This window comes from Lontra canadensis, unplaced genomic scaffold, assembly GCF_010015895.1.
Source record: "Lontra canadensis isolate GAN:19392208 unplaced genomic scaffold, GSC_riverotter_1.0 scaffold88, whole genome shotgun sequence".
In the NCBI taxonomy this organism is placed as follows: Eukaryota; Metazoa; Chordata; class Mammalia; order Carnivora; family Mustelidae; genus Lontra; species Lontra canadensis.
In genome coordinates, this window is record NW_022631082.1 from 7,874,781 (window position 1) to 7,943,002 (window position 68,222).

At 42.7% G+C, this 68,222-nt stretch overlaps 2 protein-coding genes across 3 annotated transcripts in view; one reads left to right on the forward strand and one right to left on the reverse strand.

Annotated features, from left to right (window-relative positions):
* The window catches only part of CLEC17A (C-type lectin domain containing 17A), a 9,202-nt gene extending 2,157 nt beyond the window's left edge, over positions 1 to 7,045 (forward strand). The window contains exons 6-12 of the mRNA XM_032883482.1: positions 12 to 53; positions 842 to 970; positions 1,056 to 1,118; positions 2,796 to 2,891; positions 3,101 to 3,252; positions 4,047 to 4,156; positions 6,670 to 7,045. Coding sequence (XP_032739373.1) covers positions 12 to 53; positions 842 to 970; positions 1,056 to 1,118; positions 2,796 to 2,891; positions 3,101 to 3,252; positions 4,047 to 4,156; positions 6,670 to 6,802 — 725 coding nt within the window. The 3' untranslated portion in view covers positions 6,803 to 7,045. The remainder of the gene's footprint in view (positions 1 to 11; positions 54 to 841; positions 971 to 1,055; positions 1,119 to 2,795; positions 2,892 to 3,100; positions 3,253 to 4,046; positions 4,157 to 6,669) is intronic.
* A 7,850-nt stretch (positions 7,046 to 14,895) lies between these two features.
* On the reverse strand, positions 14,896 to 60,009 carry ADGRE3 (adhesion G protein-coupled receptor E3). Of its 2 annotated transcripts, XM_032835913.1 has the most exons (16): positions 59,862 to 60,009; positions 53,015 to 53,065; positions 51,570 to 51,689; positions 48,448 to 48,603; positions 42,771 to 42,841; positions 37,551 to 37,734; positions 34,366 to 34,485; positions 28,618 to 28,802; positions 25,810 to 25,977; positions 22,625 to 22,822; positions 22,111 to 22,346; positions 21,343 to 21,409; positions 21,033 to 21,124; positions 19,144 to 19,312; positions 17,761 to 17,856; positions 14,896 to 15,201 (listed from the first exon to the last, which is right to left on the reverse strand). In XM_032835913.1, exons 1-16 carry the CDS (start codon positions 59,884 to 59,886, stop codon positions 15,193 to 15,195), a joined length of 1,947 nt encoding a protein of 648 aa, XP_032691804.1. In that variant the 5' UTR covers positions 59,887 to 60,009; the 3' UTR covers positions 14,896 to 15,192. The 2 variants fall into 2 exon arrangements, with proteins under 2 accessions (XP_032691804.1, XP_032691805.1); XM_032835914.1 differs by lacking the exons at positions 37,551 to 37,734; positions 48,448 to 48,603; positions 51,570 to 51,689; positions 53,015 to 53,065; positions 59,862 to 60,009 and having other exon boundaries at positions 14,971 to 15,201.
* Between the last annotated feature and the right edge of the window lie 8,213 nt (positions 60,010 to 68,222).

Below are 68,222 nucleotides of genomic sequence, written 5' to 3' on the forward strand. Positions count from 1 at the left end.
CTTTCTCCCAGGTGTCAATCTGGAGCATCCTCCGTTCCAGCCATCCCTAGCTAGTAAGTCCTCATGCCCTCCCTGTGGATCCCTATCTTCCCTTTCATGGTTGCATGTATGCTTGAGTCAGACCTCTAGCCACAGAGGGAGACCCTGGGGGCAGAGAAATGTGTCCTTTCAGAAGCTCCTTCCCTCTGAGTCTAGACCAGACCCTGAGGGATGCAGGGTGCCTGGCTGATAATTTTTAGGTCCCACCTCCTACTTGCATAAGGTATGGGAAACATTCTCTGCCTCTGATGCAAAGGTCCTAGAATGGGGAGCAGCTTGGGCAGGGGCTGCCGAAGAGTATAAGAAATGCATCATAAATGTTTGAAGCAGTACTGGGTCCAAGTCATGCATGACCTCTCCAAGCCCTCAGGTTACTTATTTGCAAACTGGCAATAATAATTACATCTGTGTCATAAGGGAGAGGATCCAATAAGATAACAAGGATGTGACAGGTTGCTTGGCACACAATAAGTTCTCTTTAGTGTTCTAGGTTAGGTTGTAGTTGTGTGAGGTTATGGTGATGGTGCTGGATTTGGAAGTGGAGATAGGAATGGAGATGTGGCTTCATTTGGAGATGGGGAGGGGCTACATTTGGGGAAGGGGTGGCCCCAGAGCACAGTAAGTGCTCTTCTGGGCTTCTTCATGGTTCTTTTCCCCTGACCCTCTCTTGCTGACCCCATCTGGTGATACAGTCATGACCAGGGATCTCTGTCTCTCTGCTTTTGGAGAGAGGCTCAAGTGTCTCTTCCTCACTCTCTGAAGCACTAATACTGGTCTCTCTGTCCCCATCCTCGTCCCCCAGTAAAGCTCAGTCAGAAGTCCAGGTGTCCTGGATGCTATCAGGAGGAGAGACTGGTGGTGTACCTGTGCCTGCTGGTGGTGGTGTCCCTGGTCCTGGGCTGCACTGGTCTGGCTGTGACTCTGATTAAGTGTGAGTAGGAAGAGGATGGGGCATGGGGAGAAACTGAGCATTGGTCATGGGAGGACTTGAGCTCAAGATGTATTCTTACTCGTAGACCAGGAGTTGGTGGAAGAGCTGAAGATATTAACCTTTCAGCAGATGGCATGGCAAACAAATGGTAAGTGGTTCCAATTGTCCCTTCATCCCACGCATATTGAACACTCAATGTGAGCCCTCAAACCCAACTCCAAGACCACTTCCAATCCCATCTTTGCCAAGACTTGTGTTAGGTTTTGGGGCATAGGTAGGGTAGTGAACACCTCAGGCACAGTTCCCGTTCTTGTGGAGTGTGTGTGTGTGTGTGTGTGTGTGTGTGTGTGTGTGCATGTGAGTCTAGATCTCCACCATCCAATATAGTGGCCATTAGTCTTGAGTCACTGGCTATTGAGCTCTTGCAGTGCAGTCATTCTGAACTGAGATGTGCTGTAATTGTGAAATACACACCAATGTCAAAGACTTGCTACAAAAAAATGTAAGATATCTTAACAATATTAATAACAAGAATCTTTAATATTGATTACTCATTAAAATTATACTTTGGATATATTGGGATAAGTAAAGAAATAACATTCAAATTAATTTTGCCTGATTCTTTTGACTCTTTAAAAACATGGCCATTAGAACATTTAAAATTATGTGTGTAGTTTATATTTTATTTCTGTTGGACAGCAGAGTCAGGTATTGAGAACCATTTACCAAATTATCACTCAAATGAGTATAAAATTTCAAATCTCAATGAATTGTCCAAAGGAAAATCATTCTATTAAAAAAATATAATTAGGGATCTTGACCTTATCTTTGGGAGGTTCAATAAGGGCTTCTTTAGGGAAAGAGTGCTATGGTTGAGTGAGAGAAGAGAAAAAATTAATCAAGTGAGATGTTGAGGGTTTCAGGTATATGCAAAGGCCCAGTGGTAGGAGGCAACATCATAAGTACAAGGGAGGAGGATGGTGCAGTTGAACAGGTGAGAGGCGGTGGTGGCTTGAATGAGAGTTGTGGCCATGAGGATGGAGAGAAGTGGGTGGAGCAGAAAGTTTTAGGAGGTAAAAGCGACTAGACCTGGAGATGGATGGGAATGGCAGTGAGTAAGAGGGAAGGGTGTCAAGCTGGAAGAGGGCATGTTTGTGTGAGAGTAGGGAGAATACACACATTAGTTGTAGCAAAGTCTTCTGGGTTGACATGGCCTTCACCATGTTTGTTGAAGTCTGAAAATTGTTCCATTCTATGTGCATGCTTTCTCTGCACATCTCAGATCAAGCCACTGTTCTGCCCAAAACCTAGTGATGGCTTCTCACTGCCCAGAGTCCAACACGAAACTCTTGGCTTAGCATTCAAGGACCTGGACATCGGACCTCACCCTGTTTTGAGCTTTAGCTCCATGAGGTTCACCTTGATCTCTACCACAGCGGCCTTCCCCAACACACTTGCCTCTGTACCTTGGCTTCCAAGGTGGCCCCTGCCTGTGGAGCCTCCCTCTTCTATTCGCAGATACTGAGTCACCATCTTCCTTCAAAACCCATCTCCTCCAGGAAGTCCACCATCTCCACTCCTCCCCAACTCCCAGAGATCAATGCCTCCTAGGCATTGATCTAGGACCACTCTAGGACCCTGAGCCACTCTAGGACCCTCTCTAGGCACTGCACATGTCATTTTGAGTTCTAGCACCACTTACTAGAAAGAGGGTGCAGTGGGGAGCACCGATCTTGCTTCTGTCTTGTGTGTTTGCAGTCATTGGTGGGTGGGTGGGTAGATGGGGATTTGGGTTTCTAACCTTCCAGCCTATCTCTGCTAACAGTGACTGGCATGGCAGGGATAGCTGGCCTGAAGAAAGACATTGACCACATAAGAACTAACACCAACCAGTCCCTCCGAGAACTTCGGGGGTTATTAGGTGAGTGGGACTTGGGGAACTGCCCTGAGATGGGGGGCATGACAGAGCTGGCACATTGCACAAATCCATGGGGGTGATTCACACTACAGTCTATCTGAATGGTGCTACCTGGAGTTGAGCAGTACACAGCCTGCACAACTCTATATGGCACACCATGTACATGACCCTGGCTCTGGGGCCATTCTGACAGCATTCTGTTCTGTCTCCAGATTGTACCAGGGTCACCTGCCCGGAGGGTTGGGTCCCTTTTGAGGGAAAGTGTTACTACTTCTCCCCAACCACCAAGTCATGGGATGAAGCCCGGAAGTTCTGCCAGGAGAATTATTCTCACTTGGTCATCATCAGTAGCTTTGCTGAACAGGTGATCTATCCATTCCAAGCCCTTGAGAATCAGTGGGATTCACATATCCTTCCCTGGTCTGGATGGAGAGAAATTGGAATTGCTTTTGAGCCACTAAGACTTTTTTTAATAACAAGGTTGTGAGGACATGCCCTACTTGAGTTTAAATCCTGTTTGTGTTTCTTATGCTAAGTCTCAGTTTTTTCTCTAACCTGGAGATATAATAATGGCTATCTCTTAGTTACAACCCTGTAGGTTAGTGTGTGAGTCAGGAAAGGTTATGTTATGCTAAAGTAACAGACAGTCCCCATAGCTCAATGATGAAAATGGAAGAGGCAACTCTGAAAGCTTCCACTTACTTGTACTCACAAAGCAAATCATATGGGTCCTCCTATGCTTTTAGGTGGTAGGGAAATAGTTCCACCTGTGGAGGAGAATTGGCATTTTGTAAGCAATTGCAATGATTTGAGGCTACCATGGTTAGATAGCAAAATGCTTTGTACATAGTACATATTATTTGTACTTTACAGATGAGGAAACTGAGGCACAGTACATTTAAGAAACTTGCCTGTGGTCACTTACCACTAGCGAGTGTCAGAGCTGGGATTTGAGCCCAGATGTTTGCATGGTTTATCTTTCCCCATCATTTTATTTTATCTGTGTCATTATTTTCAAGTGGATTTCTTGTAGACAGAATATAGTTGGATCTTGTTTTTTAAATTCAGTCTGACAATTTCCAGCTCTTCATTGGTGTTTTTAGACTACTTATATTTGATGTAATTAAATTGATGGCTGAATGGAGTTTGTACTTGCAGAACTTTGTGGCTAAGGCTCATGGCTCTCCACGGGTATACTGGTTGGGGCTGAATGACAGGAACCGTGAAGGGGACTGGAAGTGGCTGGATGGGTCACCTGTCACTCTGAGGCAAGTATTGAGGGCTCTTGGGGTCTCTGCTCCCTGTGGGTCTTTGTGCAGTTAGAGCCAGAAGATTCTCTAGAATCCCAGGCGAGGGCGGATAGAGGAGGCCGAAGGGTGCTTTTTTTGCGAATAGGGCTTCTGGTCCTTGTACCTTTTAAATTTTCCTCCATTGCAACATCTCCTCCTTTTGGCACAACTGCTCAAATACATCAGGTCCCCAGGTCAGTGGGTAAGGGGGAAAAAACAAAGGAAGGGTGGTGACAGGGCAGGAGGTAGAGGAAGTGTCTGATATGCCAAGAGGATGAGCAGGATCTCTGTGTCTGTCTCTGACTCTCTGGACTTAACATACATTAACCCATTTGTTTAATCTTTTTAATAATCCTGTAAGGAAAGTACTGTTATCAAGTCCATTTTATTTTATCTTATTTCTTGTTATTTTCCATTTTCTTATCATTATCCATTTTCAGGATGAGGACACTGAGGCACAGAGAGGTTAACCAACCTACCTCAGGTCAGAAAGCTAGTAGGTGGCAGTGCCAACCAACGTAGCTTTAAAGTCTATATTCTTAGCCATTATACTTTTTCAAGGAGTGTATATATTTGTATTTTAAGTAAATGTTAATAAACTGACCCTCATAGTGGTTATACCAATTTATTCTTTAACTGGCTTCACTATGCTTTTCTTCTTCAAGAGTTCGTCAAGCTTTTATAATTTTTGATAGCTTAATTATAGGTGAAAATGGAATCACAATATAGTATTAATTTGCATTTCTCTTATAATGCCTGAGATGGGGTATCCTCTCATACGTTTAATAGCCACAGGTATTAACTTTTCTGTGACATGTTTATTCATATCATTGGCATATTTTTATATTGGGAATTTAAAAAAGATTTTATTTATTTATTTGTCAGAGAGAGAGAGAGAGAGAGAGACTGCACACAAGCAAGGGGAGCGGCAGGCAGAGGGAGAAGTGGACTCCCCACTGAGCAGGGAGCCTGACACAGGACTCAATCCCAGGACTCTGGGATCATGACTGGAGCCAAAGGCAGATGTTTAACTGACTGAGTCACCCAGGCTTCCTTATATTGGAATTTTTTTCCTTATTGATTTCTAAGGACTCTTTATATATTAGAGATATTAGTGTCCTGATGGGGATCTCATTTTTTATTAAAGATTCCTGGAAGAATGGGGCACCTAGGTGGCACAATTGGTTAAACATCTGACTCTTGGCTTCAGCTCAGGTCATGATCTCAGGGTTGTGAGACTGAACCCCCTGTCTGATTCCACACTCAGTTTGAAATCTGCTTGAGATCGTCTCTCCCTCTTCCTCTGCCTCTCCTGCTCATGTTCTCTCTCTCTCTCCTTCTGAAATAAATAAATAAGTCTTCAAACAAACAAACAAACAAACAAACAAAATTCCTGGAGGAAGGCACAGCTCTGTGAATAGAGAAGGCAAAGTGTGATGCTGTGGGTGCTCAGCTCAGACTCCTGGTATGGGCTAGTGCAGCCCTCCCCCAGCAAGGGGCACTGACTGCTAAAGGCTCAGGGTTATGCTCTCTAGAGAGTTGTCCTCAGGGGAATGGGAGCCTGCTCAGCTAGAAGGTTACTCCACTCCCAGTGGGGTCAGCCCATAGCCAATGAGTGGCTGAGAGAAGCCTGGATCCCTTGTCACATATTGGGATAACTCGGTGGTGCTATTCATATTCCCGAGCTCCCTGTCGGATCAGGCTGGGGCGAGATCAGACTGAACCCACATCCCAGCTCAACGCCTCCTCCTGCCTCGTCCTGCTTCTCCCAGTCCTCTCCTGAGAGCATTCCTTAATAAATCCCATGCACCTAAATCACCAAATCAGGCTCTGCTTTAAGGGAATGTGGTCCAAGACACTACAATACCTGGAAGATTGGGAGGATCGCAGGGGCGAAGGAAGGGTTCTTTGTAAGAGGCAGAAACTGATCAGATGCAGGAAAGGGATTCAGGAGCAGATTAACCCCTGCGAGCGGGAGGTGGGGCTGAGTTAAGGCGGACAAGCTGGGGTGAAGGGGATCATGTGGTAGCTCCAGGTAATTCTGAAAAGCTGAAGAGATGATTAGGATGGAAGAGCCCTGAACCATGAAGGCCTTTCCTCCTCTCCCCTGCCCCCACCATATTCTTTCTTTAATTAATAGACTTTGTTTTTTACAGAAGATTTGAGCAGAAGGTACAGAGAAATGTTTCCTATGTTCCTTCTCTCCTGCACACAGTCTCCTCTATTATTAACCCCTTGCATTTTGTGTGGCACATTTGTTACAAGTGATGAACCAATATGGATACATTATTATGAACTAAATCCATTGTTTACATTAGGGTTAACTCTAAGTGCTGTGCATTTTACTGTTTTTTTTTTTCCCTTCATTCTTCTGGTTTTGACAAATATGTGACATCATGTATCCACTGTCACAGTATCACATATAATGCTCTGAAAACCCCCCTGAGCTCCACCTATTCATCCCTCCCCATGCCCACTTTTCCTCCCTCCAGCTTTTGGGACCCAGAGGAACCCAACAACCTCTTTGATGAGGACTGTGCCAGCATGAACAAAGGTGGCACCTGGAATGACCTCTCTTGTGACAAGACTACATATTGGATCTGTGAGCGGAAATGTTCCTGTTGAACCTCACAGCTGAGGGTGGGTGTGACTCTTTATCCAGTGCTCCTTGGCTCTTGGGGGTGAGAACCTTCTGCCCTTCCACGGAGGACTGCCTTTCCATGAGCCAACATGGATATAGCTAAGATGGAAACAGGAGCTTGGATATTGCAAGGCCCCTTGGGTGCAAGTGAGAGCATGTCTACGGTGAGGATTTGAGGGCTTGTTCCTTTTTGTTTCTAATATTTATTTATTTGGGAGAGACAGTGAGCAAGAGAGAGTGCACACAAGCAGCAGCAGAGGCAGAGGGAGAAATAGACTCCCCTGCTGAGCAGGGAGCCCCACACGGGGCTTGATCCCAGGACCCCGGGATCACGACTTGAACTGAAGGCAGACACTTAACTGAGTGAACCACCCTGATGCCCAGTGGGCTTCTTCAGTAGGATGGTGTCTTAGTTTGTCAGGCTGCTGCACCAAAAAACTAAACTTGGGTGGCTTATAAACAACAGAGATTTATTTATTGAAATTCTGGAAGCTGGGATGTCCAAAATCAGGGTATAGTGTGTAACGAGGGTCCATTTTCTGACTCATAGATGGCCATCCTCTTGCCGTGTTCTCTCATGCTGGAAGAGGTGAGAGCTCTCTAGGGTCCCTGTTATAAGGGCACAAGAATTCTACCCCCATGCCCGAATCACCTCCCAAAGGCCCATCACACTGTGGGTTCAGATTTGGCAAATGAATTGGGTGAGGGCCCATAATGCAGTCTGTAGCAGGTAGTTTACTGGAGAGGGACGAGGTCTTAGAGATTATCTTCAAGTTCTGGGGTCTGAGGAAACTCACCAAGTCCCTGATCATGGCTCTTAGGAAGCAGTGCTGGCCTGGGGGCTCTGGGTCTGACAATGACTGAGTTGGAGCTGAAAACTCCCTGACTCCTCTGGACCATGGTGTGCCTGGACAGGGCTCCCAGTAGGAGAGCCTGTCTGATGTGGAGCAGCTTCTGGGAAGCAGGTGGGGAAAAATTATTCTTGACAGGCAACTTTCTCAAGGTCTCAGGTGCGGTTTGCCCAACCTACGTGGCAGAATCAGGCCTCTGCCAAGATGTGTCCTATGAAACTTCTAGAAAGGCAGACCAGCTGAAAGGCAGGACTGCACCCAGTGTGTGGTCAGATTCCCAGGACTGCAGCAGAGCTATCTACCTGCCTGTGCCTTTAGGCTGTTTGTCGTTTGTAAAGATCTTTGAGGAAGTAATTCACTTTACTTCTGAGCAGACCTTGCTGGGCTATCAGTTCTTGCAATGTTAGAACTCAAAATGTCAGCTCACAGTGTGGTCCTTGGCCACTGTGTTGGTTTTCTGGGACTTTCGTAATAAAGTACCACAGACTGGCTTAAATGAGAGAAATTTATTATCTCACTGTTCTGGAGGCTGATGTCTGAGATCAAGGTGTTGAAGAGCTTGGTTTCTGGTGAGGCATCTCTCCTTGACTTTTGGATGACCCTCTTCTCCCCATGTCTTCACATGGACTTCCCCTTGTCTGTATCTGTGTCCTAATGTCTTCCTTTTATGGAAGGTCATATCAGATTAGGGCCCATTGTAATGACTTCATTTTCATTAATTACCTCTTCAAAGACCCTACCTCAAAATACAGTCATATTCTTGACATACTGGGGTTAGGACTTCAACACATGAATTTTGGGGGAGATGCAGTTCAGCCTCTAATACCCACTAGTTGACTGGTGCTCCTCCAGTGATTATGATAATAAGAAGCACCCCCTAGGGGGCTGGTACTATCCTGCAGCTGAACAGAAGTCGACATGGAAATCCCTTTGGACAATCCCAGAATTGTATCCAAAGGTAGATTGACATTCTCCAAACTGATCAATTTATTGATCAACAACTATCCTTGATGACTAGAAGAATTCTTGCATTGACTGAGAGCAGGTGATCATGGCAAGGAGGTTCTGAGCAGAGGGGTGGTGGGGGGAGGTTAGCATTCACCTCATTTCCTGTTCCATCTCTACTTGTCTCCTCCCACCTCCACACCTGCCCCAACTCACCAGTACTGAAACTAGCCCCCTCAGGTAGACTACAGACTGCAGAGTGGGTGGGCATCCTGTTCTAAACCCTCTACCCAAGGGGGCCATTGGTCCAAGTGACTGTTTATCTGAGTCAGGGGAAGTTTCTGCATCTCAGAAGAGGAAATTTCATCTTCCCCCAGTGTGTTGAGAAATGGGGAAATGGGGCTGTGGTCACATCTTTGAGTCATGCTGGGGGCGTTCCACAGTGGAGCTGGCTCAAACCTATCTCCCTTCCACATCTCTCATGATTGTCTAATTTTGGGTAGAGAGATATGTGTGAAGGAGGTCCCCTTTACCACTTTGGGTCCAGGAGAGCAAAGGTTGGGCATTCTTGGTAGATAAAAATAACAAAACCCACAGTTTATCAAGCATGTATGGTGTGCTAGATAGACACAACAGCTCCCACTGAATCTTCACAATGACTCTGTGAGGTTGGAACAATTACCAACCCCACTTTAAAAAAAAATTACCAACCCCATTTTATAGCTGGGGAAACTGAGGCTTGCCCATTATCATTTAGTGAATACCTTGCAGAGCTGTTATATGGACTCAGTCTGTGCCTACAATACTTGATCTCTTTCTGCACCATCTGCCACCTTTCAAGGGACTGTCTGTAAACCTGAATTATTCCTGAGACTCCAATCTTGTAGCTCTTATCTTGGCTGGCACTTATGGGAAGGGAAAGTGTGGTGTGGTGGAACAGACATCCTGGGCTGAGGCAGGAGACTAGGAATGGAGTTCTGGGTCTACTGATAATAATCTGTGTGGCTCTCCTGGGACTATTATGATAATGCAGGTGAGAGAGGAAAGGGACCAGCTAGGAAGAAATTTAATCTATTTGAAGATAAAGCTAATGGTGTTTGTGGATGGATCAGATAACGGGGTGTGAAAGAGAGGAATAAAGAATTACCCCAGGGGCGCCTGGGTGGCTCAGTGGGTTAAAGCCTCTGCCTTTCAGCTCAGGTCATGATCCCAGGGTTCTGGGATGGAGCCCTGCATCAGGCTCTCTGCTTAGCAGGGAGCCTGCTTCCCTTCCCCTCTCTCTGCCTACCTGTGATCTCTGTCTGTCAAATAAATAAAAATGTTAAAAAAAAAAGAGAATTACCCCAAAGTTTTCAACTTAATCAACAGGAAAGATGGAGTTATTATTACCTAGAACTGAAGAAGAAAAAATGCTTATGAACACATTTATTTATTTAATAATTTTAAAAAGATTTTATTTATTTATATGTCAAAGAGAGCGAGAGAGAGAACAAGAGAGCGAACACAAGCAGGGAGAACAGCAGGCAGAGACAGAAGCAGGCTCCCCGCTGAGCAAGGAGCCTGCTGCAGGACTCAATCCCAGAACCCTGGGATGGTGAGCCAAAGGCAGATGCTTAATGACTGAACCACTCAGGTGTCCCTACTTATTTAAATTTTTTTAAAAAGATTTATTTATTTAGAGAGACAGAGAGAAAGTATACAAGCAAGCAGGGGGACGGGGCGGAGGGAGTGAGAGAGACCTCAAGCTGACTCCCTGTTGAACTTGGAGCCCAACACAGGGCTCAATCCCAGGACCTTGCGTTCCTGACCTGAGCTGAAACGAAGGTTCAGATACTTAACCTACTGAGTCATCCAGGCACCCCCATACATTTATTTATTTATTTTTAAAATTTTTAATTTTTTAAAAGATTTTATTTTTATTTATTTGACAGAGAGAGAGAGCAAAAGTAGGCAGAGAGGCAGGCAGAGAGAGAGGGGGAAGTAGGCTCCCCGCTGAGCAGAGAGCCCGATGTGGGTCTTGATCCCAGGACCCTGAGATCATGACCTGAGCCAAAGGCAGAGGCCTTAACCCACTGAGCTACCCAGGTGCCCCGATTTTTTTTATTTTTAAGTCATCTCTACACCCAGTGTGGGGCTCGAAGCCACAGCTCTGGGATCCGGAGTCACGTGCTCTGCCGACTAAGCCGGCCGGGTGCCCCTCAAGGCGTTTAGATTTAGGTGGTTTGTGAACTCTTGCTGAAGTTCAAGAATGGAATCTTGTGTACAGCAGATGTGGTGGTCATGGCATACTTAGATCCTTGATCCTCACATTTTCAGCAACTTCTAATGGCCAGCATTTGCCACCAGAGTCCTCCTGGTCTGGCACATGGCAAGTGAGAAGTACCAGCAGGGAAATGCTTTCTGGAAGAGCTCTCAACCACAGCCTGGACTCTGTGTACACATCCCCCAGCTCCCTCACCCCTCAGATGAGATGAGTTTGCAGTGTATCCCCGGTGCTTACCCAGAGGCCCCCCACCGGGATTGAACTTTCATTGCCTACTATGGTAGCCTGCTCAGTAACAAATCTTTGAACACATCTTGTACTGGTTGCCTTTCTTTCCCGACTCACTTCTTCACCCTCCTGCTGGTGTTTCCTGGGGTTATCTCCAAAATAAACTACTTACTCTTGAATCCTTGTCTCAGTGTTTGCTCTTGGGGGAACCCAAATTGAGACACTCTGGAACAGGAGAGGACAGGCTTGTGATGTGGTTCTGGTTTGCCTGGGATGGAGGGGTTCCTGGGACATGGGACTCTTAGTGTTAAAGATGGCAAGTGCTGGGCAGACTGGGATGAGTTGACCACCCTTGTAGGATAATGCAATCTCAGGAAAACCAAGAGAAGAGAAAGCTTCCAGAAGAAAAGGGGATCATGCATATGCAGATCAAATCATCATATTGTACAACTTTTATCTGTTAATCAAAATGGGGAGTGAGGAGATTGGGAAGCAAGGAGGTGCCAATAAATCTGGAAAAAAAAACCTAGAAAAAATAAAACCTGGAAAAAATACTTGATTATAAAATAAAGAGGACAAGTGGAGTCAACTGTGACCCAAATGTCAAGTTAGAAGAGATTGAGAAACCTCCACCCTTAACACTGAGGACGCATTTGGGACGGTGAGCCATTCTTGGGTGTGTTGGAGCCAGAAATGAGACCATAGTAGCTGAGCAGTGAAGGGGTGGGAGGAAGTGGGGACAGCAGAGCATAAAAAACTTTTCCAGAATTTTGACTGTGAAGAGAAAGGGAGAGGGAGAGAGAGAGAAAGAGAAAGGGAGAGGGAGAGAGAGAGAAAGAGAAAGGGAGAAAGAGAGGTAATTGCATCAGGGAGGATTTTTTGGGTAGAAGGAACTAGAATGCCTGCCTCCTTCTCTTCCCAACCCCCAATTATTCTCATGTCAGATCTCCTGGGACTCTCAGACAAACTTTTTTTTCATTCCTAATTTTCATCTTTTGGCATTTTGCTATTTGCTTCGAGAGAAGCAAATGTGGTCTTCTAAGCCACTAATGAGGCTCCTGACAGTGACCACACTCTTCTTTAATTCATCCAGAAAAATTTCCCTTTTTAATTATACCATTTTTATTTAGTTCCATAAAACGTTTTGGTGCTGTACTCAAATCTCCTTACGTTCTTATCTTATTGTGTTCAATTCTTATTGGAATTATTCTTGTTTTAAGTTGTCTACCTACTCCAGCAGCTCTGTTTGATGGGTGTCAGTTACATTGGTCCATCCTTTTTCCACTTGCTAAGACCCTTCAATGTTGTCATTTCTTCTTGGGGCTCAGACCTGGGGGTTGAGAACTCTAAGCAGGGGCGGCTTCCCAAGTGATGGAAGGAGATGGATTCTCCATCTCCTTGGCACCTCCTTGCTCCCTTCTAGGGAGAAGGATTCCTCTTGGAGACAAGAGGGATCACTCACACATGGGGAGACACACACACACACACACACACACGGGATTGCTGCTGGTCTATCCCAGGGGGTCCATGGACCCCTATGTGCCAGACTCTTCCTGGAATGATTGGTGTCTGATCTTCAGCCTAGAGAACTCTTCAGCTTATTTTGGGACTCTCCACCTGGTGCATGGCGGAGACATTTCAACCCCAGATTTTCCTTTGTGGACCCCCCAGAGATACGACCCTCATTCTTACCCATCTGTCATTGGTCCCAGAAGACTTTTGCTTCAAAGAAGTAGATATGTTAGTGTAGGGGGTAGAGAGGAACTGAGAAATGTACAAGTGGCCATTTGAGAAACATCTATTGTTTCTCTTTCTTTAGTACAGGAGCCAACAAACTATAGCTTGGTTGGGGGGTGGCATCAAATCCCGAGTGCAGCCTGTTTTTGTATGGCCAGTGAGCTAGAAATGGTTGTTATATTTCTAAGGGGCACTCACACACATATATACCCTGAAAAGTCAAAGATATCTGTTATTTGGCCTTTTGCAGAAAAAGTTCCCTGATCTCTTTTTAGCATATTTAAATACTACTGGGAGGACCAGGAGAGAGGACGTCAGAAAAGGGGAAGACTCAAGACAGAGAGAGGAGGCACCAGTGGAGAAAGGTCCCCAAACAGGCAGGAGGGGATGAGCAAAGTATAGATGGAAGGATTAACCTTAAACAAGAGGAGAGACTCCTTTGCTGTCACAGAAGAATGGAAGAGAGGAGTATGGGCATTGACGAGGAAAGGAAGCAAGGGTGGGTATGGATGTGGATATTTGTAAAGAATATTAGGAAGCTGAGGTAGTTTCCATCAGCTGGTGTTTATTATCTCTGTGAAGTAAGAGACAAGGTCTTCTGCCTCGCATAAAGGGAAAGGTGATGCGGATTGAGGGAGGAAGTGAAAAACTGTAACCTTCCATGAGGGGAAGTTGACTAGGGATAAGAACAGCAAGTTCCAGGTAGCATGGAAAGTCTTGTTTAGATCAGAAAGCATGTATTTATAGTAACTCCAAGATGAGTGAGTCTGGGATCTCACTGCCCTGATGGAGAAGTGATTAAGAGATGTGGTTTGTTCATAAAGAAGGATGCTTTGGACTGCAAGTACCATTACCTGACCCAAAGTGGCTTAAAAATAAGGGCTTATTTGTCTCAGATAGGAGGAGGAAGTCCAAGGTTTGATTCAGCAGCTCAACAATGTCATAAAAGCCCAGATTATTAAAAAAAAAAAGAGCCCAGATTATTTTCATCTTTTCACTCTTCCATCCTCAGTATTTACATGGTACCTTCTCTCCAGGTTATTGTTATTGTGTAACAGCCCCAAACAGGAAGTCATGAGCAGGCTCTACTTGATTTGTTTTTGTCTTTATCAAGGAGAAAAAGTATTTTCCAGTAGGTATTTCTTATATCTCATTATCTAGAGTTGGTCCAAATGCACCCATCCTACAACAATTTCTAGGAAACAGGAATAGAGTCTCTGTGGTTAGTTTGGGCTAGGGTTTCTCGACCTCAGCACTACTGATGTTTAGGGATTGATAATCCTTTGTTGTGTGTGTAGGGGCTGTCTTGTGCCTTGTAGGATGTTTAGCATCATCCCTGGCCTTTACTATATAGATGCTAGTAGCCTTCCCCACCTTTCTCTAGTCGTGACAACAAAAAATGTCTCCAGACATTGTCAGATGTCCCTAGTGGGGGGAGCACTTCTAGCTGAGAATAATCGGGCTTAACCAATCTCATCTGGCCCCTGTGTCCAAGCATATTGCTGTCCCAAGTCTGCAAACAATGATGGTTCTGTTAATAAGGAGCATATGTTTGGTGGAGACTGCTGAGCAGACAATCTGCAGTCCTGCCATTGTTGGATTGTTTCTGGATTGAGGTGTTTCTAGGTAGTTATGGAATCAGAATGAGGGAGCAAGGTGTTGAAAGTGTGGGAGAAAATCATTTGACATGGTTGATCATGAGATTTAGCCTGTATAAGAAAGGAGATAAATCTGATGGTTTGGGTGAACCTGATGGTCTGAACGACTGGATGAGTTTATTTTTTATTTATTATTATTTTTTAAGATTTTTTATTTGTTTATTTCACAGACAGATAACAAGTAGGCAGAGAGGCAGGCAGAGAGAGAGAGAGAGAGAGAGAGAGGAGGGCAGGCTCCCCGCCGAGCAGAGAGCCCGATGCGGGACTCGATCCCAGGACCCTGGGATCACGACCTGAGCCGAAGGCAGAGGCTTTAATCACTGAGCCACCCAGGTGCCCAGGACTGGATGAGTTTAAAGAGCAAGGTCAGGATGAGTGAGTTTAAGAATGCGTGGAAAGGCGTTGGAAGGGGCCTCCTTGTGTACAAAACATCAAGGGAGTATTTGCCCATTATTTGGGCATCCAGAGATAAGAACTGGCTGAACACATGATAGTGAAGAGAAATCCAATGAAACACACATTAATTGAGAGCCCAATATTTCAGGAAGTAAAGGCTAAACCTTTCCCCTCCAAGGATGACTTCCATAATGATTTTCCTTGTCTTCTTCAGCTTTATTCCTCACCATGCCAATCAGATCCTGGGGTGTGACTTTCCACGTGGAATTGAATGTTCTAGTCTGAATATTTTCTCTTCACTTGCTCTGGAAAAACATCCACCCACAGAAGGTGTTTAGATTAAAGGTAGATGTAAGGATGAAACAAAACAAACCACAACCACCAACAAAAGAGAGAGAAAGGGCAGAACTGGAAGAATGTTACCGAAGGGGTAGGTTCTTTGCCGACTCAATACCATTCAGCAAATAGCCAAACAACAAAAACAGTATTTGATGGCAAGCAGGTGATTTATTCAATGGCCAGAGAACAGCAGGGTGGGGGAGCTTGTGTTCTAAAGGCACCTTTCCCCCAGTTAGGTCATTGTTAGGATTTTATAGGGTTTGGGTAATTAAGGGACTGGTAAGCAAGCTGATCTTGCGTGGGGAGCTTCAAGGGAGGGGGAAGAGGTTTCTAGGAATCAGAGTGCCACCTCTGTTCTTCTCTTAAATGAGCACAGTGGGGTCTGTCTTGTTGCTGGTGGGTGTGTTTTTTGTTTTTACAATTAGATGGTAATGATCTTGGGGTCATTTGGAGGGTTAACATGGCATCTGAACTGGATCAGAGTGGTCAAAAACTGGTCAAAATCAAAAAAATTATGGCTTGTTCAGAGCTTGTTAGTAAGTCCCTAGTGACAAAAGCTCCATCCAGCATTCAAGGATGACACGATCTAGCATTTTGGAATCCTAGGTCAGGTGTGGACTTCTGCAGCTTATATGGGAGGACTTCTCAAAAATCCCAGATGAAGAAATCTTTTTTTTAAATTTCAGGCATGGCATCCTGCTCTAGAATTTAAGTTGGTTTTTGTCTATGAAGAAAGTCCTGTGAAGGCAGAGACTGTGTTGGTCTTGTTCCTTTTGTAGGTCCGTTGCCTACTACAGTATCTTGATGCATTGTAGGACTCAACAAATATAGTTTTTACCACCCACACATTACAGCTTGGTTTAAAAGCCCCAAGTCCCACAAGAAAATCAGTACCTCCTACAGCAACTCATGAAAGTAGAGGTTCTTGGCCTGGTTGAGGAATGAGTCATTGTATGCAGACAGTCCAAAGCTATCATTCCCCCCCTACTATTTATGGTTCATTCACAGAACTCCCTGCCCAGTCAAACATGACTTTCCACAAACAATATTGCCTGGTTACACAACTGACCTTTCAAGGTTAGCTAGAAATTTATACCAAGGGCAAATTTGCCCATAGAGAGTGAAAGGATTTTTTTTAAGCTTTTTAATCATATCCTGTGCCTAGAAAAATAAAAGCTTAAGAAATCTTTTAATTAAAGTGAGCGTTATATCAAACTGCATCATTGAACTGCATCAAAAACTAATGATGTACTACACAGTGGCTAACTGAACATAATAAAAAAATCAGATACAAATATAAAAAAAATTAAAGTGAATGTATTTCTTACAGTTAATTAATATATATATTCCCCTTTCAAAGATATAAGCATCTTATTCAACTTCCACAATGTTAAGTAATGATAATAAAAAATCTCCAGTTCCTGGAGTGCTGGAAGCTTTGGGAATTATTTTGGATTATCTGAGATGTCTTTCAAAGGTCATAGTCAACAGCCAGCACCTTTTACAATTTTACTCTTATTGGGAATGATTAAACCTTATATTTATAAATTTTTTTTCTGATTGCTTGACATGCCCTAAGCCTTTTATTCCTGGTTCTGTTTTCCTTTTGGTCCATTTTGAAAGATTTAGAATGAATTCTCCTTTCTGTCCTCCAAATAGGGATAGATAAGTTTTTAGTGACTCAGTATTTCCAGTGCTGAGAATATCACACACTAGCTCAAGAAAAGTAGAAGACAATATGTTGGAAATTTCTCAATTTTGTTCATTTTAAAAACAACACATTCTAAGACTCCTTGGCTTGCAGATGTAGTGGGTGTACACATGGGAGTATACAAATGAGACTGGACAATTTTTATGGATTATGAGTTTTGGAGCCCAACTTGCTCATCTAGGGGCATGCCTTCTTAAAGAAGGATATGTTCTCATTTTTCCCAAAAAGATAAATAAAGGACCACTGTAGAGAGGTACAAGGTAGTGCATTGAGCCCAAGTTAAATCAATGGAAGAATGGATGGATACCAGCCATTGAGTTCCACAGAGGTCTTCTTTCTAACAGGACCATTTCCTTTCCCAGGAAGGTTCCATTATTCCATGTACTCCTCCCTTATAATTATGTAAACATCTGGGGTGGGGTCCCTCTCTTTTCTATAGTATCTACCAACCCCACTGGGCTTATATTCACCTCTCTACGGGATAGCAGGATTTCAGAGGATGATGACCCCTGTGCTATGTCAGAGATTGTACGTCTCCCCCACAGAAGATTCTACTTTAGATGGTAGTGGTGCTGGTGCTATGTCTTCCCCTGTTCCTTTGTATTACAAAAATATATACACAAGCTAGCTTAAATACTATCAGTAATCAAGGAAGAGTCACTGAGGAACAATACAGATATGGGGAATGCAAGTCAGATGATCAGGAAGAGCTCTTTGCCATTCCCTCTGGGTAAGGGAGCTCATACTAAGACAGGGAGAGGGGATTTGGGGTGTTGTGGGGAGAAGCATTAGAGTAAGTCACAAGCCCTCTTACTTCACTGGGTTTTGAGTCAGCACCAAACTTGGTGGAAAGTGTATAAGCCTCAGACTCAGATTTAGATTTCGTGATCTCTCCAAACCACTTTCGGACCTGGAACATCAAAGAAAATACTGGAATCATTTTTGTTAACATCGGTGAAGAGAAAAACCAGTGAGTCAGGAAGAGAATAAAGACATTATTAAAAAAACCTTTCCCTACAACATGGGGTATATATGTAAAAAGGAATATTATTTATGGAGGCTTAGAAAGGAAGGAAATTCCGACACAGTCTACAACATGGATGAACCTTGAAGACATCATGCTGAGTGAGAGAAGCCAGGCACAAAAGGACAAACCCTGTCTGATTCCACATATATGAGATCCCTATAATAGTCAAATTAGTTGAGTCAGAAAATAAAATAGTGTTTATCAGGGACTTAGCAGTGGAGAGTGGATAGAAGAATGGATATATGGATAGACAATGTGATAATATAAATATAGCGCAAAGGTAATCAAAGTGATTGGGATATATGTGTTCACTGCATAATTCTTTTAACTTTTTGGATGCTTGAAAATGTGCATAATAACATGTTGGAAAAGTTAACTTATTATGTAATGCCATCATAGAGCTATTAAAACATATTAGTATGGAGAAAATACTGTCACATGGAAATGTGTTTAAATTCATGTATTTAAGTGGTGTGGCAGATTATGGATTTCATTTCATTATGGATTTCAATTACTCATTCCTCTGTCATAGTATTACACCCTCATGGTGGGTGGAAGGTTCTTTTCCCTTGACTTTGGGTTTAGACATATGACTTTCCTGATGAGTATCAGTGGAAGTGATGCAAGCAGGACCACAAGGCTTGAAATGGCCTTGCCTTGTAGGGCTTTTTTTCTTGTGATTCAGCTATTGTCATGAGAAGAACATTGCCTAGGTTTCTGCTCCCTTTCTGCCAAGCCTCAGGATGAGTCACAAGGAGCAGATCTGAACATGATCTGTGTTCGGGGGGCAAGCCAAGCTGAACCCAGACAAGATCAGCTGAACCTCAATCAACCTTCAGACTTGAGTATGAGAAAAGTAAATATCTGTGTTTTGGCTCCTGAGATTTTTTGAGGTCGTTTGTTACCCAGCAATAGCTGACTATTACAAGTGGGAAAGCTGAAGAAAAACATATTTCCCTGATGTAACAATTATTTACTTTCTGAAAACTATCAGTAAATTGATGTATCTTACGATCAAGAACAGCTTAGAGTAGCGAAGATTGGAGAGTGTTTACATATGGCTCAGAGCTCCTATGAAAATTTAGAGAACATAGATTAAGTGTTCCTTAAAGCACATACCTCCCAATAGTTCTTAACTTTATGACAATAACAAAAGGGGTCATTGCTTACCTGCTGGCTGAGGAGGCAGTAGACCAGGAAGATGAAGACGCCCTGCAGGCTGTTGATGATGGTGAAGAGGTAAGCCATGACGTGGGCAGCTGGACCCACCTGCAGGATGCCCAGGAACCAGGTGCAGCCCAGGATGAAGAGCTGAGCTGTGGCTTTCAGTGTCAGCATCCTGAGCAGCATCATACACAATGATGTGAAAAAGCTAATAATGGCCACGGATACCCTATCGTGAAGTCGTCGATGGTGAGGATTCTGGAGCCGGACTGGCTGGGTTTAAACTCAAGGCAGAACTAACTGGCTTGTGACTTTGGGCAAGTTACTTGAGCGTTCTGTAACTCAGTTCCCTCATCTTTTTTTTTTTTAAATTTTTTTTTTAAGATTTTATTTATTTATTTGCCAGAGAGAGAGAGAGAGCGAGCACAGGCAGACAGAATGGCAGGCAGAGGCAGAGGGAGAAGCAGGCTCCCTGATGAGCAAGGAGCCTGATGTGGGACTCGATCCCAGGACGCTGGGATCATGACCTGAGCCGAAGGCAGCTGCTTAACCAACTGAGCCACCCAGGCGTCCCTTTTTTTTTTTTTTTAATTTTTTTTTTTTTTAAGTTCCCTCATCTTTATAACAACCTTATTTCACAGGGCTGTTGCCAAGACTAAGCGGGATTTTAACATAGGAAAAGCATTTAGGAAAGTATGTAGAACAAAATTAGTACATATATAAAGCATTCTAAAACTGAATGCTCTTCATCTCTCTCATCATATCATTTATAGATAGACAGGGAGGCTTTTGAGGCAGATGTGGTGCTAATTAACAATTACAATGGGACAACAGGCCTGACTGTCCCAGGCAGACTCAGATATAAGGTCATCTTACTTATGTCTCTATATATCCCTGATTAGAATATATAGTAATACATAAGTGAGAAAAGCTGGTTGGAGAGCAATTTGTGTAGTGTAACGCTATTGGGTGCATGCCAGTCTGTTCTACCGAAAATTCACAGCCCGGAAAAAGGTCTGGGGAAAATATTGTACATATCATACAGTTTGTTACGTCTGGCTTCCCTGAGAAGTGGAAGTAGCAAAGGAAGGGGGGAGTTAACCACTTTCAGATTTTACTTAATATATTTTAAAAACCTTTAAAAATGTTTAACAAATGCACTATTTTTGTGATTACAATGAAATCAACAACAAATTACATGTTCACATAAAACGAATGCTGCAAAATGAAAAAGTCCTCATCGTTCAAAATATCGTGAAATAATATCATACAAAATATATTTTAATCAAAATCCTTCCCAAACCTATTGCATCTTGTGTTATTTGGCAGAAATTGCTGTTTCCCCCCCCATTCTCCTCTTCTTCATTTTAGAGCTGGATGCTTCCTTTTTTTGAGTTGTACCAAGGACACATGGCTACCTGGTTAGAGACTACATTTTCTGGCCTGCCTTGAAGGTAGGTGTCACTGTGTGGTCCAGGTCTAGCCCTTGAGATATGGGCAGATGTGTAACATGCCCCTTCTTTCCATGGATGGGATACTGGCAAGAAACATCCTGGGGAATGTGGAACAACAAAATGGAAAGGACTCAGGTCTCTGGATTACTTTGTGGAGTCAAGCTTCCCCGCTAACCCTGGACTGCTCACCTCTAGACTGTGACATGCAAATGAAATAAACTTCTATTTCACTCTTTTTTAAGGGTCTTTTTGTCACCAAAGCTTAGCCTGTACTACAGCTAATACAGCTTCTCATTAACCATGACACTGGGAGATGGTAGTGGCTTTGCTAATTCCTGAAACTTAGTTGTGGGTGTATGTGTGTGTGGATATGTAGAAAGGACCAGTGGGGCATAAGTAGAGAAAAGAGGGGATCAGAAAATACCATTTACCCCACCTTACCTTATATTCTGGATGGTTGACACTTCACTGTTGAGTGAGGAAAGTTTCCTTTTTAAAATCCAAAGGATCAGGAGAAAAATAACTAGATTCACCTGCAGGAATAACACAGCTCATACAGAACACAAGTTAAAATAATGCACCGTGTCTGCTGTAAACTGCACACAATTCCCACCTCCCTGCATGGGGGATTGAATTGGTAGCAGGTGGAAAATCAACTCATACAACTGAGAAAATGCATGCCCCTTAAGCATAAGGGGCACCCAGCGTGCCTGGTGCTGCTTCTTCAGTTGGGAACAACACACTCACTCACACAGATAATGGTGCAGACAGGGCCAAGGAAACTCCAGATGAATCCCTGGTCCAGGTTGAGCCAGCAGCTGGGAACAATGGGAAAAGGGGCACAAAGAAAGATCAGAGAAAGTGCATGAAATGAACACCTTTTCCTAATGCTTATCCAGCATCTCCTGATAATGTCAGTGGATTACAATGAAGGTTTTGATTGTTCATTACCATTTGTTAATGCTACACTAAACATTTTACGAGCATAGTCCTGCTGAGGTTTTAGACCAGCATTGTGAGTGTGGGACCGTGGGGACAACTGTTATCCCCATTTTGCTAATGGGGACACTGAGATTTCAGGACTCAAGGTCCCAAGTTATGGGGAAGATGGAGCTGGGAGTTAACCACAAAATGTCTTCTTTCCAGAACCTTCCACACTCTTTTTTTTTTTCCTAAGATTGTATTTATTTATTTGAGAGAGAGAGACAGAACACGAGCAGGGGTAGTGGCAAAGGGAGAGGGAGAAGCAGGTTCCCCACTGAGCAGGAAGCTGGACACAGGACTCTATCCCAGGACCCTGAGATCATGACCTGAGCTGAAGGCAGACACTTAACAGACTGAGCCACCCAGGCACCCTAAACCTTCCACACTCTTACTGTCATCTTTCCCTGCCTCACCGGGAAAGAAGTTCAGCTGTTACAGCCAAGGGGAAAGGAGAGTGGGTTCAACGTGGATATTCCAATCATCGTTAACACTGTCCTTAAAACTGTCCACAGCACAGGGTGAGAGTTGAGCTCACCGATCAGGTGTTCCATAAAGGTCAGACTTGATCACAGCAGAAATGGCCACAATTATAGCTGGGACTCCATAGCCCACGGGGAACATGAGCTTCTTCATGATTTTGCTCACGCTGGAGTAGTTGACCACCGTCAGGTTACGTGCAGTGAGGAAGAGATTCAGACCCTCCAGCAGCATCCAGGTGAAGGAGGCCAGGTAGAGATAGTGTAGGGCACCCGCGATGATGGCGCACAACACCTGGGGAGGAGAATGGTGTCACCAGGAAGGATTGTCAGGGAGGAGGGTGGCCCTAAGACCTGTACCATACCTTGCCATTGGAAAAACTCTCAGGTATATGGTTGAGTTGTCAGGAGAGGGTTTGTCTTTTAGTTCTTTAGTCAATGTGAAATAGGCTACTTACGCCTCTAACCTTCCTGGGAACCAAGACCATTTTATTAAGGTATCATTGCAGCATGGCTCTATGAACTGAGCACCCCTGGGGTAGAGCAGGTGCTCCTCTGTGACAGTGTCATTACCTTGATCTCAGTCTGGTCGATGGCTGTGAGGAAGAGCAGGTGGGCCAGGAAGAGGCAGATTGAGAGCTGCAGGTGGATCGAGGTGCTGGTGTTCTGGATGGTTTTGCACAGCAGGAAGGTGAGGGCTGCCAGGAGGAGGCACAGCAGAGAGATACCCAGCCCCACATAGGTGATCACAGTCAGCCCGGGATCCTTCTCCTGGGACCCAGCAAAGAGGACATCATAGTCAGTCTCCAGGATTAATCCCCCTCCCTCATGGAAAGGGGCATCCCAAGCATAGGCATGATTCCCGATGATAGTGTAAGACGTGTCTTTCAGACTAAGTTTTTTCCCCCAGCTTTATTGAGGGATACCTAATATAGAAAATACTACACTTATTGAATGCACACATTTTGATGAATTTGGACATAGGTACATGTCTAGGATGCCATTACCACAATCAAGGTAATAAACATATCCATTACTTCCAAGATCTGCGTTGCTTTGACTTTTTCTTTCTGTGATAAGAAACAACATAAGATCTATTCTCTTAATAAGTTTTTAGGTGCACAACTCTCTATTAACTAGAGGCTCTGCATTGTACAGCAGACTCACATTGAAATGAATGAATATGCTAGGCTAAGTCTTGCATCCAAGAGATGTAGGAAACCCTGCGTAGTAGAGGCTGTTAGCTTCTTCACACCCAGTGGTACCTGCCCTTTAGCTGCTTTCTGTGAAATCCAGTGATCCTGACTGAGAATATTTCTCTTGCTATATGAACATGCTTGGATATGCCGGAAGGAGTCACAAGTACCATGATGTGAATGCCCCTTGAAAGCTGTCCTCAAGCAATAAAATTATGGCATTGGAGGATAAACACCCCAGCTCCCTCACCTTTATGTGGGAAGACTCTGAGATGCATGTTCTGTGATATCTCCCAGAAGTACCCAATGGGATTGAGTCCCAGTTGTCTGAGGGAGTAACTTTCTCTTTAACACATCCTTTATTGGCTGCCTTCTCTTCTCTGTCTTACTTCCCTATTGTCCTATTGATGTGACTTAGGGTCACCTCCCAAAGAAACTACTTGCCCTCAAATTTTTGTCTCAGGATCTGCCTTTAGGAGATCCCAAACCAAGACATCTATATAATTCAGCTCTTGGTGACTCATTTCCTTAAGGACAGGAGCCAGGAACCTGCCAAGCCACACAAACTTAGTTAAGACTTACAGGTAGGAAATGATAGTTGCCATCCCTTATAATGATAAAGGGATTTTCAGTTGTTTCAATGTCACTTTATAGAACTTTTTTATCCTTTGCTTTTTGAACCTTAAAAAATTGTGAAATATAATACACATACAGAAAAGAACATACAAATAAGTGTATCCCATGATTGAAAGTTATTAAATGATTGGTAAGATCATTAGTCCATAAACATTATCCCAGAAGCTCTTTCCAATTGCAAATCACCTTCTCCCCCAGAGGTAACCATGATCCTTTTATGATAAGCAGTTCCTGTCTATGTCTATAGTCTTACTACCAAAATATGCAACCCCTGAGAATATGGCTTAGTCTTGTCTGTTTTTAAACTTTGTACAGATGGAAATACACTCTGCTCCACAGAGTCACTCAGAAACCCATGATAACAGAGGCTTCACCATCTGGAGAATGTTGCTTCCTTGTTACGCTGGGGGATCCCACAAGGGATTTTCTATGTCTCATCCCAGAAAAGTAACATTGCTTTTCCTTTTCAGATTTTTACTTAAATTCTAGTTAGTTGATATACAGTGCAATATTGGCTTTAGAAGTAGAATTTAGTGATTCATCACTTACATACAACACCTCGTGCTCATTATAGCAAGTGTCCTCCTTAATACCCATCACCCATCTAGCTCATCCCCACCCACCTGTAGCATTGTTTTTAATAGCCCTCAATGGGAAACAACCTAGATGCACATTAACTGTAGAATGGATAAATAAATTGTAGTATTTCCATGCAAAGGAATATCATATGGCAATGAAAATAAATGAACCAAAGTCATACACAGCTCATAGTTGTAATGATGAAGGAAAGGGATGTTTTATGTTTTCAAACCCATTTTAGCTTGCCTGCTGCCCTCTGTGATATGAGAGGTCAGAGATTTCCCCCGGGTGTCCTTCTGGGGGTACTACCTCCGTCTCTGTGAGGAGGGGTGGGATTCAGGACTTCCTATGTCCTGTCACTCAGCCTATGTTATTAGTGACTCCTCTGACCCCACCTTGAGGATATGTGTCCAGTCTTCCACCACCTCTACTCCTGCCACCCAAATACTGGTCGCCATCATCTTTCTACGAGTCTGCTCCTGCTGTGTCATGATATATGGTCAATCTGGGAGCCAGAGGAATGTTCCAGAGGAAGTTCTAGTGACAAAAATACACAGCATCTGGGATGCAGACCCTCCATTGCCATCCCACTGCCATTTGAATGAAACCTAAATTCCCAAAAATAGCGTTGGGGGCCTGACACATTCTTCTTGCTCCCATCTCTAACTGCATCTCCTTCCACTTGCCCATCATTCACTTTGTTCCCGCCACACTTTTTTCTGGAAGATGCTAAGTTTGTTGTCTCTTCAGGACCTTTACCCACAGAGCTCTTCTTGGGTTGCTTTTCTCTAAGGACTTTTCCTGGCTTCTTTTTTTCTTTCCCATTGAGGTAAAATCCAAACAATATGAAATTAACCATTTTAAAATATGCAATTCAGTGGCATTTGATACATTCACAATGTTGTACAACCACCACCAGTGTCTAGTACCAAAATATCATCATCACCCCAAAATACAATCCCATGCCCATTAAGCACTTGCCCCCATTTCTCTCTCTCCCCAGCCCCTGACAACCAGTAAGTAAATTTCTGACTCTCTAGGTTTGCTTGTTCTGGATATTTCATATAAGTGGAATACTAGGTAGCCCTTTGTGTCTGACTTCTTTCATTGAGTACGATGTTTTCGAGGCTCACCTGTGTTATAACCCTCCTGACTCAATATTCAGACTGCAGCTCAAATGCTTAATTCTTATAGATGTCACCCTGACTTTTCTATGGAAACCAGCATGCTTTCTGCAATCATTGACTCTAGTCCCTGGTGTTTTTCCCCCTTTTTCTTTTAAAAGAGTACTTATCCAGTAGAAACTCACATAGGATTAGCTGGAACAATTAAATGTGTACATTGTACCTGGCTGGTTAAGGCCATGAGGACAGCGAAACTGGACAAGTGGGTGGAGTTGCATATGGTGTGAGTTTCGTTCTCTTGTATCAGGAAACAGCCGTCCCTGGACCACTGGCCGTGGTCCCCTGTGCTTTTCCAGTACACGCAGAAGGCCTTTCCTTTATTGGACTTCATCTGAAAGTAAAAGAGGCTCATCATGTTCTTCCTTGGGAGGGACAACCCTCAAGAATGTCGATCTACATGGGGCGGGGGGCAAGCGAGGAGATACATGGCTTAGAAGTGACTCAGGTGATTTCTATTTTGAGTGAAGAAGATGGCTGCCAGAACACCTGCTCCCCATAGTCCCAGCTCTCTTGGGGTTCCACATACCATAAAACAAGATCAAGTCTCTCTGGGAGCCAGAATTTTACAGGATGTCATTGGTTTCAGGACTTTACCCCCTACCATGGAAGTCAGATATAAACAAAAAAGTAAATAAATAAAAAAGTCTGTGCCTCATACAGAGTTTTCTCCTAATCACTCTCTAGGACAGATTTCCCTGATTTCTTCACACCAGTTCTGTCCCTGACCCCTTATAACACAAAGATTGCTCACACAAGAGGGGAAGTTTAGGAAAGAAATGAAGAGAGAGAATAGAATTAACCTTTAACCTGTTCTTTTTGTCCCGAGGGTTTCCAGAGCTTCACTTCATGGGGCCAAGGAGATGAGTCAAACACTCTCCTATTGGGGGGCCATATCTCTTTTGATAATCCACTAGGCCACCTCCAGATTTCTTGCTCCACTCCCACTGCCCCGTGCCATATATGAAAAATTCCATACTTAGGTTGCATATGATAGAGAAAAAGCTACATTTCCCACTCCCTCATTCTTATTTTCTTTAAATTAAGAAGTAATTTTATTTTTTCCAGATATAACTGACATAAATTATGTAAGTCTAAGGTATATAACCTGAGTTTTTGTTATATGTGTATATTGCAACATGAAGTTAGTTGATGTCCATCACCTTATGTAGTTATAATTTTTATTTTGTGGCGAGAACTTAAAAATCTACTCTCTTAGCAACTTTCAAGTATACAATATAGTATTGTTAACTGGAACCATCATGCTGTGCATTACATACCCAGAACTTATTCTACTTGTAACTGAAAGTTTTGACTGTGCAGAAACCTTTGACTTTCTGCACTTTCTTCCTCCCATCCCCCACCCGTGGTAACCAAAAATATGTTCTATCTGTGAGTTTGGCCTTTTGACATTCTACACATAAATAAGAATATACAGTAGCTGTCATTCTCTGCCTGATTTATTTCACTTAGCATAATACCCTCAAGATTCGTCCATGTTATTGCAAATGGCAGGATTGCTTTCAACTCTTACTTTTACAACAAAGCCGAAAGGCAAGGGAACAGATGAATTTTATTACATCTGGGTCTGGCTACACCTTCCTGCCTTGAAGAGTTTGGGCTGAGAAGGGGAAAAGGAAGGAATTCAATAAAAATTTTTTTCTGATCAAGTTATGTAGTCTTAATAATTAATACCAGGCCTTTGTGTGGGAATGAACACCATGTCTCAGTTCAAGTTTCATGGACATAAAATTGGAAGTACCTCCAACTAAAATAATCGCATGCACTAGAACTATGCTACTCAGGAGAAATTCCATGTGAGCTACTTGTGTAATCTGAAATTTTCTGCTAGCCACATTAAAAAAACTAAAGAAACCTTTCAAATTAATTTTAACAATATATTTTACTTAACCCACTATATTCAAAACACTATCTTTGGGGTGCCTGGGTGGCTCAGTGGGTTAAAGCCTATGCCTTCGGCTCAGTTCATGATCCCAGAGTCCTGGGATCAAGCCCTGCATCGAGCTCTCTGCTTGGCAGAGAGCCTGCTTCCCTTCCTCTCTCTCTGCTTGCCTTTCTGCCTACTTGTGATCTCTGTCTGCCAAATAAATAAAATAAAAATCTTTAAAGAAAACACACTATCTTTTAGTATGTCAATATAAATCAATATAAGCAATTATTATAAAAATTATTTTTTAAAAAAGATTTTACTTTTTCAAAGATTTTATTTATTTGAGAGACAGAGAGAGAGAGAGAGAGAGCAAGCGTTAGTGAGCAGGGGGGAGGGGACAGAGGCAGAGGGAGAAGCAGATTCCCTGCTGGGCAGGGAATCTGACTTGGGGCTTGATCCCAGTATCCTGAGATCATGACCTGAGCTGAAAGCAGGCACTTAACTAACTGAGCCGCCCAGGTGCACCAAAAGATTTTATTTTATTTAAGTAACCTCTACACCCAATATGGGGCTCGAACCCATGACCCTGAGATCAAAAGACACATACTCCCCTGATTGAGCCAGTGAGGCACCCCTTGAAAGTTATTAATGTGTGAGAGACTGTGGACTCTGAGAAACAAACTGAGGGTTTTGGAGGGGAGGGAGGTGGGGGAATGGATGAACCAGGTGATGGGTATTAAGGAGGGCACGTATTGCATGGAGCACTGGGTGTGGTGCATAAACAATGAATCTTGGAACACTGAAAAAAAATTAAGATATTAAAAAATTATTAATGAGATATAGATATTTTACATACTTTTTTTCTTATGAAGTCCTCAAAATCTGGAACTACCAAATCTAAATCCAGAAATACTAAGTCTTCAAAATCTCAATTCAGATGCATGTTTCAAATGTTTGTTACGTGAGGCTCCTAGCCAAGGTACTGGACAGCACAGCCCAGAGTCCCTGGCTGGGGAGGGTATGTACATTGTTTGCTCTACCTCCAAGACACCTAAGCAAGTTCAAATTGCAGCTCTGACTCACCTTCACGTGCTGAAAACTCAAAATCACAGACTTGGAGAGAGATTTGTTCCTTTGGGGTCCAATAGCGGCACTTACTACCTCAGAGTTCAGGTAAACTCGGTCTTTCTCATTTGACTCTTCAAAAAATGTTGCATTTATGATGTTTCCAAGGGAAGAATAGGAAATAAGGGCAACTGCCGTGGGACCTGAGAAAACAGAAAAATGGGGGTCTTCAAAAGTGCCACCATTCCTGCCTACACCCTCCACGCTCGCACACATGATATGCACACAGGCATACATATGCATGCGTAGTCACCTACATGAAGGTCAAATGAAATAGAGATTCTCACTGTCTCTCCCTTTCTCACCTCTGAGACAGATACTGTGCTTATGGCCTTGAATCCTTTTTTGTATTGAATGGGGTAAAACTTGGGGGAAGAGAAGAACTGGACAAACCAAGAGAGGTTAAGCTGATTTGCATCAGAACCGACGTGGCTATAGCTTTAGGAGAAAATGCTGTAAAATAAGATGGGAGGAGGGCAAATAAGAGGCGGAGGGAATTTTGAGGGGGGAGGTGGGGGACCCCAGGTGGGTCAGTCGTGAGGAGGAAGATTAGGGGGTTAGGTAAGTCTTCTGTGATGTCATTCCATTCCTCTGTTGCCTCCTGAAGAGACTTCCAGGAAGGCTGATATATTTTTCAAGACTTTTAGAATTGGTTTTGCATTCCTTTTGGATGAAGCATAATGTTGAGACTGGACTCAAAGAAATCCATTAACAGTTGGGTTACATGTATGTCTGTCTATTCATATGCATGTATGAATGGAATCACCCCCTCCTATATATTATATATGTATATATGTATATACATGTATATATATGTATATATTATATATGTAAACCAGATCTAGAAATAATGTATATAGAAATCTATGCCACTACCTCTATCTATCATCTATCTATCTATCTACCTATCTTTCCATCAACTTTTTTTTTAAGATTTTATTGTTTTATTTGACAGACAGAGACCACAAGTAGGCAGAGAGGCAGGCAGAGAGAGAGGAAGGGAAGCAGGCTCCCCACTGAGCAGAGAGCCCAATGTGGGGCTTGATCCCAGGACCCTGGGATCATGACCTGAGCCGAAGGCAGAGGCTTTAACCCACTGAGCCACCCAGGTGCCCCAACCTTTTTTTTTTTTTTTTTGATGCAATACCTACTCAGGTCCAGACACTATTTGGGGGATATAGTGAGGGAAAAAGAAATCATTTCTGCTCTTACAGAGCTTACTTTCTGGTGCAGGAGAGAGACAAACAAATATAAACAAATCAGTAAAAGTATATGTCAGAGAATGATCAGTCCTAGGGATAAAATTAAGTGAAGTAAGGGGATGTTACTTCAGACAGATTTCAGATAGCAGAGTGAAGGGAGGGAGGGCCACGTGGGTATCCTACAGAAGCGCGCTCTAGGTAGGTCTGAAATAACAGGGACAAAGTCCCAGAGACTTGAACGTGCCCAGATTGTTCAGGGAAGAGGGAAGGGGGAGGAGGTCAGTGTTGAAGAGGGGGGTGTGTGTGTGAGAGTGGGAGGAGGTGAAGGCAGGGATGTGATGGGGGCAGATCGTGCAGGGCTTATGGGCCTTGAGGAGGACTTTTGCTTTTATTTTAAACCAGAGGAAAGCCACTGAAGGATGTTAAACAAAGGAGTGCCATAATTTAACATATTTAATTTTTTAATTTTTACTTTTTTTTTTTTCTGTTTTGGGGGGTTGGGAAGAGGGAAGGGAGTGAGAGAATCTTGAGCAGGTCTATGACCAGCTCAGAGCCTGACACAGGTCTCTACTTCACAATCCTGAGATCCTGACCTGTGGGACGCTCAACTGGCTGAGCCCCCCAGGTACCCCAATTTAACATACTTTAATAAACTTAAAAAAAAGATGTGTACAGGCTATATTTATATCACATATTTATAATTTTCTTATATATTAGAAGGACATGCACATGACATATATCAATAGGATAGTGTTATGGGCCAAATTGTGTCCCCCCCAAAATCAAGTTGAAATCCAAACCCACAGTACTTGAGAATGTGACTGTGTTTGAAGACAGGGCCTTTATAAAGATAAGGCTAGAGGAGAGAGGGACTGATTTGGGTGCTGTGATGAAATGGGCAATCCTGGGAGGCCTCATGGAGGAGATGAAAGCTAACTTGCATCTATGAGTAAAGAAGAAGAGATGTGGACGCACAAAGAGATACCAGGGATATGCACTCAGAAAGAAGACCATGTGAAGACATGGAGAAGTTGGCTCTCTGCCAGGGAGAGAGGCCTCGGAAGAAACCAACCCTGACAATGCCTTGATCTCAGATTTCTAGCTTCCAGAACTGTAAGAAAATAAGTTTCTCGGGGTGCCTGGTGGCTGAGTCATTAAGTGTCTGCCTTTGGCTCAAGTAATGATCCCAGGGTCCTGGGATCGAGCCCTGCAGCGGGACAACTGCTTGGCAGGAAGCCTGGTTCTCCCTCTCCCACTCCCGCTGCTTGTGTTCCCTTTCTCACTATGTCTCTCTCTGTCTAAAAGGTAAATAAAAAATCTTAAAAAAATAAAGAAAATAGATTTCCCTTGTTTATATGTAATAATCATTTAGTAACTACATATATATATAATAAACATATAAATTAACATATATATATATTTGTAGTTAGTTTGAATATAGTGGGTTATAGGGCTACAGTATGGATTATGGGGTTATAAGATGTTATGACTAAGTTTTCTTTATTCTTTGTAGCTCCCAAGAAGCCCACACTGCAGTTAGGATTGTAGGGACAGGAAATAGGTTAATTGGTTTCTGGATTAATATCCCAGCCTTGCCCCTTACTACCTACGCAGCTCATCCTATCGGAATAAATTCCTTGGTAGGTTTCTCTAATCGGGTTTCTCTGGTCCTGCCTGAGGGGTCAGAAGCAATTCACTTCTGTTTCTCCAAGTTAATGACAGTTTCCATTTGTCAGAATGAAACAGTGGTGGGTGGTTGGAAAAGACGGGCAGGTGATATGTCCACCTGTTCTCGTGCATAGAAATAACTTATTTTTGGGCTGAAGTATTCTGGTTAAGAGCAAAATCACAAGCAGACAAGAGAAGGGTGGCTGTAGATGTCCACAGTCAGCTTCCAGGGGCCTGGGTTTTGTTCTCTGGGATGTTTTACAGGGAGAGGATGTCATGGGATTGTATGTTTCGGGTTACCAAGGACTGTCCGGGTCCACCTCTGGGGGGTGTCTGGTGTAATTCGATAGCACCTCCTTTCAGTCTTAAAGTTGTTACTGTTTGAAGGTCAGTCACTCTCCACAAGCAGTTCTCATGGGGTTAGGGGGCGATTCTGCCCCCTTTGGGGACATTGGGCAATGTCTAGATGCATTTTTGGTTGCCACACTGGGTGTTTGCTTCTGGTGTCTAGTGAATAAAGGCCGGGGTGCTGCTAAATAGCCTATGGGGCACAGGGTGGCCCCCATGACAAAGAAGGATCCTGTCCTAGACAGGACATGGACAGAGAAATGTCCCTCTGGGAGCTTGTCACATATCGTTCAATGGGTTGTTTTCTCTCATTAGGAACATTGAGCCCTTCACCTAAACATGGATTTAATTCAGTGAACATTCATCACTGTTGTCTACATAATGAGCCCATACTGGTGACTCTAGAGAAAAATAATTCATGATTACCATCTGTATGGGGATCCAGCCTGGTGGGGGAGACAAGGACATGACAGTCAAGACACAACACAAAATGTTAGATGCCAGGATAAGGCAGGTTCAAGAGACGGGGGTAGTGCAGAGGAGGGAGGGTCTGACTTTGGTGCTGTGGTGGAAGTGGGCAGTCTTGGTAGGCTTCACAGAGGAGGTGAAATTTGAACCATGTTGAAGAGTAATAATTCACCCAGTGGCTTGGGGGTGGCATTCCTGGCAGAGGAACAGCCAATGCAAATGCTCGGAGGTGAGACTATAGGGCCCATTGGGGGAGGGTAAATAGTCCTCCACGGGGTACTTCTATGCCAGGTGCCCCTTTGGGCACATGAAATCACATTATGAGGTCTGTAACTCCCTTAAACAATTCAGTGTAGGCTGTTCTCGTGGGCTGAGCTGTGCTGTCACTGAATTCACATGAAATCCTAATCCCGTACCCTAGAAAGTGATCAGAGAGCATGTGGGGCTGCGGGTGTGCTTTGTATGGCTTGCACTGTGGAGTTTTGCACACTTTCTACAAATTGTAAAATTCAGAAGAAACTCCTGGTGACAAGGCAAGCGTGAACTTGTGTGGTTGGAGGTTGGCCTCCATCCTCTGCCCGACACATTCTCAAACACGGGGGATTTGAGTTCTTATCTTCTTTGGGGGAGGAGAGGAAGTGATAGGAACTGATTGTCTCATGACACTTCCTCAGTTCAGCATGTGGTTGGTTTTCCACATTTTGATGCTTTTACTTGGGGCCGTTCGCTGTTAGTACAGACCAGCTGTACCCCATGTTTACAGGATTAGATTTTAAGACCCCCATTGTCATGCTATAGCAGTTATAACGATAGGGCAGTTATTGTAAGACCAAATTTAAAAATTGAAGGTATTCATGCAACCAATCCAATTTTTGGTTTTTCTTAAAAAAATAGAAAGTCTAGCAATACTGGGACAATTAATGGTAACAATCCATTCCTTCACACACAAGCTGTAGCAGATGCTGTAGACAACCTAACTTTATTCGCTCGGCACTCTGGGGTACCTTATATGTTGATGGATTCTCCAGCAAGCAATGGCAACTCTCTGCCTAGGAGAACTGCCTGCAGTGAACGTGCAGTGAATGTGTTGGATTGGTACACAGGGCAGAATGGCAGGGCCCTCAACCACTGATGGATCAGAGCGGCGCTCTCTCCTTGGATGGGAGAGCTCAGTGAGATGAGTCATGGTCACCACCAGCAGTGACTTACTCACTACCATAATTATTAATGCCTGTATTGGCTGTCTCCCCTTCCTCGTCTCATTTCTTTTCTCCCCTACTGGGATGGTTAATTTTATGTGTCAATGTGGCTAGGTCATGCTACCCAGATATTGGGTAAAACGTGAGTCTAGGTGTTACTGTAAAGGTATTTTTTAAGACGAGAGTAACATTTAAATCAATAGACTTTGAGTAAAGCAGAGTACCATCCACCATGTGGGTGGGCCTCCTCCAGACAGTTGAAGCCCTTAAGAAAAAGACTGCCTTTTCCCAAATAAGAAGGAATTCTGCCTGTAGACTGTCTTTGCCTGCAGCTACAACATCAATTCTTGCCTGGGTCTCCAGCTTGCTGGCTAGATTTTAGACTTGCTACCTTCCACTATCGCAGGAGCTAATTTCTTAAAATCTCTGTCCCTGTTTCTCTCTCCATTCCCCTGCCCCCCCACCCCCCGCCCCACCATATTGATCCTGTTTCTCTGGAGAACCCTGACTAATACACCTACTGATGCTTTCTGGAATCACCCCCAAATAAACTCCTTACACTTCTCTCAGGGACTGCATTTGGGTGAACCCCAACTGAGACCAGGACAGAGCAGCCCCCAAATTGCAAAGAAGGGTTTTCCATGCTGGAGAATAGAAAGCCTCCACTTTGGGGAGATTTTTTTTTTAAGGAAAAGACTCAAATGACACAATCTTAAGGTAACAAACCCATTTGGAAGGAGCCTGTTGGTGACTCTCCTCATGACTCATACAGCAATAGTGATCTGTGTCTTAGATGTTCTGAATACAGCCACCAAGTGTACCTTGTATGTTTCCCTGCACGACGTCATTGCAATGGATGTCCACTGAGTTCATGTGGGTGTTTAAGCTGAAGATCTGTTCTTCTTCAGAGCAATTGTCTGTAACAACTCGCGTTTCAATAGCTGGTGAGAAAAGCAATATGCAAGCTTGCCATTATTTTAAGCTTTAAACACGCATAGCAACATGGACGGGTGACAATTACTGAATGTCTAGGACATGCCAGGCTCTGTACATTGTCAAATAACCTGTGAGGGACCCTTATTCTAATGAGGAAACTGAAGTTCAAAAGTTAAGTAAGACCGTAACTCTTGAAATACAAGTTCCCAACTACCGTTCTCTAGCAATCATCTTCTTAAACATTTTTAAATTTATTTACCTATTGAGAGAGAGAGAGAGAGAGAGAGAGAGAGAGTATGAGCAGGGGAAGGGGCAGGGGGGAGATAATCTTAAGCAGGCCCTGTCCTAGGCATGAAGCCTGGTGTGGGGCTCGATCTCACAAACGTGAGAGCATGACTTGAACTGAAATCAAGAGTGGTAGGCTCAACTGACTGAGCCATCGTGGGGCCCCCTCTAGCAATCATCTTTGAAACAACAGTTCTGTTTCTAGGAATTTATTTTCAGAAAACAATCATGGATAGAGGGTAGATTTAACTACAAGAAAGTTCACAGCAGTAGAGATGATAGTGTGAAAAATAGGAAATGATCTAAATGTTCAACAAGGAAGATTGATTTAGTAATTGATGGCTTATCTCTATAATAGGGAACCATGCTTCCGATGAAAATAAAGTCACAGGAGAATTGCCATCAAGAAACAAGATCATGAAAATATTTAACTTAAATATTAGCAGATGGCTGGAGGCTGGCTGTGGGTTTGAAATTGTTGAAACTGGGTGATGGGTACATTCCTCCTGTGTCTGTCTATTCCCTGATGAGGGGAATGAAAACCAGTGAGGTGAGGGCAGTGGTCTGTCCCATCAGTTAGGACCTGGCCAGGTCAGGAAAGATGAGAGCTTATTGTAATATGGAAAGTAGTTTAATTTTGAGTGAAATGAATGAATGAGTCCTGATTCTAGTTAATGAATGTGTCCTGATTCTAGTTTTCCAAGAAGGTTAGGCATGGGGTTTTATTTTATATTTAAAAATTTATATGAACACCTAACTTTTGTAGCAACATGGACAGGACTGGAAGAGATTATGCTGAGTGAAATAAGTCAAGCAGAGAAAGTCAATTATCATATGGTTTCACTTATTTGTGGAGTCTAACAAATAGCATGGAGGACAAGGGGAGATAGAGAGGAGAAGGGAGTTGAGGGAAATTGGAAGGGGAGGTGAACCATGAGAGACTATGGACTCTGAAAAACAATCTGAGGGTTTTGAAGGGGCGGGGGGTGGGAGGTTGGGGGATCCAGGTGGTGGGTATTGGAGAGGGCACGGATTGCATGGAGCACTGGGTGTGGTGCAAAAATAATGAATACTGTTATGCTGAAGAAATAAAAAATAAAAAAAAATTTATAGGGGCACCTGGGTGACTCAGTGGGTTAAGCCTCTACCTTCGGCTCAGGTTATGATCTCAGGTCCTGGGATTGAGTCCCGCATTGGGCTCTCTGCTCAGTGGGGAGCCTGCTTCACCCTCTCTTTCTGCCTGCCTCTCTGCCTACTTGTGATCTCTCTCTCTCTGTCAAATAAATAAATAAAATCTTTAAAAAATTTATTATTATTATTTTTATAGAGCATAAACTATCTTAGCATACAAATTGGTAAAGCAAAATGATTAGATAGGCATACACTGATCCTTAGATATCCTTGGGTTGAATAGAAACACAGCAGTGTTTCTGGAGGCAAATTTGGTGAGATGTATCAAAGTCTATAAAACGTTTCTTTTCTCCTTGATCTAATGATTCTTCCTCTATGAATCTATCCTAAGAAAATATAAAAAAAATGAACACAGTTAAATTTTCAATGGTCTTTTTCATGGGGTTACTTGGCAACCACCCACATTCCCCAGAATAGGGAACTACAGTATAAATAAACATACAATATAAGTAAATTATATACAATGCAATTTGATAAACCATTGAAAACAATAACGTTGGGAATGATGATGTATATAATTTACACAGAGAGATGTTGGTGATGTAATGAGTAAAAACTGTATGTTCAATGTCACAAACACAGCAAATATGCATCTGTATCAGACATGCATCTATGTGGTTATAGGATAGGAAGACCGGGCTGTGGGCAGATTTGGCTGGTCTAAATTTAGTTTTGTTTATGTGTTTTTTCCTATTTTTTTAATTTAACACTTGGCTTTGCTATGATATTTTATTTGTTTTTATTTTTTATTTTTTTAAAATATTTTATTTATTTATTTGACAGACAGAGATCACAAGTAGGTAGAGAGGCAGGCGGAGGGTGGGGAAGCAGGCTCCCTGCTGAGCAGGGATAAACGTATTTTTATTTCAAAAATATGCAGTAAGATGTTCCTTCTGGGATGGAACTGTGATACGGGTCAGTAGGTATTAGGTGTTGGATTAAAAAAAAAACAACAAACCAAAAAAATTACTTTTAAGCCCAAATCCCAGATTCAGGATTGGAAACTATTGGCAGTCTTTTCTTTCTTTCTTTTTATTTTTAAAGATTTTATTTGTTTATTTATTTATTTGAGAGAGCAAGTGAGAGAGCAGAGAGAGAATGAGCAGGGGAGGCACAGAAGGGAAAGCAGACTCCCCACTAAGTGGGAGCCCGACACAAGATTTGATCCCAGGACCCCAAGATCATGACCTGAGCAGAAGGCAGCTGCTTAACCAACCAAGCCACCCAGGCACCACCTTTCTTTCTTTCTTTCCTTTTTTTAAACAGGTCTATGGAGCTGTGATTAATGTGAGAGAAATTGTAAATAATACAGTGTACAATTTGATGAGTTTTATTGAGTGTATATACCTGTGAATACACTATATTCTTATGAAACCAATATATGCCATAATCAAGATACTGAACATGTCTCTCATCCCCAACAGTCTCCTCAAATTTCCCCCTTCCTCCCCCCATCACTATAGATTAGCTTGCATTTTCTAGAAGTCTATATAAATGTACTCAAGCAGGGTATTTATTTATTTTTTTAATTGTGTAACTCAGACTCCAGCTTATAATTAGCCCCTGTGTGTATCAGGCCACATCCTCTTCTTACCCACGGTACTGTTGTGGATTTTCTGGATTTTTTGCTCTGGGGATTTCAAGGCAGTGTCTAGAGCATCTGTTTCCAAAGTCTGGAGAACACCTGTGGCCCAAGATGCGACTTTTTCCTTCTCTCCCGTTCCCAGCAGAGTTTTATTAGCGAGAAGTGACTCGAATGTCTCAACAACACGTTGCAGCTTTGAAGATACAAAGAATAAGAAAACAAATCCAATCTGAAAGATCTCACATCCGGAAGGAATGTAGAAAGTATGAGAAGGCAGCTTCTGGAGCCAGAGGACCTGGTTTCAATCTACCATTGACCAGCTGTGCGAACTTGGAAAAATCACCCAATTGATCTGTGCCTCAGTTTACCCAAATTAGGATGGGCACAGTAAAAGGACCCCATAGAATTTTGGGGAATATTAAGTGAATTAAGAGATACTACCTTTTTTGAACAGTCTCTTTGGCTGCTACACACCAGATGAAGTTTCGTTATTATGAACATCTTTTACTGACAGGGGAAGTGGTAATCTTGCCAGAAATAGACCAGCAGTTCTCCATTAGGGTGATTTTGACTCCACAGGGACATTTGGTAATGTCTGGAGACATTTGGATTGTCATCACTGAGAGATGCTACTGATATCTGGTGGGTGGGGTCCAGGGATACCGTTCAATGCCCTGTAACACACAGGACAGCACTTCCCCGCCCCCTCTGGAAAGTGACCCAAACACAGGTGTCAATGGTGCCAAAGCTGAGAAAATGTGAAGTAGAGTTATAGCTCAAAAGACATTCTAACTGGCCTTTTTAAGTCAAGAAATTTATCTATGAAGTAAAACAAAGAGACAAGCCAGAGGGGAGAAGAATGAAGAGCCAAGGTGAAGTTTTATAAATATCTCTGTAATATAATTGTAATATAGGTGACTTGAAAGATGATTTTTATGCGAATCCCCACATCCTTGTACTTAAAGTGTGGTCCTTGGACCGGCAACATAAGCATCACCTGGCAGCCCGTTTGGAATGCAGTCTCTTGGGGTCCTGAGTCCAAATCCGTACTTTAACAAGCTCCCCAGGGGATTTGTTGCACAGACACACCCCGGAGATATTGCAAGTTTGGTTCCAGGCTCTGACAATAAGGTGAGTATTGCGGTAAAACTATTCAAATAAAGTTTTTGGTTTCCCAGGACATATAAAAGTAAGTGTGTAACAGCATTTTGTCCAAAAAACATACAAACCTCACATCACCCGGTGCTCATCACAGCAAGTGCACTCTTTAATCCCCATCACCTATTTCACCCATGAGACCTGGGTGATGTGTGGGAGTGTTGAGCCACTATATTGGACACCTTAAACTCATATAACACTGTATGCTAACTAACTGGAGTTAAAATAAAAACTTAAAAAAAAAAGCCGATCAAATTAAGCAATGTGCAAACCTTAACTTAAAAAATACCTTATTACTAAAAAATGCTAATCGTCACCTGAGCTTTCAGCAAGTTGTAATCACTGATCACAAATCGCCACAACCAATATGATAATAATGAAAAAGCTTGAAATACTGTGAGAATTATGAAAATGTGCCACAGAGACATGACATGAAGTGAGTCAACATTGTTGGAAATGTGGCACCAATAGAGTTATTACATACGGGGTTCCCCAAACCTTCAATTTGTAAAAATCGCAATGCAAGTACAAGAAAATGAACCACAATGACGTGAGGTATGCCTGTATGTTAAAGACCTAGACAGGATGGGGACTTTGTCTCACTCACAAAATGGCACCTACAACAGTCCTTGGCAAATGTAGGTGCTCAGTAAGTGTTCCTAGGTCGCATGAATGCTCTTGGGAAAAAAAAGGCATGAAAGCGTTATAAGCAGAGCAATCTATTAAAAGGGATGGAGGAACATTCAGAACCAGGGTTCAAATAAATCTTTTCAAGGTTTTGCTCTTTGGCTCTGAGTCTTTGTGAAAATTCCGAGCTGAGTTTGCTAGTTTACAAGCAACCTCCATTCCTGCCCAATATGACAGCAGAAATCATCTTGGTTTAAATTGATTCGTACATAGTAGGCACCAAAGTATTTACGCTTCAGAATTGCTATTGAAGTGTCTGATCCAGCATGAAGGCTTTGTACCTTTTCCTGGTAATGCATTTGTTAATTGAGGTGAACATCACACTACATGAAATGCCCCCCTTTAAAGTATACAATGCAATGGCCATTTAGTATATGCACAGTGTCGTGCAGCCACAACCTCCATGTAGTTTTAGAACATTTCCATCATCCTGAGATAAAACCCATTAAGCAATCACTTCCCATTTTTCCTTCCCCTGGGTTCTGGAAACCACTAATCTGCTTTCTGTGTCTATGGATTTGCCTGTTCTGGACAGGTCACATAGAAATGGAATCCTACACTGTATGACCTTTACGTCTGGCTTTTGGCACCCAACATGATGGTTTCAAGGTTTATCCACGTAGTAACGTGAATTAGAACTTTATTCTTTTTTATGACTGAATAAGATTCCACTGTATAGATATACCACTTTTTAAAAAATCCATTCATTTACTGATGGACATTTGGGCTGTTTCTTCCTTTTGGATACCATGAATAATGCTGCTATGAACATGGGCTTGCAATGATGTTTTGAGTCTCTGCTTTCAGTTCTCTAGGGTGTATTCCTGGGAGTGGAATTGCTGTGTCCCAGGAAGGAAGAAATGGACAATGAAACTTCATAATGAAATGTTCCTGTTAATTACATGATTGTTCACTACTTCCATGAACACTTGTTGAACTCCCTTTGTGCGCTTGGGCTGTTTCCTGCCCTCAGGAAGCTCACTGTCTAAGTGGGACAACACATCATGGAAATGTTGCACGTCTGCCAGAGGTAACAATGGATAACCTGGATGGAGGGTGTACTCTGGGCCAGGCCACTGTGTTAAGTACTCTATGTATAGTATTTCATCTAACCTTCCTTCCAAGGAGGAAGGTTCCATGAAGACCCCCCCATCTTACAGATGAGTAAATCAGTCTTGCAGAGTGTGATGGTGAATTTTATGTGTTGACTTGGGTGGGCCAGAGGGTACCCAGATATACTTGGTCAAACATGATTCTGGGTGTGTCTGTGAGAGTGTTTCTGGATGAAATGAACACTTGAATGGGTAGATGGAGTAAAACCAGATTGCCCTTTCCAATTTGAGTGGGCCTTATCTGGTCGGTCCAGAGCCTGAACAAAACACGATGTCTGAGTAAGAGGGAATTATCTCCCTCCTGAATGCCTGACTTGTTGATTGCTTTGAGCTAAGACACTGTTTCATGTTTTGTTTTTTTTTGTTGTTTGTTTTGGTGTTGTTGTTCAGGCTTGCCTGAAACATCAGCTCTCCGTGGTATCAGATCTCTGAGTTTAAACTTGGAATGACCCTATTGATTCTCCTCGATCTCTAGCTTGTTCACTGCAGATCTTGGGATGTGTCAGCCTCCATGATTGCATAAGTGAATTCCTTATAACAAATCTCTTTTATCTATGTCTCTTGTTGGTTCTTTCTCTGGAGAACCCTAATACAGAGGGTTGTGTCATTTTGCCCATGTTACTTGTCACTGTGATGCTGTGATTTGAACCTCTTCTGACCTCCACAGAAGAACATGGGGAAATGGATATAAACTCATATGGAAGGGTTTAAGGAGACCACCCAGTGGGATGTGAAACCTGGATTGAGTCTTGAGCAGAGAAGGTTAGAAGAAAGCCAGCCAGGTGAGGAACTGGGAACAGAGTTGCAGGCAGAGAGAACAGCAAGTACTTGGAGGCCTGGAGCTTGGAGGGCAAGATTTGAATGGTCCCTCTGGAGTAGAGCAGGGTAAGGGTGGGGAATAGGGAGAGGAAAGGATGAAAGGATGAAAGAATGACACTGGTCATTCTCTCTGTTAACATTCAGAGTCAGTTTACAGACACTAAGTGATTACTACCTAACAGGCACTTTTTTTTTCATTTAATTCAATTTTATTTAAATTCAATTAATTAGCATATAGTGTACTGTTAGTTTCAGAGGTGGAATTTAGTGATTCATCAGTTGCATACAACACCCAGTGCTCATTACATCATGTGCTGTCCTTAATGCCTATCACCCAGTTACCCCATCCCTCATTCCCCTCCCCTCCAGCAACCTTGGTTTGTTTCTGTGGCTAAGAGTCTCTTATGGTTTGCCTTCCTTTCCGATTTTGTCCTCTTCTATTCTCCCCTCCCTTCTTCTATGCTCCTCTGTTTTAAAAGGCACTTTCTTGGTCTGTCTTTTATAATTGCCTATCATATCCATTCCCCTTCCCCCTCCTTTTACTAATTGAATGAATTCCTTAGATTTTACCCGGACCATGTTCCTCATATACAGACCACACTGTCCCAGCTTCCCTTGCATCTAGTTTTGGCTGTGATACCTCCAACTTCTGGGTTGTTGCTTTAAAACATATCTCCAAGGAAATTATTACAACTTCATTAGCATATAATCGAGTGAGTAGATGTATCCCTTTTCTCCACTCTCCCCTCTTCACTTTGTGCTCTAGACAGATTGCCCTGGACTCATCTCCCCTCAACCCACCGGTACAAATGCCACATTGCAGCAACCCAGTTTTGGTCATGTCATTGAGGACAAGATGCCAGGAGATGGAGGAGCAGAAGTTTGCAAAGAATGTGGGTACCTTTAATGGCCTCATGGAGCAGAGTCCTTTCACCAGCGTGGACTGTTAACTCAGAAAGTAATAAAGATCCATCTTTTTAAAGCTATTGGATATTTGGGTCTCTTTGTTGTAGATCAGCATACCCTAATATAATTTCACTTAGACTGTCTTTCTTGATCTGGGATCAGTCCTATCTTTAGGTGGCAGTATACACACATGTGTGTACATGTGCACACACGCACATCTGTATGTACATAATACTCTATCGCTACTATGAGATATATAGCAATATACATATAGTGATAAATAAGGTGAGATACATTTGTATATTCCACAGTTATACATAATATAAATTATATATTGCAGAGTATTATTGTGTTATAATTAATTTATATTATATTATATTTAAAAACTATTATATTAAGCTATGTTACATACCACAACATAGAATACATAATATATATGACATATCACACACTTATGGTACACAGATGATATACAATGTATAGTAGACATATAATATATAGTATCCATATCCACTTGCTAATTTTGGGCTTTGTAAACATTTGTTACCTGGCTGGGCTCAAGGGCTGGGCTTGTGCTCACATCCTTCATGGCTTTGGTTGTCGCTGAGGAAGTGGTTTCTGTAAAAAAACATCAAGGGAAGTTACTGTTGGAACCAAGAGTAAAAGGGTGGAGAGGTGGACAGAAAGGTGAATAGAAGGGCTGAACTCATACTCTATTTTATTTTTTCTAATTTAATTTTAATTTTTCAGTGTTCCAAGTTTCATTTTTTATGCACCACACCCAGTGCTCCATGCAATACATGCCCTCCTTAATACCCACCACCAGGCTCACCCATCCCCCCACCCCCCGCCCCTCCAAAACCCTCAGTTTGTTTCTTGGGGTCCACAGTCTCTCATGCTTCGTCTCCTCCTCTGGTTTCCCCTAATTCACTTTTCCTTTCCTTCTCCTAATGTCCTCTGTGTTATTTCTTTTTTTTTGTTTTTTTTTTTTGTTTATTTGTTTGTTTTTATTTATTTTTTAATCATTTTTTTAAAATTTATTTTCAACATAACAGTATTCATTGTTTTTGTACCACACCCAGTGCTCCATGCAGTCCGTGCCCTCTCTAATACCCACCACCTGGTTGTGTTATTTCTTATGTCCCACAAGTAAGTGAAACCATTTTTTAATTCAAAAATTTTTTATTTATTAATTAAAAAAATTCCAGAATCATTAACACACAGCATTATATTAGTTTTAGGTGTCCGATATAGTGATGCAACAGTTCTGTACATTACTCGGTGCTCGTCAACATCACCTATCCCACCCATCCCTCCACCTGCCTCCCCTCTGGCAACCATTGGTTTGTTCTCTATAGCTAAGGGTCTGGTTTTTGTTCCTTTTTTTCTTTTGAACTCATATTCTTATTCACTGGCAAGGTTGTGCTCTTTGAGGGATCAGAGTAGAGTTCCTTAGCATGGTGTACAGCAGTGTTTTTCAACAGGACGTCATTTTGCCTGCAGGGGTCATTGGCAATGGCTGGAGGCATTTTTGGTGGTCACAACCTGGGGTGGGGAATGTTACTGGCATCTAGTGGGTGGAGGTTTGGGCTTGGGGTGCTGCTTAATATCCTGCAATGCACAGGATGGTTCCTGATCACAAGGAATTATTAGGCCCCAGATATCAATATTGTTGTGATAGAGATATCCTGGCATAGAGGACGCGGGAAAGCGTAAACTCCAAATTCCTTAATTTGGTCTTGGCTGGACATTACAACTGAGATGGCTGATGGATCAGAAAACTAGATACTTCAGATTTTAAAATTCAGGCTGTCAGGGAATTACAGCTGAAATAAGAGTGTCAGTTTTTGGTCATCAGCCGTTAGTGAGACCTTTGTGTGTTTCTTGCGCTTTGTGAGTACCACCATCTCTGTTTTAGAAAGATGAGGAAAAGCCAGTCAACACTGACATCAAGTTACCATCAGTCTGAGGTTATGTCTATATTTCTTCTATATCCTGGTTTTCAGCCATGTCTATTGGCTAACAAGGATGAAGAGCTTTCTTGTAATAGCAAAAGTTTTGTCTTGAGTTCAGGAATTTTGACTTACAACCCTGAGTCTAGAATACATTTGTTATTGCAAACCACATTTGTTGTCAAAAACAGCGCTTTTGGCTGAAAGCTGCATACTTTTTTATGGGGGCTTTCTTGGACCTCCAACCCTGGTGACAACTAACTCCAGATGGACTCAATCCATGTGAGAGTATTTGTAGTTCACATGAAACACTTAAATATTTTCTTCAAATTAGAGCACAACACAAGACAAAGAAAAAATAGATATTGACACACTCATACCTACGGTTGTGCATGTAGAGATTTATTGTGTATGATCTCTGTGCCAATATACAATATAGATGTAGAGTTAATCACGTTTGTTATCCACCAATCAATATATTGGAGCTTTGTCCTTTAGGGATAATTTTCAATAGTACCAGTTATCATAATGATCAAATCAAGGCCTATGTGATCTGATGTGTATATTGCCATGCTGATTGTTTGATTGTTAAAGATCCATGAAATGCACTTTTCATTTTCCTACTTTAACTCTCTTATTTTGCTATATCTCTTGAAATAACACCTAGTGAATAGAGGAAAACATGTTCGATTTTAAAAGGAGTAATTAGAGTGAAGATGGCATTGCCAAGTGATAGTCCAGAGGAAAAGGACTGTCCCTTAAAATTGGGAAAATAACCAAAGGCATTTCTTTCCTTGTACAAGAGAGTGCATTTAACAGATCAACACCAGGACCCAGGAAGAATTCCAGTTTGTACATTGTCAGTAGAGGTACCTGTTGCCTAGTAAAAGGCTCATTCACTTTGGGTTCAATCATATTAATTCATTCAACAACTATTTATTGATTGAGTTAGTGGTGGGCTTATGGCCCAGCAATCCCTACCCACCAGCTTGTGCTCTTGTCTCTCACCTTCCCCATATGGACTCCAACTCACTTTTGGAGCTTATGCACCTCCAGGACCCTGCTATGTGCTCCAGCTTGGACTTGGGGAAGTATGGGAACCTGGGCTTGAATCTTGCAGGAGCACTACCTATTGGTGGGAATTATAATCTTGATACTAAACAGTTGCCTGAACTTCCCCATGGCCTATTCAGTAGGAGCAGGGAGGTTTTTTTTTTTTTTAAATTCAGTTAATTAATATATAGTGTATTATTAATTGCAGAGGTAGAGTTCAGTGATTCATCAGTCTTATATAATATCCAGTGCTTATTACTTCCTGTGCCTTCCTTAATACCTATCATCCAGTTACCCCATACCCCCCACCCCACTCCCTTCCAGCAACCCTCAGTTGAGTCTCTTCTGGTTTGTCTCCCTCTCTGATTTCATCTTTTTTTTCCTTCTTTCCTTCTTTTCATCTATTTTTCCTTCCCTTTGCCTAATTTCCTCTGTTTTGTTTCTTAAATTTCACATGTGGGTGAAATCACATAATTGTCTTTCTCTGATTGACTTATTTTGCTTAGCATAATGCCCTCTAGCTCCATCATGTCATTGCAAATGGCAAGATTTCATTTTTTGATGGCTAAGTGATATTCCATTTTACACACACACACACACACACACACACACACACACACACATACATACCACGTCTTCTTTATCCATTCATCTATCAGTGGACATCTGGGCTCTTTCTTTATCTTGGCTATGGGAGACATTTCTGCTATAAATGTTGAGGTGCATGTGCCCTTTCAGATCACTACATTGGTATCTTTAGGGTAGATACCTAGTAGTGCAATTGCTGGGTTGTAGTGTAGCTCTATTTTCAACTTTTTGAGGAACCTCCATACTGTTTTCCAGAGTGGCTGTACCAGTTTGCATTCCCACCAACAGTGTGAGAGGGTTGCCCTTTCTCTGTATCCTTGCCAACGTCTATTGTTTCCTAACTTGTTCATTGTAGTCATTCTGGTCATTTCTGACTAGTGTGCTGTGGAATCTCATTGTGGTTTTGATTTGTATGTCCCTGATGCTGAATGATGTTGAGCATTTTTTCATTTGCCTGTTGACCATTGTAAGTCTTCTTTGGAGAAATGTCTATTCATGTCTTCTGCCCAAGGAGCAGGGTTATACACACACACACACACACACACACACACTTACATACACACTTTGGAGAATCAGATGAAATATGAACTATATTAGCAAACATTTGTAGGCACTGTCTTAAGTGCCCTGTTTGTAGTGTTTCATTTAAGCCTCAATTAATCCTTGCAATAGCTCTGTGGGGTATATAACCTGGTCTGTCTGCTCATTTAATAAATTAAATAATTTCTTTTTTTCTTGACGAGCCTGACTACAGGTTTATTTCTTGTTTATCTTTTCAAAGAACCCACTCTTAGTTTCATTGACTTTTTTCTGTTTAGTTTATTTCTTCTCTGATCTTTATTATTTCCTTCCTTCTACTAGCTTTGGGCTTTGTTCTTTTTTTTTTTTTCCTATTCCTTTAGGTCTAAGGTTTTATTGTTTGAGATTTTTCTTGTCTCTTGAAGTAGGCCTGCATTATTATAAACTTCCTTCTCAGAACTGCTTTCACTGTGTTTTGAAGATTTTAGGCTGAGGCTCCTGGCTGGAGCCTCAGTCTTGATCTTGGGGTAATGGGTTCAAGCCCCATGCTGGGTGCAGAGATCACTTAAAGCCACTATTTCCTTACTGATTTTCGGTCTGATCTATCCGTTGATGTAAGTGGAGTGTTAAAGTACCCAATTATTATTGAATCACTCTCAATTTCTCCCTTTATGTCTGTTAATATTTGCTTTATATGTTTAGATGCTCCAATGGTGGGTGCATAGATATTTGCAATTGTTATATCCTCTTGCTCAAGTGATTCCTTTATCATTACGTAAGGACAATCTTTGTAAGTATCACTACTCCAGATTTTTGTTGCTTGTTTGTTTACATTTGGTTTGAGCACCTTTGTCCATCCCTTCACTTTCGATCTATATATGTCTTCAGGTCTGAAGTGAGTCTCTTGTAGGCAGCATATAGATGGATTTTTAAAAATCAATATGGCCACCTTAAGTCTTTTGATTAGAGCATTTACATTTAAAGTAATTATTGATCAATATGCCCTATTGATTTTCAAAACCAGACATTATGGGAGCTTGCCTTTCTGGTGCAGGTCCCCAGGTGGGTGTGAGCTTGAACTGTTTGTGGCTCAGGGAGAACTTTTGCACTTGTAACATTCCTCCAGCTTCTGGTTGTCCCACTGGGGGTTTTGGTTCCTGACCTGACCATGTCTTTGCTCCTCCTACCTTTCTTGATGTGGCTTTATCTCTTTCTTTAGCTGTGAGAGAGCTGCTCTGCTAGTCTTCATGTCACTCTTGGCAAGAGAGAGAGAGAGAGAGAGAGTTGCTCTCTAGGTAATTGCATCCTTGGTGTGTTCATGGAAAGAAGTGAGCTCAGGATGTTCCTACCCCACCATCTTCCCCTCGTGTTTCCCAGTTACATCTCCCACATTTCTTGTGCATAGATTTCCCTGTCTATGTGGTTTCCATGAGAGTACTCATGCTTATACAATATGGTGCTTCCCCCTCAACACAGATCTAAGGGTGGCCATATAACTCAAACTGGACTAATTGGTACATTTCCAAAGAACTTACAACTAAGTCCAAAAGAGAGTCCGTTGATCTCTCTTTGGGTGGTTTGATCATTAACAATGGTAAAATTTGGACTTCTCAGTGGGTGTATTTCCTGTTCTGTGGACTAAAAAGGCAGAGAAAGCCAGTTTGCAATGAGCAAGAAGAAAGGAGCAGACCCAAAGAGTTTCAGAGCCTGAAGTGTCTTGATAAGAGTCCCTATTTCAGTTCATTCTAGAAGCCCTGCTTTGTTCTTGTTCTTGAGTTCCAAGACACAACCATGCATCTTTATCATAAACTCACCTTTTCTGTTTAAGTTAGCTTGAGTGAGCTCTTCTTTGCAACTCAAAGAATCCCGTCTCAGTTAGCACTTTGTTACGTCTATTTCCAAAGTCCACTTTATTAGCTCCATTATTTCTCTAAATTTCCTTCTTTCTTTTTGTATCCTCTTTCCATCATCCATTTACTTCCAGAAAATGGAAACATGTACTAACCTCTCTACACACAACACACACACACACACACACACACACACATACACATCTGGCATTAGAATCAATGAAAAATATATAGAGAGACAAGATGACAAGAATTTCCTTACTTTGACAAGTGTTTTCATTGGAATTCTGGAATTGTGGAGCCCCAGAGAGAAGTTTGTATCCAGGATTACAGTGACAGTAGAAACCTCCATTAGTATTCTGACATGCAGCATTCGCTCCACAATATATACTAATGGGTGGTTTACATTCATCAATATCTGGAACACAGAAGAGGAATTTGGCCATTAATTTGACAAAGATTTATGGAACATCTAATATGTGCCAGAGGCTATACCCTTTCCACCCAATCTGTCCTGGTTTTCCAGGACAATTTATTTAAGTTAGTGGGTTGTCTTTGTTCTTCCCTTTCCTCTTTGACTTTGGTTGGATTCTCTGAGAAGTACACACTGAGACAAGAATTCATGTTCAAGTACTTTATGTGGCAGGTGATCCCAGAACACCCTGGAAGGGAAGTGGTGAAATAAGACAGGGAAAGCCAGGCAGAAAGTAAAGAGGGAAGTTTCCATTGTGGGCAACTGGGACTCGAAATCCCTGGGACCCTCTGGGAGGCAGTGTAGAGCACATGCTTCAGAGTGACTCCCCAAGGGGTGAGGGGGCTGGGGTATTTATCTGCCAAATCTTTTTTTTTCTCTTAAGTTCTCATTTAAATCATAGTTGATTAACACATAGTGTAATATTGGTTTTGGGAGTAGTATTTAGTGATTCACCAGTTACACACGACACCCAGGGCTCATTACAAGAAATGTCCTCCTTAATCCCCATCTAGCCCATCCCCCACCCGCCTCCCCTCTAGCAACCCTCAGCTTGTTCTCTGTAGTTAAGAGTCTCTTATGGTTCCCTCTTTCTGTTTTCCCAGCTTCCTCTGCGCTCATCTGTTTTGTTTCTTAAATTCCACAGATGAGTGAAATCATATGGTATTTGTCTTTTCCTGACTGGCTTATTTTGCTTAGCATAATACACTTTAGCTCCATCCATGTCATTGCAAATGGCAAGATTTCATTCTTTTTGATGGCTGAGTAATATTCCATTGCATGCATACACACCTACACACCCATACACCACATCTTCTTTATCCATTCACAGTTGATGGACATTGGGGTCTTTCCATAATTTGGCTTTTGTTGGCAATGTTTTTATTTGCCACATCTTATTTATCAACAGAGAAGTGCTTGCAGGGATAATTAACTCTCTGGTACTTCCACCTGTTTTGAGCATGAGCTGAGTGGTCTCCAGTAGACAGATAGAGCCTTAGATTTGGTGTGCAAAAGAATGGCAAGTGCTGAGAGCATATAAGTGGGAAATTGACTATGTCTGCTGTTATGAACTGTATGTATATCTCTTCATTTCAACATGTTGAAACCCTAACTTCTGGTGTGGCTGTATTTGGAAATGGGGTCTCTGAGGATGTAACTGAGGTTAAATGGGGTTGTAAGAATGGGGCCTTGATCTGTTAGGATTAATGTCTGTAGAAGAAGAGACAAGAGAGCTTTTCCACCTACCTGACCACTATGTGCACAGAGTGAGGAAAGACCATGTGAAGATAGAATAAGAAGACAGGCATCTTCAAGCCAGGAAGAGAGGCCTCCTGAGAAAGTGGAACTGCCAGAACCTTGATCATGGGCTTCCCAGCATTCAGAACTGTGAGAAAATAAATTCCTGTTGTTTAAGCCACCCGGTCTGTGTTTTGTCATAGCAGCCCAAGAGTAATACATTTGCTAGATTAACTAATTGAGTTAGAATGTCTTGATTAAGTCAATGTGTCCCAGTCCTAAGGGTCACAGTAGCCCCTTTATAAATGTCAGGTGGGTAGCGAAGATGTGTGATTTCCCAAACTGGTATGGTAAACATGGAGCTGGGAATTTTCAGATTGTGATATAATAGAGCAGATGCTCTTGGTTGTCTGTTCAACCACTGTCCTGTTTTGAGGAGGCTGTCTTGTTCCCATCACCCAGGCACTCTCTCCCCAGCCTCCCTTCCAGCTTTCATGTCGCACCCCCAGCAAATGAAGAGTAGGGATGTTCTTCCAGGGCGTCTGCAAGAAACCTAAGACTGAGACAGAAGTCACTGCAAAGGGACGAGTCTCAGATTGGCGTTGGGATTTTTGTTTGCGACCCTGTAAGCTTGAAGACAGTTACCTGGGGTATTCACTGATGAATCACTTGGTTAAGAGGATGGAATGAAAAAGCTCCCTCCGAGGCAGGATAGAACCTACTCATTAGAGCCAAAGAAATACAAGATGGTGCATTCATGGAGAGAGACATTAGCTATGTGGGCCAGTTTGAAGAAAGCATGTGAGAAAGTTCTCCATAAAAACAACAGATTAACAAGTGTGAAATGAGGAAGTACAGAAACCTCAATGTAGGGGGAAATGAAGGGAAGAGGAAGCAGGGGTGAGCAGTGAACCTTGAGATAAAGTTAAAATTAAGGGGGAGTGTGGCAGGGGAGATGGGGAGGGGTTGAAATTATGGTATTTTAAAGATCTTATCTCTTCACTGGGGGAGCGGAAGGGAGGGTGAAATGAAGGATCTTTTTAAAAAAGTGCCAGTATAATTAACATACAGTGTTATTTTAGTTCTAGGTGGCAATATGGTGATTCAACAATTCTGTATGTCACTCAGTACTCATCATGGTGAGGGTACTCTCACTCCCTTCTCCTGAAATGATGGGGCAAACAATGCACCTTGAAAGGGGAAATAATTGATGAGTTATAAAAAATAGTAGAGAAACACATGTTTGAATATGAAGTTAAGAGAAGGTAGTCATAAATGGGGTGGAGTAGTGTATTAGGACTTCCAAGTAAATAAAGGGAAATGATGGTGTGCCTGGGTGGCTCAGTCAGTCTGACTCTTGGTTTCAGCTCAGGTCATGATCTCACGATTGTGAGATTGAGCCCCATGTTGGGCTCTGCTGGGCATGGAGCCTGCTTGGGATTCTCTCTCTCTCCCTATCCCTCTGCCCCTCCCCCCTCTACTCCTGCTCTTTCTCTTAAAAAAATAAAGAAGAAATACTGATTTCATGAAAACATTTCTTTCTTGATGAGGGTGGAGTTGTTAGATTTTTGTTTTTTTTTAGCAGTGCACATTATTGGTATTTGCCTCCCCATGGTCCTTATGCTGTCTTCCTTCCACTCCTGCCTCTGGATGGTTTGAAAACTGTCCCTTACCTTCACATGTAGCCAAGGGAAATGTGAAGAATTTCTTCCCGATCATAGAGGTGTATCCATGTTTGCAAGTACAATAAGTGCTGTTGACACAGTCAGCATGCTGGGGGCACTTACAAGAAGCTGCAGGGAGAAGGAGGGGCAGGTCAAACATCCGCTGGGGTTAAGAGATGTCCTGTTATCATTTGACTTGGCCTCCAACCGGGATCTCATGAGGATGAGGAAGCCTACACCCTTTGTCTCTTTTGAGATCTCAGTACATTAAAAAATGAGAGACACCAAACCCAAGTTACGGAAAAAAGTGAGATGCTTTTGCATGATAAAGGTTAGAGGGTGGCGTTAAATTAATTTTAACACAAAAATTTCAAGGTGATGAAATTGTGCTATTCTCAGGATCACTGCAGAATTTATAAAAGGGGGAATGAATTGGTTAAGACCCTGGGATCGATTCTGACTCTGCCACTTACCAGCTGTGTGTCTTTGCACAAATGTCTTAACCCCTCTGTGCCTCAATACCTTCATCTGTAAACTGGGTTATTGTGAAGAGTAACTGAATTAATACATATGAAGTGTGTTGGGCAGTGTCTGGCACATAGAAAGTATCAGCTAGGATTATAAAAATTCGAATTTGTAGGGGTCCACAGGAGGTATATCCTGATATGGGTACACATGATCTTTGTAACCCTATGTATAACTTCATTTGGACGGGAGACAGGAAAGATCTCAATTCGAGACCTCTTGGAAACGAACTGAGCTGAGGAAGTATCTCGAGCTTTGGGTCCAGTGGAGAAATCTGAGAACTGTGCAGTGTTCTTGGGGAGAGGGAACCTGATGGGGGCCACAGCAGACAGTCTGGCTGCTCAGAAGGCATCCCCCAGAGGTTGGCTAGAAAGGCAGAATCTCAGGCCCCACGCTAGACCTGCTGAATCAGAATCTAGTGAGATCTCCGAGGGTTTAAAGTTAGCCTGATGTCATCTTGTTCATCTTTTTTGGGAGGGGGCTTGCTTATGATCAGAATGGAATGGTTACCATCATGCTGTGTGTCTTGCCACTGGAATGCTCACTTCGTGAGACTTTGTGCGTTTCAGCTGCTGTTTTATTCCTACATTGGGCACATGGTGGTTACTGAAAGCAAATGAATAGACAAAGGACTGTAAAATAAAAAGATATATTAAGGGGCGCCTGGCTGGCACAGTGGGAAGAGTATGTGACTCTTAATCTTGGTGTCGTGAGTTTGAGCCCCACGTTGGATGTAGAGATAACTTAAATAAATGAAACTTAAAAAAAAAGACATATTAAAATTTGATGTAATGATGAATTAAAAAGAATGATAGGAGCAAACATCCCTGAGTTCTACTGCCAGAACAAGACCCTTTGCTCTAGCTCCGTGCAGGATGTGTGTGGTTCCTGGTCTCTGGCTGTGGAGAAGTCAGGCATTGAGCACTTACCTATGGTCTTTTGAGCCATAACTTCTGATAAACTCAGCAGAAAACAGAGTCCTGGAACAGGGAAGCAGAAGGGAGACACATGAACTGAATGAGGAAAGATTCCAGGACATTCTCCAAGGGCTGTGTGTCAGTTATCCATGGCTGTTGATCCTAGTCCTTCATGCACAGGAATTGAAGTTACCCTAGTCCCACCTGAAATGTAACGGCTTACAAAATGTAATGGCTTAAAACAGCAATGACCGGGGCACCTGGGTGGCTCAGTGGGTTAAAGCCTCTGCCTTCGGCGGGGGTCATGATCCCAGGGTCCTGGGATCGAGCCCCACATCGGGTTCTCTGCTCAGCGGGGAGTCTGCTTCCTCCTCTCTCTCTGCCTGCCTCTCTGCCTGCTTGTGATCTCTGTCTGTCAAATAAATAAATAAAATCTTTAAAAAAACCCCAGCAATGACCATTTTCTTACCCCTCATGGTTTCTGTGTTTTGGGAATCTGGGAAAAGCTCAGGTGGGTGATTCTGGTTTGGGGTTTCTTATACAGTCACAGTCAGGCTGTGTCTGGGGCTGAAGCAGCTGGGAACTGGATGGGAGCTGCCATCCCTTCATGTAGCCTCAGACTTGGGGAATTTGGCTTTCCTCCCAACATGATGACCTCAGGCATGCAGACCCCATGGTAATTCAGAGCTCTAAGTAGGGGTGCCCCAGGCAACAAGACTACATCTCCCATTAAGATCCAGCCCTGGAAGTCATGCAACTCCATTTCCACCACACTCTCTTGGTTATAAGATTCAAATGGAGGGGGATTGGTCCTCTTCTAGAGGGAGGACTGGTGAGATTCTAGAAATATTTCTAGGAAGGGAAGTATTTTTTTGTCTTCTTGGGAAATTCAGACTGCCTTTACCGTGGTTGATAAAGTGTTCTTTTCTCTTCCCCAAACCTTCCTGCCTGCTCGTGGGGTCAGCAGCCATGTTCTTGTTTCTGCAAAGACCTGAAGCTACTGTATGGATGGGTGAATTCTCTTTCCCTTTTCTGAGAAATCCGATAACACTCTGATTGCTAGTTCTCTCCTCACCTTCTTTTCATTTCCTTATTACATACTAATGTCTAGAATTACTTGCCATTTGTAAGGACAATATTAACAGATGGTATGGTGCAGGAATTGGCCAATCAGAGGACACTGGAGATCCTTCTCTGTTGCAGCAGATATTATTTTAGCTGCTGAATTGTGGGGAGGTGGGTGGAATCTCAGGGCAGGGTCTGGGCTGGCAGGAGTGTGGTGGGAGCTAGTTCTGGGCAATGATTATTTACAAATAGTGTGGGAATATTTCAATATCAACAACCAATTAGTGGCTCTTCTGGTGTGTACTGGTTGACATTTACTCTGGTGATCAGTCACCTTATCTGCAACTTTGGTTACCCCTTGAGAAAGTGGGTTGTGCAGATAAATGGATAACGAAAATGTGGTGTATATATACACAATGGAATATTACCAGGCCTTAAAAGAGAAGGAAATATCTGTCATTTGTGGCAATATCTATGAAACTAGAAGACATTACTCTGAGTGAGATAAGTCGAACACAGAAGGGCAGTATCTGTCCTTGAAATATCTAAAGTAGTCAAACTCACGGAAGCAGAGAATAGATTGATGGTTAACATGGGCTAGGGTATAAAGTTTTGTTGCATAAGGTGAATAAGTTCTAGAGTTCTGCCAAAAATGTAGTACCTATAGTTAATAACAATGCTGTGTTGTGCACTTCAAGATGTGTTAAAAGAATAGATCTCATGTGTTCTCACCAAACACACACACACACACACGGAGGGAAATTTTTGGAGGTCATGGATATGCTTGATGACTTCATTGTGGTGATGATGGTATTATGGGTGTATGGTGTATGCATACATATAAACTCATAAGATGTATACATTAAATGTGTGCAATTTTTTTGTGTCTTGATTATACTTCAATAAGGCTAAAATTTAAAAAAAAGAAAGTGGGCCCTGGTAATAGAAGGGTCTCTGTTTATCAAGTGGGGTGAGAGGTGTAGGTCAGGGTGGACTAGGTACGTGGGAGTGGGGTCACTTCGATTCCTGTGCATGAAGGACTGGGATCAGGTAATTGAGAACAGTCTGAGGCTGAGAGTCTGGAGAAGATGGGGGGTGTGTGTCTTCCCTGGGGAAGCTCAGGAGATGTGGCAGCTGGTGTCTCTGAAGCAAGTCTTGGAGGAGATGGGAATTTTTGGAGTAAAATGCAGCATGCCCTATGATGCAACCACCCCTCCACCCTGCCTAAAAACACACCAATGAAACCTTCCTTGGAGAGAGATACTATGTCTTGGAGAGAGGATTTCCTTGATGGGGGGTTGGGCAAAATACAAAGGCCAGCCTCTACAACATCTAAGGGGAAAAGAGCCCTTACTACATGCCAGGCATTATTCTAAGCACCAGGCACACGAATTTAATTCAGCTTTGCAACGACTTTAGGAGGTGAGTGCTATTAGCATGATCCTGTTTGTCAACCTTAGGAAACAGAGGCACAGAAGGGCTAAAGTGCTTGTTCCATTTCCCAGAGCTAGTTAGTGGCAGAGCTGAGATTAAACCCAGGTGTGGATCCCTACTGATAACCTACCACCCCCTACGACCTCTCTTGCAGAAATTCCATACAAGCTGCATGCCTAAGGGCTGGTGTTGAGATTGGCATGTTCCCAGGGCAGTGACTTAGGGCAAGGGTGCCTTTTCTTCCAGTAGATGTAGTTCCCTAGATGTTATAGCCCAGTAGGAGGTGTGATAGGTTACTTGGTTATTTGGGGGCAATCTAGACCAATGGTCGGATTTGGAAGACAAAGCCCTATGGGCTTAGCAGTGACCCTTAAGTGTGGGAGGGAGGGCAGTACTAACTTTTTTTGGTTCCCTGTAAGAGTTTCTGATTGCTGACAAATCACCCTGAATTTCGTGGCTTAAAAACAACAGAAATGTATTCCCATGTAATTCTGTAAGCCAGACATCCCAAGTTAGTTTCACTGGGCTGACATTAAGCTGTCAGCTGGATTGCTTCCTTTTGGAAGCTCTAGGGGAGAATCCATTTCCTTCCACTGCCAGCTGTCAGAGGTGACCCACATTCCGTGCTCACGGTCTCCTCTCCCATCCTCAGAGTCAGCAGCACAGCACCTTTCTTTCTCCTGTCTTGCTTCCCTCTTATCAGGACCCTCAGGATTATAATGGACCTGCCTGTATAATCCAGGATAATCTCCCCATCTCAAGATTATTAGCTTAATCCATATCTCTAAAGTCCCTTTGACCATGTGAAGTTCTCAGGACATGCCACCCCCAAATATGCCGCTTTGGCATCTTGGTTATTTGGAGTGGAAACCACCTGAGAAACAGCACATGTAGGAAGGGTGTTCTGACCTCGTTTTTCTTACTTAAAATCAGGCCATAAAATCTCCCCTGCCCTCCCTGTGCCAGGAAGAAAAGAATGTCCTTATCACCAGAGACTGGGAATGAACACAGAAATGGATGTGTACAAACACACTCATTGAAACAGCCCTTGTCTTCCTCCAGTTTTCCCTCTGACAGAACTCCTAGTCACTTTTTCACAATTCACCAGTCCTAACCCCTTTGCCTTGTCATTTCACAAATTCATATCTTTGTCGAAAAGGCACAAAAACTCTGTGCTCTGGCCATTTTCCTGGGTCTTCATTGTGAAGGCTTTCATGTACATGTTTCAATTCAATAAAACTTGTATAATTTGTCTTATGTCAGCTTAATTCTGACTTTCAGCCAGAGATCCTAAGAGGGCATGGTGAAATTTTCCCTCCCCTGTGCATTTATGGTAACATATTCGCAGGTTCCAGGGGATAAGGATGTTGACATCTTTGGGTGGCTGTTACTCATCCTTCCATGCTTCCGTCCTTCATCAAAGAAGGTGCCAGTTCTGATCAGTTACTTATGTAATGGTATTCATGAAGCATTTTGAATATTTTTGTTTGCCCAATGAATATATTTTCATCTGAGCTGTGGACTGCTTAGTGGCAGAGCCCTGGCATATTTTCGAATGAATTTAAATTTCCCTACTCCAGGGGGCACCTGGGTGGCTCAGTGGGTTAAGCCTCTGCCTTTGGCTCAGGTCATGATCCTAAGGTCCTGGGATTGAGCCCCGTATAGGGCTCTCTGCTCAGTGGAGAGCCTGCTTCCCCCTCTCTCTCTGCCTGCTCTTCTGCCTACTTGTGATCCCTCTCTCTGTCAAATAAATAAATAAATGAATGTTAAATTTCCCTACTTCCTACTTTTGTATAATAATTAATTCAAATGGATAAAGAAGATATGGTCCATATATACAATGGAATATTATGCCTCCATCAGAAAGGATGAATATTCAACTTTTGTATTAACATGGATGGGACTGGAGGAGATTATGCTGAGTGAAATAAGTCAAGCAGAGAGAGTCAATTATCATATGGTTTCACTTACTTGTGGAGCATAAGGAATAACACGGAGAACATTAGGAGAAGGAAAGGAAAAGTGAATTAGGGGAAATCTGAGGGGGAGATAAACCATGAGAGACTGTGGACTCTGAGAAACAAACTGAGGGTTTTGGAGGGTAGGAAGGTGGGGGGTTGGGTGAGCCTGGTGGTGGCTATTAAGGAAGGCACGTATTGCATGGAGCACTGGGTGTGGTGCATAAACAATGACTCCTGGAACATTGAGAAAATAAAATAAGATAAGATAAAATAAGATAAAATAAAATAAAATAAAATAAAACAAAATAAATAAAATAATTTGCAGAAGCTGCACTAACACTACATCTACCCAAATGATGTTTATAGCTCACAAAGCCAGTTAGTAACACATATCGGTTGAAAAGCGTTTCCTAGTTCCTAAAGCTTAGGTAGTCTAGGCACCACCAGGTTTCCTCAAGGCTAGTCTTCAGAGTCTCCTTTCAGTCTAGCCAGCAACCCTGTGCTCAGTAATACGTGCATGCATCTTAAATTAGGGTTTTCCCAAAGTCATGAGCATGCTTGATTCCCACACTGCTAAGAAACTTTAGAAATCACACTGACTCTTTTTGTTCATGAGGTAACAGGTGCGTAGAGGTCAAGTGGCTTGGATGCTATTTTTGCAAATTGTTTAAATTGTTTCCTTATATGAAACATAGTGACAGCATTGTCTACCACCTGGGGTTGGGCATGATGACATAAACAAGGGCATGCATGAAGCACAATATCTGGCAGAAATCAATTCATAAATGCTAGCTGTCTCCATTACCATTTTATTTGCACTAGAGTCCTATTCTTATTCTTGACCAGATGCTCATTCTGTTACACTGTCTGTTGCATCCAGTGATGTGGGCAGAGAGTTCACAGATAACTGAATTCACAAATAATTGAGCCCAGAAGTGTCCTGGACTCTACCTCCAGTTGCCAAAAAGCAGGAGATATCTTTCTTGAGTGTCTCTTTTTTTAACTCTTTGTTTAAGCTTTATTGAGATATGTATATTGAGATATATAAAAAATTGTACACTCTCTCACTTCAATTTGATTCCATAGATATATATGAGACTTATATATAAGATATGGAAGGGGCTGCAAAGGTGAGAGCACAAGGCATTTGCCTTTAATAAGCTTATATTATTTTTTTAAATTTTTAAATTTATTTTCAGCATAACAGTATTCATTGTTTTTTGCACCACACCCAGTGCTCCGTGCAATACGTGCCCTCTCCAATACCTACCACCTGGTTCCCCCAACCTCCCACCCCCCTCCCCTTCAGACCCCTAAGTTTGTTTTTCAGAGTCCATAGTCTCTCATGGTTCACCTCCCTTCCAATTTCCCTCAACTCCCTTCTCCTCTCTAACTCTCCTTGTCCTCATTCTATTTGTTACGCTCCACATATAAGTGAAACCATATGATCAAGCTTATATTATTTTGATAGATTTTATGATCTATCACCTGCCTCTGCAACTAAACAGCTGTGAGACTTTAAACAAGTCCTACAACCTCTCTGTGATGCTATTTTGCATCTTTAATGTGAAGGTGTTGTGCAATAATGAAGGTAAAACAATTTTAGGCTGAAGTATGTCCTCAATAAATGTAAGGCTGATAATTGTGGTTATTGATATTGTTATTTGATCTGGAGCCAGAAGGATGGACGGGACTTCAGAGTTGAAGAACCATCTGCACAGAAGTGGCGATTGAAGCCACAGGATCAAGAGTTTACTCTAGGAGAGGGAGCAGAAAAAGAGACCTAAGCAGAATCCTATGGGACTGGAGCATAATGGCAAAGATCTGGAGCCAGGCGGTTTGGGTTTGTATCCTGACTCTGGCATTTACAAGCTGTGTGACCTTGAGCAGGCACTACAATCTCTCTGTGCCCCAGTTTTCTCATCCCTAAGATGGGGATGATATTAATATTCTTTTTAAAATTTATTTTTTATTTTCTGCATAACAGTATTCATTGTTTTTGCACCACACCCAGTGCTCCATGCAATACCCACCACCTGGTTGATATTAATATTCTTGGTACAGGACAGAGAAAAAAGAAATGGCAAGAGAGGCACAGAAAAGTGCAGTGCTAGTGTTAGGTCACAGAATTATCAAGGAGAAAAGGATGTTAATTAGAAAACAAAACCTTTGAAGATGAAGATGATCAACTCCTTGGATTGGACCATCAGGAAAATTTTAGGCATATTTGACAGCACAGTTTGAACAGGGTGGTGGGGAAGGAAACCACAGTCCAAGGGGAAAGAGAGAATATTTAAAGCAGAGCAGGAGAAAGAGAAGGAAAAGACAGCTAATCATTGAACTAACAGCTACTGATAGGGGGTAAGTTAGGGTACAGTCATTCTCAAGGTTACACATACCTGGAAGGAGTGATGGCCCTCGCATTCCTGCACACAGGTAAACCTTGCCGGCCAGCTGTTGAAGTTCCTTATTGCTTTACACTCACCACTTTTCCATCTCAAGGAAATCTTATGAGAATTGATACATATAGGTTAGCTGACTAAGGACATTTCTATCAGAAAAGGGAACTTGTTCTTGTCTTTCACCATCAGACTGATGGTTCTGCTTTTTTGTTTTTTTATTTATTTTTTATATTTTCTGCACTTGTTTTCATATGCTTTCTTGATGGTAGGTTTTCATGGCTGCTGTTGATTGCCTTTGGGGTGACAGAGTCAGTTGACCCGAGGAAAGGAAGGCCTTTTAGTTACAGAGCATTGTCTGCGGAGTGGTTATGACTTGGGGTCAAAATAAAGCTTAAATAACCCTGCGGTTTTGAGCTGGGTAAGCCAAAATTTAGGGTATCTCTGTTGGTATCTAAAGTTACTGGAGGAGTCATTTTTCACAAATGTTGGTATTTTTACTCCCTTAACAGATGACCCTCAACAGATCTGGCTAGAGTCTCAAAGTAGACCCAGTAGAGGGTAATGAATTATTTGGTTATTTGGGTCAGTCCAAACCAACTGCAGGATTTGGGAGAAAAATATAAATCCTTCCCTCTTTCAACAAATATTTATTAAGGCAAATATTATTGACAGGATCTGTTTTCTATCTAGAACTACAGAGAAAGGGAACTTGGTGGAAAAGCAGGTTTTTGGGGGAGAGATTGCATTAAGTTTTGGGTAAGTTGATTTTGAGGTACTGTGATTTCAACATTCATTGCATATATGTCTAGGTCACAAAAGAGAGGGCTTTCCCCCTGGTCACTAGTTGGTAATTGTAGCTATAGTACTAGGTGATATCATGTAGGGAGAGATCGTAGAGTGAGAAGAGAGCCCTAGGTAAGACATTTAGAAATCAGGGCATGGAGGAGCAGAAAGTAGAGGGAATAGGCCAAGAGTGGCCAGAGAGATGGGGGAAAATGAGCAGACTATAGTGTCATGGAGGGAAAAGAAAGAGACTAGAATGAATTAAGACTGAAAAATATTGATGGGACAGAGCAGTAGGGAGGTTGTCTTCTTATCAAGAGAGGTTCCAGTGGTTTGGATGGTGGTGGTAATGATGATAAAGATAACAATGATGAGGGACGCTTGGGTGGCTCAGTGGGTTAAAGCCTCTGCCTTCACCTCAGGTCATGATCTCAGGGTCCTGGGATCTGGCCCCACGTTGGGCTCTCTGCTCAGCAGGAAGCCTGCTTCCTCCTCTCTCTATGCCTGTCTCTCTGCCTACTTGTGGTCTCTGTCTGTCAAATAAATAAATAAAAATATTAAAAAAAAGATAACAATGATGAAAGTGGTGGAGATGGTGATGGTGATGGTGTTGGTGATGGTGGTGATGATGTTGGTGGTGAAGCTGGTAGAGGTGATTGTGCAGGTGATGGTGGTGGTGATGGTGATGATGTTAGTGGTGAAGATGGTAGAGGTGATTGTGCAGGTGATGGTGGTGGTGGGGATAGTTGTGCTGGTGGTGCTGGTAGTGATGATGAAGGCGGCAATGGTAGTGGTGGCAATGATGGTAGTAAAAATGGTGGAGGTGATGGCAGTGATGAGGTGGTAGAGGTGATGATGACAGTGATAATAGTGGTGAAGGTGGTAGAGAAGATGATGATGAAAGCAGTTCAGAATGGAGGTGACTGAGGGAGAACGGGAGGTGAAGAAGGGGATATAGCAAGTAGAGTCAACTCCAGAGACACTTGGAGGCAAATGTATGAGCAAGGAAAAAAAAAGATTTCCCCAGGTGGTTGGGGCATGGAGGAATTTGCCGACTTTTGGGGTTGTAAAGCCCACAAGTCCTGCTTAATAAGTTTGTTGTGCTCTCAACATCTCACCGTCCCCATGGCCAAGCAGCCATGTGGTGGGGTTTCCGGTTCTTTCCCCCAGTGGTCCTCTGGGATTGTGATGATAGTTGGAGGTGAGAGTTGATCAAGAAAGACAAGTGGTGCCACCTAATGGCCAGGCCTATGCTATTACAGAGTGTTGATTCTAGAACCAGACCACCTGGGTTCAAATGTAGCTCTGCCACTTATTAACTATGTGACTTTGGGAAGGTCACTCAACTTCTCTGTCCCTCAGGCATCTCTGATCTGGGATAACTTTGATAGCCCCCTAACTGGTTGTCCTTCTACCCCATTCTTCACCCTGAAGCTGGGAGAGCTTTCTGAAATATGAATCCAAGCCATCACATCTTTGCCTCACAGCCCCATGGATAGTTTGCAGACTAAATGTGCTTAGTAGGTTCATAAAGCCCACCAGATCTGACCCCAGTCCACCTCTCCAGACCTATCTCTCGCCCTTCTTTCTTAGACTGCCACCTGCCCTGCTGGCTCTCTGTTACCTTCACACTGCTTCATAAAGCACATAAGTATAAACCAGAATGTCCCTAGCATTTTACCTCTGATACAAAATGTGATTATAATTCCTTTTTGTAATGACATTATAGCATAAAATGCCAGGGTTTTTTTGTTTTTGTTTTTGTTTTTGCTGAAGATCAGACTCTCTGAAAGTGTCTTCTCAATTATTTCTGAGAGGTCCAGCTTGCAGATGCCCTTTACATCCCTCCCCACTCCATCCCTTGCTCCATCCAGCCATCCATCTGTCTGTCCATCACTCACGCCATCCATCTATCCCTCCCTCCCAGATTTTTCACCTCACTGACAGACCGCTCTCTTTGCTACTGCTGACTTCAGTGAACAGTCTGTTCATTGTCTTATGCTGATTCTTACCCCGACACCCTAACCCTAGACTAGGTTTTAAGTGCTGCTCTCTCTGCTTCTTCCAGGCACATCTCAGCCAGGCTGTGATGTTTAATAAAGCTTTACTGAGGTCAACGCAAATGTGATCCTGTTAAATCTAAGTCAAATTGTGTTCCTACTCTGCTGAAAGTCTTCATAACTCCCACATCACTTGTTTATTATTTATTTATTTATTTATTCTGACTCCCATTTCACTTAAAATAAAAGCCAAAGTTCTCACCATAGCCCATAAGTCTCTATGTGATCTGCCCTGGTCACCTCTTTGCCCTCATCCCCTCCCAGTCTCCCCAGCCCTGCCCTCTGCTTTCTCTGATTTAGCCACACCCATTCTTCGCCTTTCCTTGAACAAGCCAGACATACTCCTGCCTCGACTTTTGTACTTGTTGTTCCCTAAATGCTTTCCTCCAGATTCCCCCACGTAACCACACGGCTCCCTGGCTGACTTCAAGTCATTGCTTAAGTGTCCCCTTGTTGCTGAGGTCTCCTCTGACCTCCCTGTCTAAAATTTCCTTCTCTCCCTCGTCCTCTCTCCCTCCTTCAATCTCTCTCTCTCTCTCACACACCCTCCATTCACTTTGCTTAGTTATTTCTGTTCATTGTACCCACCACCTTCTAATATACAAAACAATTTGCTTATTTACTTCATTTATTTTGTTTGCTGTTTCTCCGCCCTGGTGGAATGGCTGCTCCACAGGGCAAGGAATTTTGCTTGGTTTATTCATTGTTGAGGTCCCTGTGCCTCATACAGCATCTGGCACATAGTACATGCTCAATAAATACTGATTTAATGAATGGGTGGACACAAAGACCTGGCTGGAAGGCAGTTATCAGCCACTCTCAGGACTGGCTGCCCTCGGTGACTTCAAGTTCCTGACTCTCCTGAACTAGCACTTTAGAGGGGGTGGGGGGCCAGCAACTTGACTCTCAACAGTGGTAATCTCCAGGCATCTACATACCTCAGAATCCAGGCTCAAGGTAACTCTCCACCCTAACCCCAGAGAGCGCTGATCTCTTCCAGACACAAGGGATAAAACAGTGGGCAAAACAGACAAAAACCCCCATTCTCATAAGTCTTTTTTTTTTTTTTTTTTGCACACAATGTTACCTCTACCTGGAGTTCCCTTTCTTCCTCTAATGCTAGTCCCCCTCCCTGTTCCTCAAGACCCAGAAGCATTTCCTCCCAGAAAACCTTCACAATAGTGCTAAAGTTAGCTTATACTAATTGATAGAAAATTCTTCATACTGTGACTGTCTTAGGCCAGGTGCCTGTAAGGAGATCCTGAGGTAGGAACTGGGATGCACATAATTTGTTGAGGGAAAGTAGAGGCTGGGATGCACATGAGATTTTGGAGGAGTATGCTCTTGGAAGAAGGGTACTAAGGAAACAGGATAAGCAGGGGAAGAAACTAGATAAAGAGGCGGTCTCAGCAAGAGTGTAATCTCAGCTTAATTCCTTAGGAAAGCTCTGGACTGTGCATCGTGGAGTTGGTCCATCTGCAGAGAAGGCTTTTTTTTTCTTTAGATTTTTAATTTTTTAAATTACTTTTCCGTGTACTAGAATTCATTGTTTATGCACCACACCCAGTGCTCCATGCAATACGTGCCCTCCATAATACCCACCACCAGGCTGGCCCAACTTCCCACCCCCGGCCCCTTCAAAATGCTCAGATTGTTTTTCAGAGTCCATAGTCTCTCATGGTTCATCTCCCCTTCCAATTTCCCCCAACTCCCTTCTCCTCTCCATCTCCCCATCTCCTCCGTGTTATTTCTTATGCTCCACAAATAAGTGAAACCATGTGATAACTGACTCTCTCTGCTTGGCCTATTTCACTCAGCATAATCTCTTCCAGTCCCATCCATGTGGCTACAAGAGTTGGGTATTCATCCTTTCTGATGGAGGCATAATACTCCATAGTGTATACGGACCACATTTTCCTTATCCATTCGTCCGTTGAAGGGCATCTTGGTTTTTTCCACAGTTTGGTGACCGTGGTCATTGCTGCTATGAACACTGGGGTACAGATGGCCCTTCTTTTCACTACATCTGTATCTTTGGGGTAAATACCCGGTAGTGAAATTGCAGGGTCATAGGGAAGCTCTATTTTAAAAAAAATTTTTAAATTTATTTTCAGCGTAACAGTATTCATTGTTTCTGTACCACACCCAGTGCTCCATGCAATACGTGCCCTCTCCAATACCCACCACCTGGTTCCCCCAACCTCCCACCCCCCGCCCCTTCAAAACCCTCAGATTGTTTTTCAGAGTCCATAGTCTCTCATGGTTCACTTCCCCTTCCAATTTCCCTCAACTCCCTTCTCCTCTCCACCTCCCCTTGTCCTCCATGCTATTTGTTATGCTCCACAAATAAGTGAAACCATATGATAATTGACTGTCTCTGCTTGACTTATTTCACTCAGCATAATCTCTTCCAGTCCTGTCCATGTGGCTACAAGAGTTGGGTATTCATCCTTTCTGATGGAGGCATCATACTCCATAGTGTATATGGACCACATCTTCCTTATCCATTCGTCCGTTGAAGGGCATCTTGGTTCTTTCCACAGTTTGGCGACCGTGGCCCTTGCTGCTATGAACATTGGGGTACAGATGGTCCTTCTTTTCACTCCATCTGTATCTTTGGGGTAAATACCCAGTAGTGCAATGGCAGGGTCATAGGGAAGCTCTATTTTTAATTTCTTGAGGAATCTCCACACTGTTCTCCAAAGTGGCTGCACCAACTTGCATTCCCACCAACAGTGGAAGAGGGTTCCCCTTTCTCCACATCCCCTCCAACACATATTGTTTCCTGTCTTGCTAATTTTGGCTAAATGTTTAAATCTTCATTTTCAATCGTGTTTTATAAAACAAGAATTTGCAGTTACTTTGAATTTCTTATTCCTTAGTTCTCCCAGAAGGTGGCGGTATGGTGTAAAGACTAAGTTCTGCGTCTGGGTCCAGATAGGATTTAACCATCTTCATCATCATGGTCATTGTCAATAAAATCATATTGCTAAGGGATCTTGTTTGTGCTTTGGCGTAATATTATTTTTATATCTTGTTTCAGAACAAAATCAGAAAGAGTTAGGAAGCTTGAATTATTTTTTCTGACTTATGTTGGTGACATAACCAAATAAGGGAGTTAGGTCAGGCCCCCTAGACTTATCACTTACTGGGGACTGCTCTCAGGAGAGAAAGAAGAAGGAGAGCAAGATAAGGCAGATGAAGGGGTTGAACAAAGATAAGGGTTGAGCTGCAGTCAAATATCAACCTGACCCCACGGAGAGCCCTACAGCAGGAGTGACACCCCACAGATGCTCCTACTTAAAGACAACCCAAGGGATGAGGGTTATAACTTCAGTTCAGCAGCTTAAGTTCAATTAAAGGCAATTTTCTGGAGGAAGGAGTAGATATGAGTGATAACAGCCAACTCAAAAAAGCTAGGGTATGGGGACATAAAGAAAAATCCATTCGTTCTTTAGAGGAAATAAATACATTCACGGAATTAACAATATTTGTTTTAAAACACACACACACACACACACACACACTTAATGGGTGCCTGGGTGGCTCAGCCTAATGAGTGGCCAACTCTTGCCTTTGGTTCAGATCATGATCTAGGGGTCCTGGGATGGAGCCCCATGCCAGCCTCCATGCTCAGCAGGGAGTCTGCTTATCTCCCTCTCCCTCCCCCACACACACTCACTCGCCCTCTCTCGCTCAAATAAATAAATAAAACTTTTCAATCAATCAATCAATCAATAACACTTTCATGGAAATGGTTTTATGGAAGAGGCCAGGAAACAAGATCTGGGTGAAGCACAAATGGCATCCTCCATAGGGATCTACATCAATGTTTGCATGAATTAAGCCCGACTAACTGTTTGCCCTCCTAATCTTTGATACTTCGGAGAATTAAGAATCAGAGAATTAAGGATAATGTATACACTTGTTCAAACCCTATGTTGTACACCCCTGAAACTAATGTAACACTGTGTGTGAACTACACTCAAAAAGAAAAAAAAAAAACTTTTTAAAGAATCATGTGGAAGCTGCTCACTCCCAGGTTTATCATGCAATGATGCAGTGTGGCGCATGGGAACTCACTGTAATTTTGAGCACTTTAAAATAAAGAGAAAGTCACGTTCACAGTGATGTTTGAGGCAGTAGGTATACATAACCCAGAGAAAGGTAGTAGTGGGCACAGCTGATGTGGTGCTCTGCCCGGTTCCCATCCATCACGCTGCCTGTGAGGCTCTGCCCCACCCCACCCCAAGGGGCAGCCCACAGCCAGTGATTGACCCAGAGGATTAAAAAGCCTTCCCTGCAGAAAATTGGACAGCTATATGTAGAAGAATGAAACTCAACCATTCTCTTACCATACACAAAGATAAACTCAAAATGGATAAAAGACCTCAACGTGAGACAGGAATCCATCGGAATCCTAGAGGAGAATATAGGCAGTAACCTCTTCGATATCAGCCACAGCAACTTCTTTCAAGATATGTCTCCAAAGGCAAAGGAAACAAAAGCGAAAATGAACTTTTGGGACTTCATCAAGATCAAAAGCTTCTGTACAGCAAAGGAAACAGTCAACAAAACAAAGAGGCAACCCACAGAATGGGAGAAGATATTTGCAAATGACAGTACAGACAAAAGGCTGATATCCAGGATCTATAAAGAACTTCTCAAACTCAACACACACAAAACAGATAATCATGTCAAAAAATGGGAAGAAGACATGAACCGACACTTCTCCAATGAAGACATACAAATGGCTATCAGACACATGAAAAAATGTTCATCATCACTAGCCATCAGGGAGATTCAAATTAAAACCACATTGAGATACCACCTTACACCAGTTAGAATGGCCAAAATGAACAAGACAGTAAACAACGTGTGTTGGAGGGGATGTGGAGAAAGGGGAACCCTCTTCCACTGTTGGTGGGAATGCAAGTTGGTGCAGCCACTTTGGAGAACAGTGTGGAGATTCCTCAAGAAATTAAAAATAGAGCTTCCCTATGACCCTGCCATTGCACTACTGGGTATTTACCCCAAAGATACAGATGGAGTGAAAAGAAGGACCATCTGTACCCCAATGTTCATAGCAGCAAGGGCCACGGTCGCCAAACTGTGGAAAGAACCAAGATGCCCTTCAACGGACGAATGGATAAGGAAGATGTGGTCCATATACACTATGGAGTATGATGCCTCCATCAGAAAGGATGAATACCCAACTCTTGTAGCCACATGGACAGGACTGGAAGAGATTATGCTGAGTGAAATAAGTCAAGCAGAGACAGTCAATTATCATATGGTTTCACTTATTTGTGGAGCATAACAAATAGCATGGAGGACAAGGGGAGGTGGAGAGGAGAAGGGAGTTGAGGGAAATTGGAAGGGGAAGTGAACCATGAGAGACTATGGACTCTGAAAAACAATCTGAGGGTTTTGAAGGGGCGGGGGGTGGGAGGTTGGGGGAACCAGGTGGTGGGTATTGGAGAGGGCACGTATTGCATGGAGCACTGGGTGTGGT

Bases quoted from the DNA above. Each gene is read 5' to 3' on its own strand.
- ADGRE3 (XM_032835913.1), bottom strand. From the start codon at position 59,886: ATGCGAGGGCCATCACTCCTTCCAG. The intron at 21,410-22,110 runs GTGAGCTCAACT...CATTGTTCCCAG, and splicing joins CTTTATGGAACACCTGATCG to CTGCTGGCTCAACCTGGACC. The intron at 17,857-19,143 runs GTAAGCAATGAC...TTGATGTTCCAG, and splicing joins ACTGCCTCCTCAGCCAGCAG to GTCCGAAAGTGGTTTGGAGA.